The sequence below is a fragment of the Triticum urartu genome, chromosome 3A, assembly GCF_056163025.1.
Source record: "Triticum urartu cultivar PI428250 chromosome 3A, HENAU_Tu73, whole genome shotgun sequence".
Lineage (NCBI taxonomy): Eukaryota > Viridiplantae > Streptophyta > Magnoliopsida > Poales > Poaceae > Triticum > Triticum urartu.
In genome coordinates this window covers 620,052,496-620,124,584 of record NC_141875.1, presented here as the reverse complement: position 1 = coordinate 620,124,584, position 72,089 = coordinate 620,052,496, and the positions used below count along the sequence as shown (strand labels likewise).

The following is a 72,089-nucleotide window of genomic DNA, read 5'->3' as shown; positions in this document are numbered from 1 at the left end:
TACGGGCTGCCCACGAGGGTGGGGGGCGCGCCCACCCCCCTAGGGCGTGCCCCCTACCTCGTGGGGCCCCCGTGGCTCCCCCGACGTACCTCTTTCACCCATATATACCGTCGTACCCTAAAACTTCCAGAACAGAACCTAGATCGGGAGTTCCGCCGCTGCAAGCCTCTGTAGCCACCAAAAACCTCTCGGGACCCTGTTCCGGCACCCTGCCGGAGGGGGGAACCCTCACCGGTGGCCATCTTCATTATCCCGGCGCTCTCCATGACGAGGAGGGAGTAGTTCACCCTCGGGGCTGAGGGTATGTACCAGTAGCTATGTGTTTGATCTCTCTCTCTCTCTCTCGTGTTCTTGATTTGGCATGATCTTGATGTATCGCGAGCTTTGCTATTATAGTTGGATCTTATGTTTCTCCTCCCCCTCTTCTCTCTTGTAATGGATTGAGTTTTCCCTTTGAAGTTATCTTATCGAATTGAGTCTTTAAAGATTTGATAACACTTGATGTATGTCTTGCCGTGCGTATTTGTGGTGACAATGGGATATCACGTGCCACTTGATGTATGTTTTGGTGATCAACTTGCGGGTTCCGCCCATGAACCTATGCATAGGGGTTGGCACATGTTTTCGTCGTGATTCTCCGGTAAAAACTTTGGGCACTCTTTGAGGTTCTATGTGTTGGTTTGAATAGATGAATTGAGATTGTGTGATGCATATCGTATAATCATACCCACAGATACTTGAGGTGACAATGGAGTATCTAGGTGACATTAGGGTTTTGGTTGATTTGTGTCTTAAGGTGTTATTCTAGTACGAACTCTAGGGCTGTTTGTGACACTTATAGGAATAGCCCAACGGATTGATTGGAAAGAATAACTTTGAGGTGGTTTCGTACCCTACCATAGTCTTTTCGTTTGTTCTCCGCTATTAGTGACTTTGGAGTGACTCTTTGTTGCATGTTGAGGGATAGTTATGTGATCCAATTATGTTATCATTGTTGAGAGGACTTGCACTAGTGAAAGTATGAACCCTAGGCCTTGTTTCCTATCATTGCAATACTATTTACGTTCACTTTTATCGTTTGCTATATTGCTGTTTTTATATTTTTCAGTTTACAAAAACCTATATCTACCATCCATATTGCACTTGTATCACCATCTCTTCGCCGAACTAGTGCACCTATACAATTTACCATTGTATTGGGTGTGTTGGAGACACAAGAGACTCTTTGTAATTTGGTTGCAGGGTTAGAGAGACCATCTTCATCCTACGCCTCCCACGGATCGATAAAACTTAGGTCATCCACTTGAGGGAAATTTGCTACTGTCCTACAAACCTCTGCACTTGGAGGACCAACAACGTCTACAAGAAGAAGGTTGTGTAGTAGACATCACCCGCTCGCCGGCGTCGAGGAGGATAAGGCCTCCATGCCCCCCCAGCGCCTCGGGCCCTTCTCCCACTCCCCCTCGTCCTCTCTGTCTCTCCCTGTCCCCACCAGATCCGCCTGCTCACCTCCTTCTCAGATCCACCGCCCGAACGCACCTGTCGCCGCGCGCCGTCGTCCTCGCGGTCCCCGTCGTCTCCAAGCCGAGCCATCATGCTGTAGCGCTCCGCTGCGAAGAGGCCCGTTGTCTGGTGCCCCTCGTTGGAGCCGCAGAGCTCCACAGCGAGCGGTGCCAGCCGTCCCCTTCCGCCACTGTCGCCGGCGAACTTCGTCATCTCCGGCGACTACTGCTGCTACTAAGCTGACACCGGGCCACCTTGTGCCTCCTCGGTGAGCCCCTCATCCTTCTCCCTCTCCTTGTTGACTCTGGCGCCCCCCTAGCTGCTTTCCCCATGCACGCCCGAACGCGGCGCCGCGGAGCTCGTCGCCGGCGAGTCTCCAGTGACCAGTTGGTCACGGGCTTATGCCCGTTAGCTTCACCGCGCCGCGCAGCGCCTGCCTAGCCCTTTCTCTCGAGCCGTAGCACGCCGTAGCTCCGTTTCATCGTCACCCGTAGCTGCTCCGCCGCAAACCTCGTCGCCGGCCCCGTTTCCGGCCAAGTCCGCCCGTGCCACCACCACCAATCAACGCGGCGTCGAGTGGTCGTTCAAACGGACCCAGCCGCGTGTCGAACGGCGCTGTAAAACGCTATTCCGACGAGGTCCGAGCGGCTTCGTCGCCTCTTTGTGTCGCCGACGGCTCAACGCCGGCCGCGCCGACGTGGCCGACCAGGAGCCACCCCCAGGGCCACTTCCCGGTGGGTCCCAGGGGTCCCAGCTGACCCGTTGACCCCGGTCAACTGTGCTAACTTGGCGCTGCAGCCACTGACCAGTGGACCCGTCCCGTTTAGTTAAGTTAATTAACTCGGTTTTAGTTAAAACCTAATCTAATCGTTAATTAGTCACTGACATGTGGGGCCCAGCTGCTAATTAGCCACGTTTAATTAAAATAACCCACCGTTAGCCCTCTGTCTATGACATGTAGGACCCACTGGTCAGTTTGACCAGTCAGCGGGTCTGTTGACCTACTGATGTCATGCTGACACTCTGCTGACGTCATAATTCCTTTTTTATTAATATAAATAATTCCAGAATATGTTTTAAACTTGCAAAAATCATAGTAATTAATCCGTAAATCCGATGAAAATGTTTTCTACATGAAAGTTGCTCAGAAAAATCCAACGAATCCGGATACATGGTCCGTTCATCTGTCACATGCCCCTAGCATGCTGAACTTGGAACTTCCCCCCTCTTTTCCTTTTGCCAGGAATCCACCTAACGTCGGGAATTCATCCTCGGATGTTTATCCCCTCCATCTGCAACGTGTAGTACTATGTTAGGTCGACCCTAGTTCTGCTTATCGTCATGTCATGCTTAGCGTTGAATCGGTTTGCTTATATTTACTGTTTCTTCCCCCTCTTCTCTCCGATAGACCCCGAGGCCGATGATGCCCGGTGACCGACTACATCGATGACGACCCCTCCTTGCCAGAGCAACAAGGAAAGCCCCCCCCCTTTGATCATCCCGATATCACCCATTCCATTCTCTCATGCTTGCATTAGATTTTGCTATTGTTATTGTTTGCTCCTATTCTGATGCATAGCCTGCTTTTGTAACCTGCTCATTGTTACCTACCTGCTTATCCTAAACTGCTTAGTATAGGTTGGTTAGTGATCCATCAGTGACCCCCACCTTGTCCTTGTTGCCCCTGCTTTATCATTGAAGACCCGATCAACGGGATCGAAGACCAGGCCCCGGCACCGCACATCACTTTCCCCTTAGTTACTCGACACTACTTGGTTACTATCGAGTACCGAGGGTAAGACCTCTTCAGCACTTCTGATGTTAACCTTGTAGTGTAGTCATTCAGTTGTGGTCATCGAGGGTGATTTCCTCCTTAACCACTTCCGATACGACTCTGTCATGCAACCCCTCAAGTATGAACCTTAGGGGTGATTCCTCTTACGTTCACCTTGATGATTACATCTAGTGGAATTCATTGGGGGTGATTCCTCGGGTTTTCCCCTTGATGTTTGAACACACGGATACTTGGACTTTACCACTGTTACTTGGAAAGACGGGTCGACCCTAAGGGGTACCCGCGCGAGCTTAATTGCGAGTGATGTGGAGTCGGGTTGACCTGGAGGGTGCCCGCGAGATAATTATGAGGCGTGGCCGGGCATTCCTAGCCCTTGCCGCAAGTCCTCAAGATGGGGAAACGGGGTCACATCTTTCGTGAGTCTCTGCTTGTTACCGCGTGCTCCTAATCCACTATGATTTGGATATTTGATCTGAGGGGCCTCTGGCCTGATAGCACTAACCATCACGTGGGCATAGTATGGGAGTTCTGCGTCGTATGCATCAGCCGAAGCTTAACAGACGTCGGCGACTGAGCGGTGCGCGCCGGGTTGGACTGGTAAGCACCTGCCTTTTTTAAGGAGGTAGCTAGGTCTGCTCACCGGCCGCCCTCGCAACGTGCAGGAGTTCCCGGGGAGATGGCCCATGACCCCTGGGGGCATAGGTTTAGTCCGGCGTGCTGGCCTCTCTATTAAGCCTAGGTCGGGTTGCGGCGTATTGTTTGGCCGAGGCCGGGCATGACCCACGAAAGTGTGTCCAGCCGGAGTTAATCGAGCATGGTGAGTAAGTTGGTGCACCCCTGCAGGGAAGAAAACATCTATCGATAGCCTATCCTATGGTAACGGACACTTGGAGTTGTATCCCGATCGATACTACTAGAACTGGATACTTGTGATGAGAAATGGATAGTATGGCTCTGGGATTGCTTTCTTGCAGGGAGTCGAGAAAGGATCTTTGGCCGAGGTTGATAACACTACTTGTCGGTGTCAAAACCAGCGGATCTCGGGTAGGGGGTCCCAAACTGTGCGTCTAGGCGGATGGTAACAGGAGACAAGGGACATGGTGTTTTTACCCAGGTTCGGGCCCTCTCGATGGAGGTAAAATCCTACTCCTGCTTGATTAATATTGATGATATGGGTAGTACAAGAGTAGATCTACCACAAGATCAAGGAGGCTAAACCCTAGAAGCTAGCCTATGGTATGATTGTTGTTCGTCCTACGGACTAAAACCCTCCGGTTTATATAGACACCGGAGAGGGTTAGGGTTACACAGAGTCGGTTACAATGGTAGGAGATCTACATGTCTGTATCGCCAAGCTTGCCTTCCACGCCAAGGAAAGTCCCTTCCAGACATGGGACGAAGTCTTCAATCTTGTATCTTCATAGTCCAGGAGTCCGGCCGAAGGTATAGTCCGGCTATCCGGACACCCCCTAATCCAGGACTCCCTGAGTAGCCCCTGAACCAGGCTTCAATGACGACGAGTCCGGCGCGCAGATTGTCTTCGGCATTGCAAGGCGGGTTCCTCCTCCAAGTACTTCGTAGAAGATTTTGAACACCGGGATAGTGTCCGGCTCTGCAAAATAAGTTTCCACATATTGCCATAGAGAGAATAATATTTACACAAATCTAATCTACTGACGTATTCCGTAGCATGACATCACACCACAGCCAAGCCTTTATTCGAATCGTTTTTACTGTCCCACCTCAGCGCGTTTAGCGAGGCGGTTTCCTTGGCACGTCTTGTCGAAGCAGAGATCATGTCCCCTTTATTTACGGGATTCTCATCAATACGGACGTGGGTAACCCAATCATGCTCGTTGGCATGTTTTCTCGATTAAAGGCGAGTCCCAAACGGTTACGGCGAAGGCCCTTGGTATTCAACCTCTTATAAAGAGACCAAGGCCTTACTCCTTTCTTTCAATCTCAAACGAGTTCGCCCTTCGCCTCGAGTTCCAACACCCAAGGCTCCAGATTTCAGGCGCTTCGGATCTTCGACAATGTCCAGTTCCGACCTTCGAGGCCGATGGATGCCCTCCTCCGTTACAGAGGAGGATGTGCTAAAGCTGAGAGATGCCAGGTTCTTGACCGGCGAAATCTCGCATAGGCTGCCTGCTCAAGGGCAGGTCGTTCCTACCCCCAAGCCTGGTGAGAGCGTGGTGTTCATGTCTCACTTCCGTCGGGGGCTAGGCTTCCAAACGGATCCCTTCATGAGGGGGCTCATGTTTTATTATGGGCTGGAATTTTTCGACTTAGCTCCGAAGTCCATCCTCCATATTTCCTCATTCATCGTCATGTGTGAAGCCTTCCTCCGTGTTACTCCTCACTTCGGACTATGGCTCAAGACCTTCAAAGTAGAGTCGAAGATGATCGAGGGATGGCACGCGGAGTGCGGAGGTGCTATTATAAGCAAGAATGCCGATGCTCCATGGCCCGAGGGCTCTTTTCAAGAGGAGCTCGGCTTATGGCAATGAGAGTGGTTCTATATCACCGCTCCCAGGGGCACCAAGTGGGTGGCGCCACCTGCCTTTCGCTCGGGTCCCCCACCACAGCTAGCATCATGGGTCAATAAAGGACTAGACTGGGGGCCGTCCAAGGACGTGCCCTTGTTGCAGGGCCGCATACGAGATCTCCTAGAAAGAGATATCAGTCTGGTCGCGGTGACACAGGTTATGCTGATTCGCCGAATCCTGCCCGGCAAACGTCGCCCCCTTCGCATGTGGGAATTCAATCCGGAGGGACCGCGAGCTCTCCAGCATTTCATGGGCGCAACGCCCGAGGAGATGTATAAATTGTTCTTCGGATCACAAGCAATGTGTCCGGACTTGACCGAGGACGCAGGTCTGAGCTGCAACCGCCCGGATACTCAAGTAAGTAGCCTTGTGCCCGGACTCGCTATCCGTATATTTGTCATAAACTTGCCCCTAAAAGAGCTGTCCTTTAAATAGGAGTGGATAGCAAAAGCAAAGTTGATCAGGTGTCCGGCTCCCCTCCCTGAGACCATGCCGGATCCCGTGCTAGTCAGGATGTTGAAGATTGTGCCTTTTGGAGGAAAGCAAGGGATGGGACAAGGAAAACCACGGCCTCCTCGAAGGAGGCTGTTCGGAAGGGAGGAACCGAAAATTCCTCTCCTCAGGGGAAGAAGAGGACTGCCTCTGAAGACCCGGAGATCATGGCCTCAAAGTGGGGGAAGAAATCCTCGTCAGAGGGTCCTCAAGGGGATCAACCCTCCACCGAGCCGTAAGTAGAGAGAGGTTTTCTTTTTAAGGGATGAGAGAAATCCTTGCTTTATATCTGAGAAAAGTAACCAAAAATTTACCTTGTAGCTCGAACCTCAGCCGTTCTCAGCAGAGCTCGTCTTTGGGGGACCTTCTTCCGGAGATGATGGAGAGCGGAACGCCCCCCCCCCCCTGCCGTACCGCCTAGCGAGGCGGGCGACCCTGAGGTGTCGTCGCGGAGGGTTTATCCGAATCCGGCAGGGGAGGAAGGTAGCCATATGGCCCCCCAAGGTTCTCCGCGTCCGACCTTCGACAGAGGCCATAGGACGAGTCCGGCACCGTCCGGTGCACGGTCGGAGGAGCTGAAGAATCTGCTAGGGCGAGCCTCTATCTCAGGGGAGCACCGTGCATTGATGGGTACGGTGATTGAAAGGATTTCGTCCGCGGAAAGCGCATTGCACGAGGCCGTCAGAAGTTTACTGACAGGTTTTGATGTATGTGAAATAATGTACACTTTTTGACAGTTGCACATAAAGAAGATGCGCCCTGTGTAGATAGTATCCCCTGAGACTCTGTGTGTTGTCAAAAGTGATGGCGCGCAGAGGATCATAATCCCAGGTCTAATATGCCGCCTTCATACGTAGGTGGCAAAGTGTCCGGAGGCCAGCCGGACTGATGAATTTGCCGAGCTAAAGCGGCAGCTTGACATGGCAGATGCCGACATCGTGCTTGTCAACAAGCGGCTTGACGAGGCACAAGGTATGTAATTCCTCCGGTGGCCCCTGGTAAGAGGAGCTTTATGCCAGTATCTTACAATGTGTGTGCTTGATGCAGATGGTGCTGCTGCCATGGAGAATCTTCGGGCGGAACTTGCCCGAGCCAAGGAGCAAGCCAGAAAAAGTGATGCGGCTACCGGAAAGGCAATTGAAGAGCTGAAAGCCGAACAGGCTGCTCACTGCCGAAGCAAGAAGGAAATGGCCGAGATGGCCGTGAAGCTGAAGAGCGCTGCTGACCATTGCAAGCTTCTCGAAAAAGAAGACCGGGCGGAGCAGACGGACCTGGAGAAGGCCGTTGCCGATGCCAAGGATGCTCTCTCTACGATGAGAGCTATGAAGGAGGAGCTGCATCAGGCCGGAGAGATCGTGGCTGGAAAGCCCTTTATGCTGCGTAGGAAGTTCTGTGATCCTAAACATGCTCTGTTAGACCGGATGTGGAGTACGGCGGACACCTATCTGGATTTGGCAGCGAGTGCTGCAGATGCGACCGAACACTTTCGAGATCAAGAAGATCACGAAGTGGAAAAGCTCTTCTGGTCGCAGTTCCACAATCCAGAGCGTCCACTGTCAGTAGCCGATCATCTAGCCGAATGGGCCGAGCTAAATAGGTTGTCCGGACTCGCCATGAAGTGTGTCATGAGTCATCTGTGGCCGGAGAGGCCAAAGCCGAAAAGTTATTTCAGCTTGGTGCAGTAGTTCCTTGGTGCGGTGCCGCATATTAATGCGATGAAGAGGTCAGCGTGCACGGATGGCTCTTGCCCGTGTCAAGACATACTGGGCGGAGATGGAGGCCATCGCTGTTGCATCCCGAGATTCGGACGAAAGCCGAGTACCTGCGGAGCACTATTTTCAGGAAGTTCTTCAAGGCGCTTGTGTAATAGAGACGCAGTGCTCGAAGGATGTTATGTTCAAATAGCATGTGTTATTGTAAAACAATGTTTTGATAAATTGTAGAAGCTTTTTATACTTGTGCCTTCAAGTATTATAACACCTCCTGTGCGGCCGTTTAAGATATATATATATATATATATAATCTGAAAGATGGCAGTCGTCGGCTTCAGCCCCCACGCAAATAATGCGGGGGTGTTCGCAGAAGGCGCATTTTCACACTTAATCCAACGTCTTGGTCCTACAAAGGAGGTGATAGCGCAACGAACTAGGCAATCGGACTATGATGCTTTATCACTTTCACTTAGCCATAGGAGTTTGATAGTGAGGCTACTTATATAGCCCCTGGTGGCGCCTGCGCTCGCCCGAACTCGGGGCGCGTATGTGCCTGGCCGGGAAACGGCCCTTCGTTAATGTGGAGGAATCCTAAAGATTCCGATAAGTCATCGAGTGGTTGACTAGTCTGACGCTATATCATGACAGTCAGTTTTCGTCTTTCTCTACTAAGGTGCTCGCCTGGCCGAACCGGGGCACAATCACAGTAGTTCTCCTTGTGCCGCCTTAGCCGATAGAGCGGAATGTAAGGCAGCAAAACACAGGAGCCGGGCAACCCAACATTTGACCAAAGACATGATTCGGAGCTGATGCATATAAGGCCAAACTCGCGATGCCGAACACTCCCTAAGGTATTCGGTCTTTATGAGGGCAGGCGGGACAATGCCCTTAGTTATAAGCCCCTAGTGTCCAGGTATGCGCAAAATTCTGACGTGGCCACATGCCAAGACGCCAGCCTCCTCCGTGGTTATACCAAAAAACCAGGGGATGTGTATCAACAAGAGACAGTAAAAAAGGTTTACGCAGGGTCTTAATCTGAAAAGAATCCTTGGAACGGGTCCCTGCTGCACGTCTGCGCCTGTGTCTTCGTTGTGCCGTATCCTGGACGGGCGCAGCATGGTGTTCATCTGTAAAAGAGAGGAACTTAGTTGAAGAAAGGTCGTGCCGAACAGAAGTTATACTAAATAAACAAAGTATAAATTGAAATGGGTAAGATTGAGCTTTATTGTCTCTTGTTGTATATGCGCGGAGCCCCTAGTATAGGGGGATACAGCTATTTAAGCCTTTATCAATTATATGTTTATGCCGGACTCGTCTAGCCGTGTCAGTGGCCTTAACTACCTGTTTAGATGTTTTGGCTGGTGAAGCCGTTTTATTGTGGGGCTGTCAAGGCAGCCGCACAGTCTTCCGCGCGGGAGGCGCACTCAATGTTTTCCCTTTAATGAGATGATGCCTCGTAGACCGGGCATCTTGAGCGTCAGAGATGCATAATGCGGTATTGCGTTAAAGTGGGTGAAAGCTTCGCGTCCCGGCAGTGCTTGATAGCTACTTGAGAATGGGGCGATGTTGAAACTTAGCTTTTTGCGACAGAAGTTATCGGGGGAGCCGAACATAACTTCTAGCCGGAGAGAACCCATGCAATGGGCATCCGGACCTGGCGCTACCCCTTGAAAGGAGGTTTTGCTATGGCGAATTTTTGTTGGGTCTATCCCCATATTGCGGATTGTGTCCTGGTATAACAGGTTTAGATCACTGCCGCCGTCCATCAGGACATTTGTAAAGTGGTGTCCGCCGATTATTGGATCTAATACTAAGGCAGTCCAGCCTGCGTTCCGGATACTTCTAGAGTAATCCTGATGGTCGAACGTGATCGGTTTTAAAAACCAGTGGCGAGACTCCTTTGGGATAGGCCGTTTGGCGCGTGTCTCTATGGGCGCCGCTCATTTTGTCACGTGAAGTAAGTTTACTGTTTTGACTTCTTGTGGGAAATTCTTTTGTTTCCTGGTGCTCTGCTTGTGGGGTTCGTCATCGTCCTCACTTGGTGTGTCGAGCCCCTTGTGTTCGGCATTGAGTTTGCCGGATTGCTTGAAGACCCAACAATCTCTGTGGGTATGATTCACACGCTTTCTGGGAGTACTGTGTATTTGACATATCCTGTCCAAGATTTTGTTTAGGTTGGACAGCTCGTCCTTGCTATCTTGGAGGGGCGGCTTTTTCTGATTCTGCCGCGAGCTTTTGAATCCGGCATTGACTGCCGTGCTCTTTGGGCTGCTTCCCTTATTCCGGCGCTGGTCCTTGCTGTGTCGGGGTTTTCCTTTTCCATCTCTAACTTCGGATGTACTTGGGTCGCTGGTGCTACATCTTGCCAACCAGCTGTCCTCTCCCGCGCAAAAGCGGGTCATGAGGCTTGTTAATGCGACCATTGTTCTTGGCTTTTCTTGGCCGAGGTGTTTGGCGAGCCATTCGTCTCGAACGTTATGCTTAGAAGCTGCTAGGGCTTCAGCGTCCGGACAGTCGACTATCTGATTCTTTTTAATAAGGAATCTTTTCCAGAATTTCCGGGCTGACTCTCTGGGCTGTTGAGTTATATGACTTAGATCATCTGCATCCGGAGGGCGGACATAGGTCCCTTGAAAATTTGCCCGGAAAGCATCCTCGAGCTCTTCCCAACTTCCAGTGGTGTTTTCGGGGAGGCTTTTGAGCCAATGCCGAGCTGGCCCTTTAAGTTTGAGGGGTAAGTATTTTATGGCGTGGAGGTCATCTCCTATGGCCATGTGTATGTGGAGGATGTAATCCTCAATCCAGACTCCAGGGTCTGTTGTTCCGTCGTACGCCTCTATATTTACGGGCTTGAATCCCACTGGAAATTCATGGTCCAGAACCTCATCGGTGAAACATAGGGGGTGTGCGGCTCCCCTGTATTTGGGTGTGCCGTGATGTTCGGATATTGGTTGTTACGAGAGCTTGCTTTCTTGGCCCATAGATAGATCTAGCTGGGCCATCTTTTTGATGCGAGTCCTTGAGTGGATCGCGTGCCGGCTTGTGTGCGGCGCCGCTTGCCGCTCTATGCTGGCCATGGGGTCGTCTAACCGACCGGGTGGCTTTCTTATTTTTTGATTGCGGGGGCTCTAAGGCCTCCTCATCAAATTCAGGCAGTAGCTTTCGCTTCGGATAGCTTTTGGTGTGGCGACTGCCGCCGTATTTGTCTGCGGTGTTGACTACTTTGCTCCATCTGATTTTGAGTGCATCTTCCGCAGTTTTGAGCTTCCGCTTCTGCTTTTTCAGGCTACGCGCAGTGGCAACGAGCCTTTTGTGGAGGTTCCTCTGCTCCATGAGCTTGTCCGGCGTAAGGTTGTCCGGAATGCTTTTTTCGCCGGGGACGGATTGTTCGGTTGGTTTATCCAAGTTGTCCTGTTCGGACTGTTGCTCCGAGGCGTGTTCGTCGTCCGCCGGCTCGTCCTGCTCTATGGCTGGGTCTGTATGGCTGCTGTCTTTATTGAGGCGGGGCTTGGAGCAGCGCTTACGTTGCCGCTTTGATTGCTTTTCAAGTGAATGATCCCTCGTTGCGTCCCTGTGTTCCTCGTCGTCGCTTCCTTTAGGTGTGTCCACCGTGTACACATCATGAGATGAGGTGGCTGTTCAGTGCCCTATAGGCGTTGGTTCATGTTCGTCTCCTACATCGTCGTCCATACCGTTGATGTCTTCGGAGTCGAAGTCGAGCACGTCGTTTAAATTATCGACAGTGGCTACGAAGTGGGTGGTGGGTGGGCATCGAATTTCTTCGTCGTGCGCATCCCAATCCTGCCGGTCATAGTCCGGCCTGGACTCTCCTGACAAAGAGAGAGACCTGAGTGAATTCAGAATGTCGCCGAAGGGCAAGTACTGAATGATATCTGCGGCCGTGAGTTCCATGATCGCCGCCCAATCGGCTTCGATTGGTAGGGGCACAGAGGGCTCGGAGTCCGGAGAGGAGTCCGGCGCCTTGGAGTCACGGGCTTCACAGAGGGTGTTGGGGAACGTAGTAATTTCAAAAAATTTCCTACGCACACGCAAGATCATGGTGATGCATAGCAATGAGAGGGGAGAGTGTTGTCTACGTACCCTCGTAGACCGACAGCGGAAGCGTTATGACAACGCGGTTGATGTAGTCGTACGTCTTCACGGCCCGACCGATCAAGCACCGAAACTATGGCACCTTCGAGTTCTAGCACACGTTCAGCTCGATGACGATCCCCGGACTTCGATCCAGCAAAGTGTCGGGGAAGAGTTCCGTCAGCATGACGGCGTGGTGACGATCTTGATGTTCTACCATCGCAGGGCTTCGCCTAAGCACCGCTACAATATTATCGAGGAGTATGGTGGAGGGGGGCACCGCACACGGCTAAGAGAATGATCACGAAGATCAACTTGTGTGTCTAGAGGTGCCCTTCTGCCCCCGTATATAAAGGAGCAAGGGGGAGGGGCGGCCGGCCAGGAGGAGGCGCGCCAGGGAGGAGTCCTACTCCTACCGGGAGTAGGACTCCCTCCTTTTCCTTGTCCAACTAGGAGAGGGGGAAGGAAGGGAGAGAGGAGAGGAAGGAAAGGGGGGGGTGCCGCCCCCCCTCCTTGTCCAATTCGGACTAGAGGGGGAGGGGCGCGCGGCCTGCCCTGACCGCCCCTCCTCTGCTCCACTTTGGGCCCATTAGGCCCATTAACCCCCGGGGGGGTTCCGGTAACCCCCCGGTACTCTGGTTTTATCCGAAACTTCTCCGGAACACTTCCGGTGTCCGAATATAGCCGTCCAATATATCAATCTTTATGTCTCGACCATTTCGAGACTCCGCGTCATGTCCATGATCACATCCGGGACTCCGAACAAACTTCGGTACATCAAAATATATAAACTCATAATGAAACTGTCATTGTAACGTTAAGCGTGCGGACCCTACGGGTTCGAGAACAATGTAGACATGACCGAGACACGTCTCCAGTCAATAACCAATAGCGGAACCTGGATGCTCATATTGGCTCCTACATATTCTATGAAGATCTTTATCGGTCAGACCGCATAACAACATACGTTATTCCCTTTGTCATCGGTATGCTACTTGCCCGAGATTCGATCGTCGGTATCTTAATACCTAGTTCAATCTCGTTACCGGCAAGTCTCTTTACTCGTTCCGTAATACATCATCTCGCAACTAACTCATTAGTTGCAATCCTTGTAAGGCTTATGTGATGTGCATTACCGAGAGGGCCCAGAGATACCTCTCCGACAATCGGAGTGACAAATCCTAATCTCGAAATACGCCAACCCAACATGTACCTTTGGAGACACCTGTAGAGCTCCTTTATAATCACCCAGTTACGTTGTGACGTTTGGTAGCACACAAAGTGTTCCTCCGGCAAACGAGAGTTGCATAATCTCATAGTCATAGGAACATGTATAAGTCATGAAGAAAGCAATAGCAACATACTAAATGATCGGGTGCTAAGCTAATGGAATGGGTCATGTCAATCACATCATTCTCCTAATGATGTGATCCCGTTAATCAAATGACAACACATGTCAATTGTTAGGAAACATAACCATCTTCGATTAACGAGCTAGTCAAGTAGAGGCATACTAGTGACGTTTAGTTTGTCTATGTATTCACACAAGTATTATGTTTCCGGTTAATGCAATTCTAGCATGAATAATAAACATTTATCATGATATAAGGAAATAAATAATAACTTTATTATTGCCTCTAGGGCATATTTCCTTCAGTCTCCCACTTGCACTAGAGTCAATAATCTAGATTACACAGTAATGATTCTAACACCCATGGAGCTTTGGTGCTGATCATGTTTTGCTCGTGGAAGAGGCTTAGTCATTGGGTCTGCTACATTCAGATCCGTATGTATCTTGCAAATCTCTATGTCTCCCACCTGGACTAGATCCCGGATGGAATTGAAGCGTCTCTTGATGTGCTTGGTTCTCTTGTGAAATCTGGATTCCTTTGCCAAGGCAATTGCACCAGTATTGTCACAAAAGATTTTCATTGGACCCGATGCACTAGGTATGACACCTAGATCGGATATGAACTCCTTCATCGAGACTCCTTCGTTTGCTGCTTCTGAAGCAGCTATGTACTCCGCTTCACATGTAGATCCCGCCACAACACTTTGTTTAGAACTGCACCAACTGACAACTCCACCGTTTAATGTAAACACGTATCCGGTTTGCGATTTAGAATCATCCGGATCAGTGTCAAAGCTTGCATCAATGTAACCATTTACGATGAGCTCTTTGTCACCTCCATATACGAGAAACATATCCTTAGTCCTTTTTAGGTATTTCAGGATGTTCTTGACCGATGTCCAGTGATCCACTCCTAGATTACTTTGGCACCTCCCTGCTAGACTTATAGCAAGACACACATCAGGTCTGGTACACAGCATTGCATACATTATAGAGCCTATGGCTGAAGCATAGGGAACATCTTTCATTTTCTCTCTATCTTCTGCAGTGGTCGGGCATTGAGTCTTACTCAATTTCACACCTTGTAACACAGGCAAGAATCCTTTCTTTGCTTGATCCATTTTGAACTTCTTCAAAACTTTGTCAAGGTATGTGCTTTGTGAAAGCCCAATTAAGAGTCTTGATCTATCTCTATAGATCTTAATGCCCAATATGTAAGTAGCTTCACCGAGGTCTTTCATTGAAAAACTCTTATTCAAGTATCCCTTTATGCTATCCAGAAATTCTATATCATTTCCGATTAGTAATATGTCATCCACATATAATATCAGAAATGCTACAGAGCTCCCACTCACTTTCTTGTAAATACAGGCTTCTCCAAAAGTCTGTACAAACCCAAATGCTTTGACCACACTATCAAAGCGTTTATTCCAACTCCGAGAGGCTTGCACCAGTCCATAAATGGATCGCTAGAGCTTGCACACTTTGTTAGCTCCTTTTGGATCGACAAAACCTTCCGGCTGCATCATACACAACTCTTCTTCCAGAAATTCATTCAGGAATGCAGTTTTGACATCCATCTGCCAAATTTCATAATCATAAAATGCGGCAATTGCTAACATGATTCGGACAGACTTAAGCATCGCTACGGGTGAGAAGGTCTCATCATAGTCATCCCTTGAACTTGTCGAAAACCTTTTGCGACAAGTCGAGCTTTGTAGACAGTAACATTACCGTCAGCGTCAGTCTTCTTCTTGAAGATCCATTTATTCTCAATTGCTTGCCGATCATTGGGCAAGTCAACCAAAGTCCACACTTTGTTCTCATACATGGATCCCATCTCAGATTTCATGGCTTCAAGCCATTTTGCGGAATCTGGGCTCACCATCGCTTCTTCATAGTTCGTAGGTTCATCATGATCTAGTAGCATGACTTCCAGAACAGGATTACCGTACCACTCTGGTGTGGATCTTACTCTGGTTGATCTATGAGGTTCAGTAGTAACTTGTTCTGAAGTTTCATGATCATCGTCATTAGCTTCCTCACTAATTGGTGTAGGTGTCACAGAAACCGGTTTCTGTGATGTACTACTTTCCAATAAGGGATCAGGTACAATTACCTCATCAAGTTCTACTTTCCTCCCACTCACTTCTTTTGAGAGAAACTCCTTCTCTAGAAAGTTTCCGAATTTAGCAACAAAAGTCTTGCCTTCGGATCTGTGATAGAAGGTGTATCCAATAGTTTCCTTTGGATATCCTATGAAGACACATTTCTCCAATTTGGGTTCGAGCTTATCAGGTTGAAGCTTTTTCACATAAGCATCGCAGCCCCAAACTTTAAGAAACGACAACTTTGGTTTCTTGCCAAACCATAGTTCATAAGGCGTCGTCTCAACGGATTTCGATGGTGCCCTATTTAACGTGAATGCGGCCGTCTCTAAAGCATAACCCCAAACGATAGCGGTAAATCAGTAAGAGACATCATAGATCGCACCATATCTAGTAAAGTACGATTACGACATTCGGACACACCATTACACTGTGGTGTTCCGGGTGGCGTGAGTTGCGAAACTATTCCGCATTGTTTCAAATGTACACCAAACTCGTAACTCAAATATTCTCCTCCACGATCAGATCGTAGAAACTTTATTTTCTTGTTACGATGATTTTCAACTTCACTCTGAAATTCTTTGAACTTTTCAAATGTTTCAGACTTATGTTTCATTAAGTAGATATACCCATATCTGCTTAAGTCATCTGTGAAGGTGAGAAAACAACGATATCCGCCACGAGCCTCAACATTCATCGGACCACGTACATCTGTATGTATGATTTCCAACAAATCTGTTGCTTCTCCATAGTACCGGAGAACGGTGTTTTGGTCATCTTGCCTATAAGGCACGGTTCGCAAGTACCAAGTGATTCATAATCAAGTGGTTCCAAAAGCCCATCAGTATGGAGTTTCTTCATGCGCTTTACACCGATATGACCCAAACGGTAGTGCCACCAATAAGTTGCACTATCATTATCAACTCTGCATCTTTTGGCTTCAACATTATGAATATGTGTGTCACTACTATCGAGATTTAATAAGAATAGACCACTCTTCAAGGGTGCATGACCATAAAAGATATTACTCATATAAATAGAACAACCATTATTCTCTGATTTAAATGAATAACCGTCTCGCATCAAACAAGATCCAGATATAATGTTCATGCTCAACACTGGCACCAAATAACAATTATTTAGGTCTAATACTAATCCCGAAGGTAGATGTAGAGGTAGCGTGCCGACCGCGATCAAATCGACTTTGGAACCATTTCCCGCGTGCATCGTCACCTCGTCCTTAGCCAATCTTCGCTTAATCCGTAGTACCTGTTTCGAGTTGCAAATATTAGCAACAGAACCAATATCAAATACCCAGGTGCTACTGCGAGTATTAGTAAGGTCCACATCAATAACATGTATGTCACATATACCTTTGTTCACCTTGCCATCCTTCTTATCCGCCAAATACTTGGGGCAGTTCCGCTTCCAGTGACTAGTCTGCTTGCAGTAGAAGCACTCAGTTTCAGGCTTAGGTCCAGATTTGGGTTTCTTCTCCTGAGCACCAACTTGCTTGTTGTTCTTCTTGAATTTACCCTTCTTCTTCCCTTTGCCCTTTTTCTTGAAACTAGTGGTCTTGTTAACCATCAACACTTGATGCTCCTTCTTGATTTCTACCTCCGCAACTTTCAGCATTGCGAAGAGCTCGGGAATTGTCTTATCCATCCCTTGCATATTATAGTTCATCACGAAGCTCTTGTAGCTAGGTGGAAGTGATTGGAGAATTCTTTCAATGACGCAATCATCTGGAAGATTAACTCCCAATTGAATCAAGTGATTATTATACCCAGACATTTTGAGTATATGCTCACTGACAGAACTGTTCTCCTCCATCTTGCAGCTATAGAACTTATTAGAAACTTCATATCTCTCAATCTGGGCATTTGCTTGAAATATTAACTTCAACTCCTGGAACATCTCATATGCTCCATGACGTTCAAAACATCGTTGAAGACCCGATTCTAAGCCGTAAAGCATGGCACATTAAACTATCGAGTAGTCATCAGCTTTGCTCTGTCAGACGTTCTTAACGTCGTCAGTTGCATCAGCAGCAGGCCTGGCACCTAGCGGTGCTTCCAGGACGTAATTCTTCCGTGCAGCAATGAGGATAATCCTCAAGTTACGGACCCAGTCTGTGTAATTGCTACCATCATATTTCAACTTTGCTTTCTCAAGGAACGCATTAAAATTCAACGGAACAACAGCACGGGCCATCTATCTACAATCAAACATAAACAAGCAAGATACTATCAGGTACTAAGTTCATGATAAATTAAAGTTCAATTCATCATATTACGTAAAAACTCCCACTTAGATAGACATCCCTCTAGTCATCTAAATGATCACGTGATCCATATCAACTAAACCATGTCCGATCATCACGTGAGATGGAGTAGTTTCAATGGTGAACATCACTATGTTGATCATATCTACTATATGATTCACGCTCGACCTTTCGGTCTCTGTGTTCCGAGGCCATATCTGTTATATGCTAGGCTCGTCAAGTTAAACCTGAGTATTCTGCGTGTGCAACTGTTTTGCACCTGTTGTATTTGAACGTAGAGCCTATCACACCCGATCATCACGTGGTGTCTCAGCACGAAGAACTTTCGCAACGGTGCATACTCAGGGAGAACACTTTTACTATGATAATTTAGTGAGGGATCATCTTATAATGCTACCGTCAATCAAAGCAAGATAAGATGCATAAAAGATAAACATCACATGCAATCAATATAAGTGATATGATATGGCCATCATCATCTTGTGCTTGTGATCTCCATCTCCGAAGCATCGTCATGATCACCATCGTCACCGGCGTGACACCTTGATCTCCATCATAGCATCGTTGTCGTCTCGCCAATCTTATGCTTCTACGACTATCGCTACCGCTTCGTGATAAAGTAAAGCATTACAGGGCGATTGCATTGCATACAATAAAGCAACAACCATATGGCTCCTGCCAGTTGCCGATAACTCGGTTACAAAACTTGATCATCTCATACAATAAAATTAAGCATCATGTCTTGACCATATCACATCACAACATGCCCTGCAAAAACAAGTTAGACGTCCTCTACTTTGTTTGTTGCAAGTTTTACATGGCTGATACGGGCTTAAGCAAGAACCAATCTTACCTACGCATCAAAACCACAACGATAGTTTGTCAAGTTGGTGCCGTTTTAACCTTCGCAAGGACCGGGCATAGCCACACTCGGTTCAACTAAAGTTGGAGAAACTGACACCCGCCAGCCACCTGTGTGCAAAGCACGTCGGTAGAACCAGTCTCGCGTAAGCGTACGTGTAATGTCGGTCCGGGCTGCTTCATCCAACAATACCGCCGAACCAAAGTATGACATACTGGTAAGTAGTATGACTTATATCGCCAACAACTCACTTGTGTTCTACTCGTGCATATAACATCAACACATAAAACCTAGCTCTGATACCACTGTTGGGGAACGTAATAATTTCAAAAAATTTCCTACACACACGCAAGATCATGGTGATGCATAGCAACGAGAGGGGAGAGTGTTCTACATACCCTCGTAGACCGACAGCAGAAGCATTATGACAACGCGGTTGATGTAGTCGTACGTCTTCACGGCCCGACCGATCAAGCACCGAAACTAAAACACCTCCGAGTTCTAGCACACGTTCAGCTCGATGACGATCCCCGGACTCCGATCCAGCAAAGTGTCGGGGAAGAGTTCCGCCAGCACGACGGCGTGGTGACGATATTGATGTTCTACCGTCGCAGGGCTTCGCCTAAGCACCGCTACAATATTATCGAGGAGTATGGTGGAGGGGGGCACCGTACACGGCTAAGAGAACGATCACGAAGATCAACTTGTGTGTCTAGAGGTGCCCCCCTGCCCCCGTATATAAAGGAGCAAGGGGGAGGGGCGGCCGGCCAGGAGGAGGCGCGCCAGGGAGGAGTCCTACTCCTACCGGGAGTAGGACTCCCTCCTTTTCCTTGTCCAACTAGGAGAGGGGGAAGGAAGGGAGAGAGGAAGGAAAGGGGGGGCGCCGCCGCCCCTCCTTGTCCAATTCAGACTAGAGGGGGAGGGGCGCGCGGCCTGCCCTGACCGCCCCTCCTCTGCTCCCCTTTGGGCCCATTAGGCCCATTAACCCCCGGGGGGTTCCGGTAACCCCCCGGTACACCGGTTTTATCCGAAACTTCTCCGGAACACTTCCGGTGTCCGAATATAGCCGTCCAATATATCAATCTTTATGTCTCGACCATTTCGAGACTCCACGTCATGTCCATGATCACATCCAGGACTCCGAACAAACTCCGGTACACCAAAATATATAAACTCATAATGAAACTGTCATTGTAACGTTAAGCGTGCGGACCCTACGGGTTCGAGAACAATGTAGACATGACCGAGACACGTCTCCAGTCAATAACCAATAGCGGAACCTGGATGCTCATATTGGCTCCTACATATTCTACGAAGATCTTTATCGGTCAGACCGCATAACAACATACGTTATTCCCTTTGTCATCGGTATGTTACTTGCCCGAGATTCGATCGTCGGTATCTTAATACCTAGTTCAATCTCGTTACCGGCAAGTCTCTTTACTCGTTCCGTAATACATCATCTCGCAACTAACTCATTAGTTGCAATGCTTGCAAGGCTTATGTGATGTGCATTACCAAGAGGGCCTAGAGATACCTCTCCGACAATCGGAGTGACAAATCCTAATCTCGAAATACGCCAACCCAACATGTACCTTTGGAGACACCTGTAGAGCTCCTTTATAATCACCCAGTTAAGTTGTGACGTTTGGTAGCACACAAAGTGTTCCTCCGGCAAACGGGAGTTGCATAATCTCATAGTCATAGGAACATGTATAAGTCATGAAGAAAGCAATAGCAACATACTAAACGATCGGGTGCTAAGCTAATGGAATGGATCATGTCAATCACATCATTCTCCTAATGATGTGATCCCGTTAATCAAATGACAACACATGTCTATGGTTAGGAAACATAACCATCTTCAATTAACGAGCTAGTCAAGTAGAGGCATACTAGTGACGTTTAGTTTGTCTATGTATTCACACAAGTATTATGTTTCCGGTTAATACAATTCTATCATGAATAATAAACATTTATCATGATATAAGGAAATAAATAATAACTTTATTATTGCCTCTAGGGCATATTTCCTTCAGAGGGCAAGGCTGGTGTTCGGCTTGATCACCGTAGAGATTGCAGCCCCCGAGGCGGTGTCTAACCACCCATCCTCGATTGGTGTGGTCGGCTCCGAGCTAAGGGTCGGAGCGGACACAGGTGCGGCCTCCAGGGCACTGTTCGGCAGCAGAGCTAGATCATGCCCATCGTGATAGTGTGGCGTGCTTGGCTGTGGCTCAGATCCGTCGAAGATCAAGTCTCCGCGGTCGTTGGCCGTGTAGTTTAAACTTCCAAATCTGACCTGATGACCAGGGGCGTCGCTTTTGATCTGCTCCAGATGGCCAAACGAATTGGCCCGCAGTGCAAAGCCGCCGAATATGAAGATCTGTCCGGGGAGAAAGGTCTCACCCTGGACAGCATCGTTGTTGATGATCGGAGGAGCCATCGGGCCTAAAAGTGACGACACGGAGGAACTCTCAATGAAAGAACCAATGTCGGTGTCAAAACCGGCGGATCCCGGGTAGGGGGTCCCGAACTGTGCGTCTAGGCAGATGGTAACAGGAGACAAGGGACATGATGTTTTTACCCAGGTTCGGGCCCTCTCGATGGAGGTAAAACCCTACTCCTGCTTGATTAATATTGATGATATGGGTAGTACAAGAGTAGATCTACCACGAGATCAAGGAGGCTAAACCCTAGAAGCTAGCCTATGGTATGATTGTTGTTCGTCCTACGGACTAAAACCCTCTGGTTTATATAGACACCGGAGAGGGTTAGGGTTACACAGAGTCGGTTACAATGGTAGGAGATCTACATATCCGTATCGCCAAGCTTGCCTTCCACGCCAAGGAAAGTCCCTTTCGGACACGGGACGAAGTCTTCAATCTTGTATCTTCATAGTCCAGGAGTCCGGCCGAAGGTATAGTCCGGCTATCCGGACACCCCCTAATCCAGGGCTCCCTCACTACTACTATTTTACTTTATGCTACTCTTATCTCTTCTTATGCTGCAAGATGCTTGAAGATGCTAGTCTTCGATAGGACTAGGCCTTCTCTCTATTCTGGCATTTTTGCAGCCCAGTCCACATATACAGCCTTTCTTTGATAATGTTGCATATGTAGTGTAGATCCTTGCTTGCTAGTACTTTGGATGAGTACTCACGGTTGCTTTGCTCCCCCTTTCCCCCCTTTCTTCTTCTTTCCGGTTGATGCAACCAGATGTCGGAGCCTAGGAGCCAGATGCCACCATCGATGCCTACTACTACGTGGAGACCGCCGACGACCAGGAGTAGTTAGGAGGCTCCCAGGCAGGAGGCCTTGCCTTTTTGATCGATGTTGCTTTTGTGCTAGCCTTCTTAAGGCAAACTTACCTAACTCATGTCTGTACTCAGATATTGTTGCTTCCGCTGACCCTTGTGTTTTCGAGCTTATGTATTCGAGCCCTTGAGGCCCCTGGCTTGTAATATAAAGCTTGTTTTATTTTAATTTGTATCTAGAGTTGTGTTGTGATATCTTCCCATGAGTCCTTGATCTAGATCGTACACATTTGCGTGTATGATTAGTGTACGTTTGAATCGAGGGCGTCACAAGTTGGTACCAGAGCTGACTGCTTGTAGGTAGCCCCCTTTCCAACTCCTTGGCCGAAGTTGAGTCTAGTCACTAAAAAACTTTTACTAACATTGGCTGTGTGGCTTACGGGCCCACGTCGCCATTGGGTGGTATTAGGATCTTTTACTCCTCGTCTATACTCTGGGACTCTGATCTCTCTCCCATTCAGGTTAAACGAATTTACTAACTCTAACATTAGGATCCCGTGACCACATTCACCCCAAAGTTGGATAAGCCATAGATATTCCTTAAAATAGTATTCTGAATAGTACACAACCTGTCGTGTTGACTACGAAGTGGTATCCATCGTACCTCTTTCATTATGCTTGTTTCAACATAAATGATCCTTGTCATTGCAAATGCTTAATGATGAACTACCCCTTGTTACATGTTAGTAGGATGGTTAGACCGGCTGGTCGTGGCCATGGTGCCAACAATCCACCACCGCCCGAATTCTTTGCTAGAATGATGCAACAGTTTGAGCTGAATCGTCAATTCATGGAAGGAAGGATGGCTCAGTTTCCTCGCCCCAACATGAATTAACAGCCAACCCCAGTAAATCTGCAGGACTTCTTGCGCCTCAACCCAACTATCTACCTCAGCTCAACTCAACCCCTTGATGTTGATGACTGGCTCCGCGACATCACATATGAAATGGAGTCTGCTAGTGTGGCCCCTGCTAACTATGTCACCTTTGCATCATTATTTCTAAAGGGTCCCGCTGCTCAATGGTGGGACAGTTAGGCGTACCCTACCTGCTGGAACGGTCATCACTTGGCCGGATTTCCAAGCTGCCTTTCGTGCCCGCTTCATTCCTCAGGGAATCATGGATAGGATGAAGCGGGATTTCCGCAACCTCACCCAAGGCAACAAGTTTGTAGATGCTTATCAACGGGAATTTCTGGACTTGTCACGTTATGCTGAAGAAGACATTGCAACTGATGCTCATAAGCAAGAGAAGTTTCATGATGGACTTCACCCTGATATCAAGCTAGCACTGCTCATTCATGACTTTGCCGACTTCGCCACCTTGGTGAACAAGGCTATTCAGGTTGAGACTGGTCTACAGGAACACCAGGGATCCCTCAGGCGCAGCCGTGACGCTGGCTCATCTTCGGGCCCGTAAGCGCAGAAGCGTCAGATATGGATTCCCCACAGCATGTATCATCCAACTGCACCTACACCAAGACAGGCCTATGCTGCACCTCATCTGCCTTCTCCACCGCAGAGGCAGCCTCTTCGAGTTGCACCACCCCAAGCTCCTACTCCCAATCCCAATGATGGTTTGTGCTTCCGATGTGGCCGTCCAGGTCACCTTGTCAAAGAGTGCAATCAGAACAAGAGCCAGCTGGCTCTGCCTTCTAATGCTCGTGGTAACAATCAGCCCCGCAACAACAATGCCAGACCTTATGGTCATGGTCAGGCTAATCATATTGATCTGAATGAAGCTCAAGACCAGCCTGCCACTGTGATGGGTACTCTTCTTGTTAATTCAGTACCAGCTGCTATTTTATTTGATACAGAAGCATCACATTCTTTCATATATGAAGATTTTGCATTCATGCTTGGCATTAAATACGAAGAGATGCACATTCCACTAGTGGTAAAAAACCCTGCGGGCCAATGCCGAACCACCATGGTTAGCCACAACATCGTCATTGAGATTGAAGGATTAGAGTTCCATGCCTCTCCCATTATTCTGAAGTCTTCCAATATTGACCTCATTCTGGGAATGGATTGGTTGAAAGCATATACGGCTTCTATCGTTTGTGCCACTAAAACCGTCCACCTTCTGCACCCTTCAGATGAGATAGTAAGCTACAATGCTCGTCTGGTTCAAAACGCTGAAGCACGACTTTATGTCTTGAATGCGTTGAACGCAGTACCTCTTGAGGGAATTGAAAAGATTCCAGTCATTCACGACTTCCAAGACGTCTTTCTAGAAGAACTTCCAGGAATACCCCCTGCCCGGGCTGTCGAGTTCATCATCGACTTGAAACCAGGCACCGTTCCTATCGCCAAGCGACCCTACAAGATGCCACCTCATGAGCTCCTTGAACAGAAGGAGGAAATCGACAAATCTCTTCGCAAGGGTTTCATTCGTCCAAGTTCCTCTGCTTGGGGAGCACCTTCTCTCTTCGTCAAGAAGAAGGACGGAATGAACCATCTGGTCCAAGACTACCGTCCTATCAACCAAGCTACAATTCAGAACAAATATCCCCTTCCTCGGATCAATGATCTGTATGATCAACTGGCTGGTTCATCGATATTCTCTAAACTCGACTTGAGGTTGGGTTACCACCAGATCCGTGTTCGTGAAGAGGATATTCCAAAGACCGCATTCGTCACTCGTTATGGTTCTTACGAGTACACCATCATGTCATTCGGTTTAACCAATGCTCCAGCTACATTCTCTCGTCTGATGAACTACATATTCATGGATTACCTCGACAAGTTTGCCGTAGTCTATCTGGATGATATTATTGTATATTCAAAGAATAAAGAAGAACATGCTGAACATCTTTGTCTTGTTCTGGAGAAGCTTCGAGAACATCAACTTTATGCCAAGTATTCCAAGTGTGAATTCTGGCTTCCCGAAGTCACCTACCTTGGTCATGTCATCTCCAAGGATGGTATTGCCGTCAACCCAGAGCGCGTTCAGGCTATTCTTGATTGGACCCTTCCGAAGACTGTCAAGCAAGTCAGGAGCTTTCTCGGACTAGCCAACTATTGTCGTCACTTTGTCGAGAACTTCTCCAAGATCGCCAAGCCCGTGACTAATCTACTTCACAAGGGCGTTAAGTTCGATTGGACAGACAAATGTCAAGAAAGTTTCCAGGCACTCAAGGACAAGCTGACTTCTGCCCCAGTGCTTGCTCCCCCTGATTCTCGCAAGGACTTTGTCATCTATTGCGACGCTTCACGACAAGGATTAGGCTGTGTCCTAATGCAAGAGCGCAGAGTGATTGCTTATGCCTCCCGTCAAGTGCGTCCTCATGAAGAGAACTACCCAGTTCATGACCTCGAGCTTGCTGCGGTTATCTTTGCACTGAAGTTATGGCGACAGTACCTTCTCGGTAATCGTTGTGAGATCTTCACTGATCATCAGAGTCTGAAGTACCTGTTTACTCAGCCAGATCTGAACCTCCGTCAGCAACGATGGATGGAAGCTATTGCTGACTACAACTGCGGTATATCCTATACCCCTGGTAAGGCTAATGTAATGGCCGATGCCCTGAGCCGTAAGTCTTATTGCAACAATCACATGGTTTTCAAAGCTCAACACCGCCTTTATGAAGAGCTATGCAAGCTGAACCTTCAACTAGTTCCACAGGGTTCTATGAATAACCTTGTCTTGGAACCAACTCTTCTGAAAGCAATCAAGTCTGCTCAAGACAAAGATGCTCATGTTGATCTGATGAAAAAGGATCTTGCATTAGAGAAATCCAGAGATTTCTCACTTGGTGAAGATGGAACCTTGTACTTCAGAGATTGCATTGTAGTACCCCGGTTCGAACTTATGACAGAGAAGGTGATGAAAGAAGTGCATGACACCCCTCTCTCTATTCATCCAGGAAGTACCAAGATGTATCTAGACATCTGTCAGAAGTACTGGTGGTCTAATATGAAGCAAGACACTGCTCGATATATTGAAGAATGTGATGTTTGTCGTCGCGTCAAAGCAGAACATCAGAAACCAGCTGGACTTCTGCAACCGCTTCCGATTCCTGAATGGAAGTGGGATAAGATTCAGATGGACTTCGTCACTGGCCTTCCCAAGTCTCAGAAAGGTAACGATTCTATCTTTGTCGTCATCGATCAATTCTCGAAGGTTGCTCACTTTCTGCCAGTCAAGGAGACTATCACTGCTAGTCAATTAGCAAACTTGTATATCTCGAGAATTGTCTCACTCCACGGCATTCCGAAGGAGATCAGTTCGGACCGGGGCAGTATTTTCACTTCAAAGTTCTGGGATAGTTTCCAAGAGGCAATGGGAACTCATATTACCTGGAGCACTGCTTATCATCCCCAATCCCAAGGCCAAGTCGAGCGAGTCAATCAAATTCTTGAAGACATGCTTCGGGCTTGTGTTATTTCTTTCGGCAAGAAGTGGGAAGAATCTCTCCCTTATGCGGAGTTCTCTTATAACAAAAGTTATCAAGCCAGCTTGAAAATGGCACCCTTCGAAGTGCTTTATGGACGTAAGTGTCGAACCCCTCTGAATTGGTCAGAAACTGGGGAACGGACGCTCATTGGTCCAGACATTATTGAACAAGCTGAAGAGCAGGTTCGCATTGTCCGGGATAATCTCAAGGCGGCCCCGTCCCGTCAGAAGAGCAACTATGACCGGAAACACTGGGGTTCAACTTATCAACCTGGTGAACAAGCTTATCTGCGTGTCACTCCTTTGAGAGGCACCCATCGGTTCGGAGTCAAGGGCAAGCTAGCTCCACGCTACATTGGTCCTTGCCGCATTCTGGCCCATCGTGGACTGGTGGCTTATCAATTGGAGTTGCCACCTCAGTTCTCTCATGTTCATGACGTCTTCCATGTGTCGCAACTTCATCGATGCTTCAAGGATCCGGAACCTGAAGTGGATCCGGAATTGATTGAAGTTCAAGATGATCTCACATACAAGGAGCATCCGATCCGCATTCTTGAAGAAGCTGAACGTCGAACGCGCCAGAAGGTTACCAAGTTCCTCAAGGTGCAATGGTCGAATCATACAAAAGAGGAAGCCACTTGGGAATGCGAAGATAGCCTCCGGGTTGAATACCCCGACATGTTCCCTTCTACCTCTTAATTCTCGGGACGAGAATTTCTTTTAGAGGAGGAGAGTTGTAACACCCCGGTGTGATGATGCTACAGTAATCCCTGAGATCAAGCTAATCATTTTTCTATAACAGTGCTTGGTCACTTTGAGCAATATTCCATTTCAATTCCAGTTGAATTCAATTTCAAATTATGAGTGAAATTCAAAATTGCTCAAACATGAAAACTAAAATGTTCATCATGTGCCAAATAATCCAGAACTAATATTGGTGGTGAACCAACATTTTTCGTAAAGGGTTTAAGTGGCCTAAGCTACTTAAAACAGTGACCTAAGCAATAAATTAAATGCCTTTTTAATTTATAAATTGGCAACTATTCCAAAAGCCTCCCACCATTTTTGTGGCAGTGCACTTTAATTCTTTGAAATTGTTTTGGCCAGTGGCATAATTTTGCAAAGTCATTAATGGCTAAAAAGAAAATGCAAAAGCTTAAAAAAGAAAAAGGAAAAGAAAAGGGGAAGGGGTGGGAGAGCCCTGGCCTCCCCTTGGGCCTCGGCCCACCTCGGCCAGCCGGACGGCCCACAGCCCCCTGCCCCCTGGACCTCAACCAGCCCAGCCGGCCCAGCTCCCCGCACCGCGCCTCCCTCCTGTTCCACCGACCCGGAGCGCGCCCCACCGCACCTGCTCACCGACATCGAGGAGGATAAGGCCTCCACACCCCCCCGGCGCCTCGGACCCTTCTCCCACTCCCCCCTCGTCCTCTCTGTCTCTCCCTCTCCCCACCAGATCCGCCTGCTCGCCTCCTTCTCAGATCCACCGCCCGAACGCACCTGCTGCCGCGTGCCGTCGTCCTCGCGGTCCCCATTGTCTCCGAGCCGAGCCACCATGCCGTAGCGCTCCGCCGCGAAGAGCCGCGTTGTCTGGTGCCCCTTGTTGGAGCTGGAGAGCTCCACAGCGAGCGGTGCCAGCCGTCCCCTTCCGCCGCTGTCGCCGGCGAACTTCGTCATCTCCGGCGACTGCTGCTGCTACTAAGCTGACATCGGGCCACCTTGTGCATCCTCGGTGAGCCCCTCATCCTTCTCCCTCTTCTTGTTGACTCTGGCGCGCCCCCTAGCTGCTTTCCCCACGCACGCCCGAACGCGGCGCCACGGAGCTCGTCGCCGGCGAGTCTCCGATGACCAGTTGGTCACGGGCTTATGCCCGTTAGCTTCACCGCGCTGCGTAGCACCTGCCTAGCCCTTTCTCCCGAGCCGTAGCACGTCGTAGCTCCGTTTCATCGTCACCTGTAGCTGCTCCACCGCAAACCTCGTCGCCGGCGCCGTTTCCGGCCAAGTCCGCCCGTGCCACCACCACCAATCGACGCGACGTCGAGTGGCCATTCGAACGGACCCAGCCACGTGTTGAACGGCGCCGTAAAACGCTATTCCGATGAGGCCCGAGCGGCTCCGTCGCCTCTCTGTGTCGCCGACGGCTGAACGCCGCACCGACGTGGCCGACCGGGGGCCACCCCCAGGGCCACTGCCCGGTGGGTCCTAGGGGCCCCAGCTGACCCGTTGACCCTGGTCAACTGTGCTGACTTGGCCCTGAAGCCACTGACCAGTGGGCCCGTCCCGTTTAGTTAAGTTAATTAACTCGGTTTTAGTTAAAATCTAATCTAATCGTTAATTAGTCACTGACATGTGGGACCCAGCTGCTAATTAACCACGTTTAGTTAAAATAACCCACTGTTAGCCCTCTGTCTATGACATGTAGGACCCACTGGTCAGTTTGACCAGTCAGCGGGTCTGTTGACCTGCTGATGTCATGCTAACCTCTGCTGACGTCATAATTTCTTTTTTGTTAATATAAATAATTCCAGAATATGTTTTAAACTTGCAAAAATCATAGTAATTAAACCGTAACTCCGATGAAAATGTTTTCTACATGAAAGTTGCTCAGAAAAATCCAACGAATCTGGATACGTGTTCCGTTCATCTGTCACATGCCCCTAGCATGCTGAACTTGGAACTTTCCCCCTCTTTTCCTTTGTTTGGAATCCACCTAACATCGGGAATTCATCCTCAGATGTTTATCCCCTCCGTCTGCAACGTGTAGTACTACGTTAGGTCGATCCTAGTTCTGCTTATCGTCATGTCATGCTTAGCGTTGCATCTGTTTGCTTATATTTACTGTTTCTTCCCCCTCTTCTCTCCGATAGACCCTGAGGCCGATGATGCCCCAGTGATCGACTACGTCGACGACGACCCCTCCTTTCCAGAGCAACCAGGCAAGCCCCCCCCTTTGATCATCCAGATATCGCCCATTCCATTCTTTCATACTTGCATTAGATTTTGCTACTGTTACTGTTTGCTCCTATTCTGATGCATAGCCTGCTTTTGTAACCTGCTCATTGTTACCTACCTGCTTATCCTAAACTGCTTAGTATAGGTTGGTTAGTGATCCATCAGTAACCCCCACCTTGTCCTTGTTGCCCCTGCTTCATCATTGAAGACCCGATCAACGGGATCGAAGACCAGGCCCTGGGACCGCACATCACTTTCCCCTTAGTTACTCGACACTACTTGGTTACTATCGAGTACCGAGGGTAAGACCTCTTCAGCACTTCTGATGTTAACCTTGTAGTGTAGTCATTCGGTCGTGGTCATCGAGGGTGATTTCCTCCTAATCCACTACGATTTGGACATTTGATCCGAGGGGCCTCTGGCTTGATAGCACTAACCATCACGTGGGCATAGTATGGGCGTTCTACGTCGTATGCATCAGCCGAAGCTTAATAGACGTCAGCGACTGAGCCGCGCGCCGGGTTGGACTGGTAAGCACCTGCCTTTTTTAAGGAGGTGGCTAGGTCTGCTCACCGGCCGCCCTCACAACGTGCAGGAGTTCCCAGGGAGATGGCCCATGACCCCTGGGGGCATAGGTTTAGTCCGGCGTGCTGGCCTCTATATTAACCCTAGGTCGGGTTGCGGCGTAATTGTTTGGCCGAGGCCGGGCATGACCCAGGAAAGTGTGTTCGGCCAGAGTTAATCGAGCGTGGTGGGTAAGTTGGTGCACCCCTACAGGGAAGAAAACATCTATCGATAGCCTGTCCTACGCTAACGGACACTTGGAGTTGTATCTTGATCGATACAACTAGAACTGGATACTTGTGATGAGAAATGGATAGTATGGCTCTGGGATTGCTTTCTCGCAGGGAGTCGAGAAAGGATCTCTGGCCGAGGTTGATAACACTACTACTACTTTACTTTATGCGATGTAAGATGCTTGAAGATGCTGAAGATGCTAGTCTTCGATAGGACTAGACCTTCTCTCTATTCTGGCATTTCTGCAGCCCAGTCCACATATACAGCCTTTCTTTGATAATGTTGCAGATGTAGTGTAGATCCTTGCTTGTGAGTACTTTGGATGAGTACTCACGGTTGCTTTGCTCCCCCTTTTCCCCCTTTCTTCTTCTTTCCGGTTGATGCAACCAGATGTCGGAGCCCAGGAGCCAGATGCCACTGTCGATGCCTACTACTACGTGGAGACCGCCGACGACCAGGAATAGTTAGGAGGCTCCCAGGCAGGAGGCCTTGCCTTTTCGATCGATGTTGCTTTTGTGCTAGCCTTCTTAAGGAAAATTTGCCTAACTCATGTCTGTACTCAGATATTGTTGCTTCCGCTGACTCTTGTGTTTTCGAGCTTATGTATTCAAGCCCTTGAGGCCCCTGGCTTGTAATATAAATCTTGTTTTATTTTAATTTGTTTCTAGAGTTGTGTTGTGATATCTTCTCGTGAGTCCTTGATCTTGATCGTACACATTTGCGTGTATGATTAGTGTATGATTGAATCGAGGGCGTCACAGCTACGCCTTCTTTGTTGGCTACATGGGCGCGGCCAACATGGTGTCGTCGCCATGCACGTCCGCTGGCGGCAATTGAGCAACTTTGACGGGATCCCGAGAGCAGCCATCTACTGTCTCGTCTACAGCCCATGGACCCTGCTCCTTGTCGTCCCAACAGCTTTCTTGGGTATGTTTTCCAAAGATCTCCCATCCGTCGCCTGCGTCTTGTGGATAGACATAGTGGTGCTCACCATCTTCCTCGCGTGGTGCGTCTCCCTCAACAGGGCTCACTCCAAGAACTCGTTAGCTAGTCTCACGGATAAAGGCAAATCATGTGAAACCGATGATAAATTTCACAGGTTAGCATCTTTTTGTTAGTAAGCTCTTATTTAGGGCTCGTTTTTTATGAAATAATTGTCCCATATGCATGTTCCTGGTTGTTTCACAAACTTATTGGAGATTCAGTGGTAAACTAATTATTATACTCAACTGGAGTATTTAATAGTACAAGATTATTGTGCTTAGCTGCTTATTGTGCATTCCACCAAATATTATTAATTGACTGTTGTTAAATTGTTATCCAATTGGAAATTCACTGCATCCTATATACTTAAATCGTGTTTATATATGATATGCCCATAGTATGGTTCATCATGCCTTATAATATTTTGACTAATTCGTGATATTTTTAATGGTGCTTTCTCGGGGTCAGTGCCAAGCACACACGATCCTCAAAAAATGTAGGGTTTCTTTGTTCAAAGCAATTGATTTTTAGAGGATTCAAATATTAGAATTTTTTACATCATAGGTTGTTTGATTCACCATAAATCTGTAGAGGAACTCTTGCTATAATTTCTATATTTTCCTATAGTGTGCGGTGTGTTAAACACTCCATTGATTCTAGTTAAGTCATGTAGTTTTCCAGTCTCATGCCTTGTTATAGAAACCATGAAAATATGATTTATGACGGATCATTTGCTACGGTACGCGAATTACCAACATAAAAGACTGTACAAATATGCCAACGTGCTTCATGATGTGCCCATGTGCATTGAGTAGGAGGGCATGTTGATAGACGTACGCCTTGCCTCAAGCGTCGCGGGAATGGGCTGGTCCAATAATGTTACTTACTACGATTCTCTTAGTTCGTTTGTTTGATCGCTGCCTTGTCAAGTTATAGTTTGTTCTGTCCATTTTCCCCCTTTTTTATATTTTGAAATACTTATATTTCAAAGTACTTACCTCTAAATTTGAAAAAGGTTCACCGTGCATAAAAGTGTTCATGTAGTGTAAAAATTGTTTGCTCATTTTCTTTCTTTTAAAAAAAAGTTCCATACCATTCAAAAAATGTTCGTGACATTTAAAAAATGTTCACGCATTTAAACAATATGATCATTACATTTCATATTGTTCATTTAATATTTAAAAAAATTACGTATGACATTTCTAAACTGTTTGTACATTAAAAATATGTTACATGACATTTTTTAAAAATGTTCATGTATTGTAGAAATTTGTTCCCACGGTTTTGGAAGAATTTTCATGACATAGAAATGTTGATGCCATTTAAAAACTTGTTGCAGCACACATAAAAATTTGATTGTTTTTTGGAAGATGCTCATGAATTTTCTGAAGAAAATCATACGTGTGTCTAAGAAGGTCACCATGTATTAGAAAATATATTAAATGTGCATTTGCACATACTCAACATGTATTTGGGAAAATGTTCGACACTTATTTGAAAAATGTTCGACGTGTATCTTAAAAATATTTAACCTGCATAAAAAAATGTACAACATGTATTTAAAAAAAGTTGACAAAGTATTTGAAAAAAATAAAAAAGCTAGAAAAAGAAAAGCAATAAGAAAAAATAAGAATTGAAAAACTCTGAAAGAAAACCAACAAACCAATAGTGAAAACATACGGAAAAGATAAAGAGGAAAAAAATCAATAAACAGATAAAGAAAACATAGATGAAAAGGGGAAAAAAAGTCGTGTGAAGGTTTCTAAAACCGATCCATACTGTGTGTTGAACCTTTCCGAAACCGCTTTATTGGCCCGACCTACTAGGCCGTGTGCTGAGCCGAATGCTAGAGGCGAGACGGTGCTACATCGCAAAGTAAGCAAGATATAGCACTAGTGTTGAGTAGGACCTGTAACGATGACATGCCCTCAAGCAAGGTATAGCAATGGAGGGAGGACTTGGTCCACCCACCATGAGATGGCTGAGGCTCATGACTCAAATTCAACCACATACTCGTGGGGCGCATACTTAGAGTTCAATTGTAAACCGACTCCGACCCATGTAACTCTAGCTCTCATACTAAAACAAAGTAATAACTCTAGCCCTCGTCCACCTATATAAGGGGAGGTAGGGGCCTCTCAATCCGTATGCTCAATACGTGGTCTAATACACCATATGTGCTCGCACATAAACCATACCTCTCATGCGAGGCAACCATCAATAATATCAACAAAGTCATGAGGTAGGGTATTACATCGTCTTTAGGGCCTGAACCTGGGTAAATACTTGTCTCACGTGCATCCCTATGGATTCTCTATGCGTACGCTGTCGCATGTTAGTTATGCTGGAAACAAACACTGACAATTCACAGTTCTATGTTTAACCTCGATATTTGCATCCACACATCGCCGTGATCAAATCCATACATGAGTGAGATTACATCCGACATATATATATATATATATATATATATATATATATATATATATATATATATAGGTAAAATGTTTGGGGCACCTAGGCCGTTTATGGCAAGTCATTTTTATTAGTGCATGGCGTGCAATCAATGAAACATTAGCTTTCCATTTTTTATTTGCATGCACTGCTGTCAATAATTGCTTTCCAAAAAAATATTATGTTGATTTCCTAGCAATAATCCCTTTCCAAATATTATGTTGACGTATTATACCTCATATAAATATACACATACTCGGACTATTATATCTAACAAAAATATATACGTACCATAAGTATTGTGTAATGAAAAATATATATATTCCCGTCATATTATATGTACTATGAATATACACATACCTGCTGTATTATACAAAAAGATTATGGATATACCTCGGGTATCTCAAATACCTACTAACAAGACGTAATGAATATATCTAGATATATCATGAGTATGTAGATACCTAAAAAATATCATGAGTATGTATGTAAATCTGGTATGTATATACTTAAATGGTGTACGTACTTCAAATCATTGACACATGCCGAGGTATCAAATACCCGCTAATGAGACACAATGTACGATATACTCACAAATCTCCTTGTATATACCCAGCAAACTTAAAAATAAAACAGTATACCCAATGTGTATGCGCGTGTATATACCTACGTGAAAAAGGGTAGGAAAATATTTTAGGCACCCCGTCAACATGTAGAAAGTAAAAATCTGATTGCGTATATACCTCGGTACATGAAATATGGCATCCATAGGTATCTAATATCGGAAGTGATAAAATCGTAGGAAAGAAAATGCTATCTTAATTTGGAATAATAAAAATGTTGTATGTGTCCAGCCAACCATGCAACATACGTCAGATCATACAAATATGAAAAAAAAATCTATGTATACCTAAGGACATTTTCTTTCTCCAATTTGTATTACTAACGTCTCTCAACAAGGAAGGATGCCATGCATGGCTATTTTTTTGCATGCTAAAAAAGTGTTAACATGCATGGCGTGTTGGACCATATTTAATGGTATCCATTTATGGTTATCTTTATAACTCTTTCCAAACTACGTAATTATTTCCAAATCAGTAGTCTGTGATGGATTGACCTTTAATGCAATCGAACGGTGGAAAGGCAAGGAGCCTGGGCACCTAGGTGTCCCAAATGGCCGTCCTAAATATATATAATGAAGTCCTAGATTGCCTTCAATATATATTATGAAGTTCATAACCAATATTATATCCAAGCCATGAAACATAGATTACAATTTGGTAAGGAAATAGAAAACTCGTCACTTTATTTATTATCTCGTTGCCTTTGCCTTTCGGAAGGATGCAGTGCAAAAATGGAAAAGGAGAACCATGTTGGCGCATCTTAATCTCCCAAGATACTAGCCGCCTAGATGCATGCTTCTCTGCCTTGCCCTATACAGGAAGATTTGACGCCTGAGTGAGCACAACAGCCTCATCGAAATATACAATAAGGAGACCATATAATTTTAGAAAAATTCCAACTTTATTCATTAAATAACCAAATTACATCAGGTCAAAGAAACTGAACCACCACTACAACAAAATAGACATATAAAGACGTTTTTGATTTGACGCTTTTATCTACGTCTCATTATTGAAAATCACTTGGCGTATAGAGACATCTTGTGAGGCGCAAAAGACATCGTCCTTTGATTCCCATAAAAAAAATCTAAACGCGTCAAAATATCTTGTTCAACCACCATCAACCTTTATCCCCCATCGTGCGATATGGGCTAAGAAAATAACTACCGTGAAAAAAGAGAGCGATCTCTGTGACCTCTAAACCTAGCGCCGCCATGCCAGGCCGCCGCCTCTTCCAAGATCCTGGTCCTCCCCACCACAGACTCGCTGTCGCAAGTCCACCCACCCACCGCCCTCCCTGCCTCCCCTCTCGCTCGCCAGCCTCCAGCAGTAGCCTCGGGGTCTCTGGGACGCCAGCTTCCAGGCGGCGCCCAGCCCCACTCCGGCCGCCTCTACCGACAGCTCCGGCACACGGTGCGCTGCGGCTGGAAGGGAAGATGACGGATGGCGGGGTCGGCACAGAACTGCACATCCCCAACTCCTCCTACTGAGTACTGACTCACCCCCGCCCCCAAGTTTTGCACTCCTGGTCGACCACCACCATTAACGAGACATGGTACTGATCAGCTAGGCGCTCGTTTGTTTGTATGTACACTGTCGGTGTCGATCAGACTTTGATTGAGATTCATCTTTCTGCACTACAACAATGTTATCACAGACATCTTAATTAGTTTATGTGATCCCCGGCACAGGGGGAGCTCTCGGTAGGGCGAGGACGGGCGCCCGCCCTACCTTGATTTGCCGGGGAAGAAAATTACGTATAGGTATATGTATGGGTACTCGCTCTGATTCGTCGATAGTTCCTGAAAAAATCGTTGTCTTGTTGGATCCTGAGTCATTGAGCAGCGATTCTGTCCTCTCCAATGTTCCAGCCGTCCAACATAGCAGGAAGCCAGCCGGAGCTTACCTAGCAGCACAGAGCGGCGCGCGGAGCCGGCGGACGGCTGCGGTCTGTGTGCGGGCCGGTGGACAGCGAGAGCAGCGAGGGCGGCGGCCGGCTGGAGCGGCGAGGGCGGCGGTCAGCGTCCACACCCCGCCTGCAGCCCCCTCATCGACTCTGTTCTTTTTCCATCCATGTTCTGTTTTCTCTTTTTCTAGTCGTGTGTGCACTAGTGGCTGGAGATTCATAACATATTGACGAATTTTTCTAATTAAAAACAGTGAGAATGTGTGATATGTGATAGTAATTACTCAGTGCTTTACATTCATTTTTGTATGTGCTTTATGCTCTGTGATAGAAATTTTTCTTAATATTGATGACAAATTGACAATTGCTGATTAAAAACAGTGAGTGTGGGTGGTGCAGCGGCGTTGCCAACTTTGTGGGTGAAGGGAAAACATGGATATGAAGGGGAAGGCCTAGCAAAGGCAAAGGGGAGGTGTGTAATTTTTTTTATTTTAGTGGCATTTTCAGCTAAAAGTATTTGTGTGCACTACCATTGTCTTTTGATTTTTATTTTTGTGCTTTAGAGTTCGCCCCACCTTAGAAAAAATTCGTCCTCCGCCACTGATCCTCAGGGAAAAAATATCCGCCCCGGTGAACTGCCACCCTCTCTGTCTCAGAGAACCCTTCGTCTTGCAACCAAAATTCATCCATGCGTCCTCTGCCATGTGAAGCTTGTTGCCATCAGGTAGACTGACCTCGTGCCCGCCACTATCGACCAGCGGGAAGCTAGCGAGTGATTTGGAGAACATAAGTGACTTGCGCGAGCGCACAAGGCAGCCAATTCATCTATAGGTGAGTTGATCTACTTTTTTTAGTTTTAGTTGTTGTTCTATGAATTCATTCCAAGTAAAAAATTAGAGCCCCTGCCTTGATGCGTACTTAATTGTGGAGGAGAATCTTGACATCACATTTACTTTAGGTTATCTCTATTACAATATGGGACAACAATACTTTGTCTTTTTTTCTGAACTCTCATATTTTTACTGACTAAACTACTAGTTCAACTTAAAGTCGATCTTACACTTGTTTGCTCCCAAATTATTGGTACACACGAATGTTGGTGCTTGATAAAAAGCCTGTGAGAATATCCTAATAGAATAAGATGATCAGTGTTATTAACGAATTTTTCTTTTTCATGCAATTAATAATGCTCGTGTATCAACTATCAAATCACCTTCATTTTCCCCCATAACTGATTATAAGAACTTTGTACCCACGTTCTAATATTTTTTTGAATAAACATGCCTTGTACTATAAGAGGGAGAGATCAACTCATACATGTGGTTTCTCATCTGCAGAAACTTTTCTGATGTTGTCTGATAAAGAGCACCGTGGATGGATATATTATCATTTTTGGTAAAATCTAATCATATGTGATTATGTGAAACATCTGGATTAGATGCGTTGCACTATGTCTGAAGCAGCAAAATGGCATCATGCTCGCTTTTGTGTTCGACTGAAGAGTATTAATGTGAACTAGCATGAGAATTCAGTTTTTTATGGTAAATGTCGTCTTATAGTCTTATGTGGAGATAGTATTAAGGCTTGGACATTATTAGTGTCGCAACCATGAAAGTTCAGTCCCCGTATGTTAACCTGATGTTATTTCTTTACATATTTTTTGTAAGGTATATCCATCAACAACAACATGATGTTTCTTCCTTTTACAGTATACGTATCTATACTTCGTATGGTAACATGACATCAGCCAGACTAGACTAAACATCTGGAGGGCATGTTTACTTGGTGTGGTACATAAATACCATTCTCTATTCTTATGGTTGTATGTTCAGCAAAGGAGAACTCGCTGGTAGAAGTTCCAATGATTTTTTTTTTCAAATCTCATTTTGCTTTCTTTGCAGAAAACTTGTACGTGCGAATTCTAAAGGTAGCCACCACAAGGATAAACTACAGAAGTAGAGAAAGCAAGGAGCTATTATTCCACTATCAGCATGTACAAACTAGAAATCATATACTCCCTCTGTTCCTAAATATAAGTCTTTTTAGAGATTTCGATGTGAACTATACACGGAGCAAAATCAGTGAATCTATGCTCTAAAGTACATCTATATACATTAGTATGTAGTCCCAATTAAAATCTGTAAAAAAGACTTATCTTCAGAAACGGGGGGAGTAGATATATTTCAGCTAGTTTGTGAAATATGTAATTTTTTATTGATGATGTGTACAATTGAGTTTGTAAAATACTACTGCTCTAATTAATACAATGCTATTATTTTGCGCGATACCATACATTTTTTGAATATTTTCTGATATGTAAATGGGAGTCAAACTGTTTAATATAAGAAAGTAATTTTATTAAGTGCAACTTAATTAAGAAATTATACAACGAAAGAGAATATATGCAGTTGCATCTAGCATGAATTTAGCAATGCGTCTCTAAGGGCAGGAGGACGCTCTTAAAACGTCTCATCCATGTAGTCACGCTTTGTAAGGACGGTCTTAAAACGTCTCATTTTCCTGTAGACACGCTCCCTATGTGTCTCAATGGTATTTGAGACGGTGCGTGGGGAGACGCTCTAAGGACGCTTTAATGAGCGACTCTAAAATCCGCTAGAGATGATTTATTGCGCCTCTAGCACCTACATTGAGCGCCTCTACATGCCTATTTTGTTGTAGTGCACAGTCGGGCAAAAAAGATCTCTAATACAACCAAAAGTTACATTGAACTTCTTTGAATTCGTTGTCTCTACCTCTATGGATTTAATTTTCACTTCTCATCAAGCCTCCAGTGAAAAGGCTAGAGAACATAAAACTGCACAAGTTCGACTAACTTCGTAGGATTTCAAAAGCCGCATAAGCCGCCCATCCCAATGGGTGAGAACATAAGATCGTTGAACACATTGTGGATGGGGGAGACGCTCCTTTCGAAGTAGGTTGTTTACTCGTTGCTTCATGCCGTATTATCGGGGAAGAAGATCAAAAACACAAAATAGTGAAATAGGAGAACCGCTGAGTAGACCAAATTCAAACTCAAGACTTGACATTACCACGATCTTGACAGGCCGAAGCATCAAATGATAACTCACCAGATCTAGATCCGTGGGACGATAACACCATAAACTTCCCAACGCGTGGCATGTCAACTATGATGATTGGTACTTCTATTCCTTACGAAGTTGCCTCCACCATCGAACCGCCGTCGGCTTGGACACATAAAAGTAGCATAAAAAACTTAGACTACACTCCATCTTTGTTCTATGGTTCCCCTCGTCTCCTAGCGCTGAAGTGGCCACCGGAAAGGAGGTGAACCTGCGGAAACACGAGCTAAAAAATGGAGCTTCGCTTCCTCCGTCGGGTAGGGTTTCAACTGTAGAACCAAATTGGTTCGACTGTAATAAAATGCCATACATATTGGCGTACATATGGTACAAATTAATAAAGATATTTAAAAGCAAGGATGCTAGCAGTGGAGTATAGAAGTGGGAAACACATAACATAGACATGACATATGTTGGTAAACAACTATGCTTGTACAGTATAAGCACCCTATTTAGAAAAGAATCAACTAAGCAAGGGAAGAGATAATATGTCGACATGCGAGGGGAGAAGGAAAGTGACAATCTATATAAATGGGAGAGGAATAAGGGAGGCAACAAAAATATTTAGTAAATCGACCATATGAGGTTAGGGTGAGGAAGGGATGACTAAAATGGACGGAGTAGGATTTTGTTTATAACATTTTAACATGGATAGAGGGAATTGTGGAATACCCTCATATGGCTAAACTAGATATTTAGTATAGTACTAAGGCATGTCTACTAAACTCATGCACACAACACAAATATAGAATCTTATATTAATTAAATGAATTAAAGTTTCAACAATGACGAAATTTAACAATCCGCTAGCATTTTATTTTAGTAAGTTGGATGTCCTGGTAAAAAGTAGTTGGATGTAACAATAGCAAAACATCAACTCTTATCTTACAACATCTTACGTTATAAAATTAAATTACTAATGGCTGCATCTTATCTAACAATGGCATCAGTTCAACTTAACAACAACAAACCGATAGCATATTAACTGATTAGTTGAATGTAAAGATAGCAAATCAGCAGCATCTTATCTCATACTAGCATCTTATGTTATAAACTTAAATTACTAACAATTGTGTCTCTTCTTATAGGAAATAGTTCCATCTTATCATATAAATTAAATAACAATATATCATCTTATCTTATAATATTGAACAAACATATTACCGCTCGCAAATGGAAGAACGTCATTTTCAGTATGTCCAAAGTGGCTGGTAATCAACTTAATATGCTTATGTAGGTGTTTAATTACATGATAAGAAAGACATTAGAGATCAAGAGGTATAGATATTTTCTCGAGAAGTTTATAACTTATGAATGTATGGGCATGTATGTGAGCGTCCGTGACTCCGTGTTTTGCCCTGTGTATTTCAACAACAGAGTTTACAACTCAAAACAAAATTGTTTCAAATTGAGTATCGTCAATAGATTTTTTTGTAAGATTTGTAATCCTCAAATCTGTGATATGGATATGGAAGAGATTTTATTTGTTACTCCCTCCAATCTATATTAATTGAACTTCTTTTTGGCAAGAACAACGACCATGCTTATAGTGGCATCATCGTTCTCTCTTGCAAAGTGCATACCTAGTTATCGGCTGTTGAGACTCCACTTCTTCTAGCGATGGATATCTCTTGTTCGGTTGAGACCAATTTGCACTAAGGGTAAGAAGAAACACAAGATCATAAAATACTAGTGATCCAATCAGAATTTATAATCACGCTAGTTTTACCTTCCATGGACCACTTAATGGAACATGGCGAATTGGGCAATATGCCTCTAGATTAATGTTCAACGGTTAGGAGCGGTTGTTTAAAAAAACTTAGTGGACAGGGGTTAAACAAACACGAAATACAAAAAGTTTATAGTGCACTTCAATATGAATGGCTGGATTTAGTAGGTATTCTAAACCACACTCATGGAGTACCATGATACTGTAATAAATCTTAAAAAAACTCAAAGATAACCGAGACCTATAACAAAATCATCATATTTGCAGTGTAAAAAGTACTCCCTCCGTCTAAAAATAAGTGTCTCAAGCTTAGTGCTAAGCTTAGTGCTTTGCACTAAGCTTGAGACATTTATTTTGGAACGTGAGGGAGTAGTATTTACACTTTCTTAAAATTAAAATCAAGAGGAGACAATGAAAAAGTTTTGAAAGGAATTATATCGATCAGCCAGAATACCTATACAAAAATTGTCAAGCGGTACGATCACTATGTGGAGGGCCTTATAATAATAATTTATACAAGTGTTCAAGCACACGTAATATACCTTGAACATCCTCTACGCATAATCCTCCTGTGAGCTTCTCTTTATTTATCCACTCTATCCCATATGTAGGTATACTTTCTTCCCCGCCTCTCACCTCATCACCTCACAATCTCACATCCAGTCCATTCATGGATATTGTGAACATTCTGAAGTGGTCCGCAAAAGTGTCCGGCCGGCGAGAGGCTGTGATCAGTGTCTCTAGCATTTCCAGCACGAGGCGGCGATGACGGGCTTGCCCTTCCATCCAAGCACGAGGCACCCCTTCTCCTCGGCCACCGTGTACCCGCTGCCGCCGGCCTTCTCCTCCAGCCACTCCCGCGCCTTGGCCGCCATCTTGATCGGCAGGGACTGGAAGCCGGCGCGGCTCATGCGGCGCCGCCACTGGTCCGCGCGCTCGTGCCGCTCCACGCGCGCCGCGCCCTCGCACCCGACCACGTTGCGTATCTCGGCGCCATAGTGGAACTGCTCCACACGCGCACGCCTGGCGTCGTAGCGCGGGAGAGCCGCGTCCAGCGCATCGAACAGAGCCGCGTAGTAGTGAAGCGCCTCCATGAACCGCCCCAGGAAGAATGGCCCGTTGTGACCGGCGTCCTGCTCCACGAGCACGAACGCCTTGGGCGAGAGCTTGCGGATGGTCTGCAGCACGGAGTTGAGCGCGCCGCGGCTCTCCTTCACCACGCAGTGCAGCTCCAGGACGCTGTTGATGGCGACGGCCTCGTGGGCATCGATGCACAGGTCGTCGACGTGGAGGCTCTCCAGGGTGCGGTCGACGGCCCTGAACTCGAGGCACATCCCGAGCTCCTCCGCGTACGCCTCGATCTCGCGCCCGACGGCCCTCATGGTGTCCACGCGGGCGCCGACGCCGGTGACGCGCACGCGTGCCGGCTTGCCGCCGGCCCGCGTGGCAAGGCCGTCTAGCAGGGCGCGCCACTGGTGGCCGCGGTTCAGGCCCATTGTCATGCCGAGGTCAACCACGTGGACGTTGCTCTCTCCATCGAAGGCTTCCAGGATGGACGCGTTCGCCACGAAGTGCGCGAAGCGCAGGTACGGGCACAGCTCGTACGCCACGGCGAGCGCCTCGCCGCGAGCTCCGTCAAGGCACGACGACCGCGGGACGCTGAACGCCATGCTCGCCGGCCCCAGCGCCGGTGGGTGCGCCAAGGCCAGCCGGTCCGCAAGGCCCTGCACGAAGCACGACGCGACGCGCTGGAACGCCGTGCCGTGCACTGGCGCGCCGACCTGGAGCTCCCGCAGCAGCGCCGCAGCCTGTGCGCGGTCGCGACAGGCCACCGCCTCGGCGCAGGCAACAAGTAGCTGCACGAGCCGCATACCGTCAGCCCCGCTGCCACCGCCACCACCCCCGACGTCACCCACAGCGACCACAGCCTCGCCTGCTTGTTCCTCGAACCCACCACCGGACACCGGCGGCGAGTGCTCCAAAGCCTCCATGGCCTCTACCTTCTGCTTGCATGTCTCAAGGACGTCGCGAAACTGCTTCGTCTTCCTGACGCGCGACGACTCGAAGTCGGCCTGCGCAGGCGGCCATGAGGCGTTGTACGGCGAGCTGAGGTAGTCGACCTTGGTCGCCTTGGGAGCCCGGGGGCCGAGCTCCAGCTCGACGCCGTCGAGCGCTACCTCCTCAATCCCGAGGTAGTGAGGATGCTCGTAGTCTAGTTCTTGATTAGTGCAAATTGAAGCACCTTCCTGTGTTTGCCATGAAGTAGGGAAGGGGTTGGTTGCCATGCCCACCATTTACGCGTGTGTGTGATGAACTGGATAGTGAATTAGGTCTTGTTGCAGCGCAAATGACCTACCTAATTTTAACTTGTTACCGGATTCAATCAACCTCTATATATAGGCACATATCTGCCTGCGCTGGGTTGATACGAGTATATATACGATGTGCGAGGTGGTGAAGTTAATTAATTCATCGATCTCGTCTAAAACAATGTCTCTGTTATATAAAACTCAACTTTTTTAATTAGAAACCAGATTTCGTATAACTCACTCTAATGCACGAAATAAATCACCTCTTCAAAAAAAAAAATTTCAAGATCATGAGCACTAGCACCCACGACATATTTTTATAGAAGCCCACCCCGGGTGAGGGACCAGAAATTTGCTCCCGACAGGATTCGAACTCCCTTGCCACTAGGCTACAGCCTAGTTCTCACCACCTCTTCAGATTGATAAGGTTTTTAGGATGTACTAACTCCTTATTGCAGTGTGTTAAACGAAAAGAAATTGATATTTTAGAAACAACCGTTGAGACAAATCCATATAGGCGTGTTTTTTTTCAAATTTAAGTATTTAAAATAATATTGATGGTCATAGTTTAATATGACGGCAAGTGTGTCAAAACATCACTTATTTATGAACCGGTGGTGTGCAAAATTCTAGTACAAACCCTTCATCACAAATGGTTTACGAAACTTGTTACTGTTGAACGTATCATGATACCACAACTCTCACCATCGATCATAGAGAGAAGATAAGATTTTGTTACACTACGGGAAAAACCTTGACAAGTGCATTTCATCAGGCACTCAGCAAAAAAGGTGTTTGCCAAGTGTCCCAGATAAAACACTTGACAAAAAAAAGGGAACTCCGCAAACATATTCTTTGCCGAGTTTTTTTTTTCTAAGACACTCATCAGACAATGAAAAATCAACATGCATGCGTTCGTTTGGATTTTCCATAGGAAATTTTTTAATTTTGAGTTTATCTTTCTGAATGGAGGTACATATATATTGAAAATCCAAATATCAATTTTCTTGAATGTATAGTTCAAAATTGAATATTATTCCGTAAATAGCTAGAAATGTATTTCATGTCTTAAAATTAGCAAACGGTTCCAGAAAACTGCCAAAATTTGGCAATGGTAACATGTAATATGTTCCGTGTGGGTAAAAATAGGGATGCTTTACATATTATTTTTGCTATATTAAGTCATTAGTGAATTTCTAGGCATTTAACAGATACTCCCTCCTTCCTAAAATATAAGGCGCATGTTGACTACTTTGGTCTTCCTCGCACAACTTGAACTATACTTTTCACTTATTGTATGCCCACAAAGTTATTATAAAGATATATGTAATAGGATATTTTTTTGCAAAACAAATAAGATGATTAACCCATGTATTTTGGTACATATTAATGGTCAAAATCATGCATCAAAGACCATATAAAGTCAAATGTGTCTTATATTTTGAGAAGGAGTGATTATAATTAAATTTGAACATCAAGTGCATGCATGAAAAGGTTGACAAAATTTGGTTACAAATCCTATTGGTGTTCTTGAGTCTATGTTTCGGTCGTATTCAGCGAAAAAAGAGGAAATTCTAAAGGTCAGAGTGTCAAGACTTGACCCCAAATGTAGAGCTTATTGGTTTTTTCATTCCGAAAATGCAACTAAGTCTGAAAAACATGAAACCTGACATGGTGTCATTATATGATCCCTAGAGGTTGTGGAAAAAAATTCACAAGATTTCACGGAAGTTTGGCGTGCACTGCTTAGAAACTGGAACATCTCCAATAAAGGAGATGTTGGGGAACGTAGTAATTTCAAAAAAATTCCTACGCACACGCAAGATCATGGTGATGCATAGCAACGAGAGGGGAGAGTGTGATCTACGTACCCTTGTAGACCGACAGCGGAAGCGTTGTGACAACGCGGTTGATGTAGTCGTATGTCTTCACGACCCGACCGATCCAAGCACCGTTACTCCGGCACCTCCGAGTTCTTGGCACACGTTCAGCTCGATGACGATCCCCGGGCTCCGATCCAGCAAAGCGTCGGGGAGGAGTTCCGTCAGCACGACGGCGTGGTGACGATTTTGATGTTCTACCGTCGCAGGGCTTCGCCTAAGCACCGCTACAATATGACCGAGGTGGAATATGGTGGAGGGGGGCACCGCACACGGCTAAGAAACGATCACGAAGATCAACTTTTGTTCATGGGGTGCCCCTTGCCTCAGTATATAAAGGATGGAGGAGGAGGAGGCCGGCCAAGGCAATTGGTGCAGCCAGGATGTGGAGTCCTACTAGGACTCCAAGTCCTAGTAGGAGTCCACCAAGAGGGGAGGAAGGGAGAAGGAAGTAGAGGAGAAGGAAAGGTGGCCGGCCCCCTTTTCCCTAGTCCAATTCGGACCAGATGGGAGGGGGGGCGCAGCAGCCCCTTGGCCCTTTCTCCTCTTCCCACTAAAGCCCATCAAGGCCCATTGCTTCTCCCATAACTATCCGGTACCCCGAAAAATATCCGAATCACTCGGAACCTTTCCGATGTCCGAATATAGTCATCCAATATATCGATCTTTACGTCTCGACCATTTCGAGACTCCTCGTCATGTCCCCGATCTCATCCGGGACTCCGAACTCCTTCGGTACATCAAAACTCATAAACTCATAATATAACTGTCATCGAAACCTTAAGCGTGCGGACCCTACGGTTCGAGAACAATGTAGACATGACCGAGACATGTCTCCGGTCAATAACCAATAGCGGGACCTGGATGCCCATATTGGCTCCTACATATTCTACGAAGATCTTTATCGGTCAGATCGCATAACAACATACGTTGTTCCCTTTGTCATCGGTATGTTACTTGCCCGAGATTCGATCGTCGGTATCTCAATACCTAGTTCAATCTCGTTACCAGCAAGTCTCTTTACTCGTTCCGTAATACATCATCTCACAACTAACTCATTAGTTGCAATGCTTGCAAGGCTTATGTGATGTGCATTACCGAGAGGGCTCAGAGATACCTCTCCGACAATCGGAGTGACAAATCCTAATCTCGAAATACGCCAACCCAACATGTACCTTTGGAGACACCTGTAGAGCACCTTTATAATCACCCAATTACGTTGTGACGTTTGGTAGCACACAAAGTGTTCCTCTGGCAAACGGGAGTTGCATAATCTCATAGTCATAGGAACATGTATAAGTCATGAAGAAAGCAATAGCAACATACTAAACGATCGGGTGCTAAGCTAATGGAATGGGTCATGTCAATCAAATCATTCACCTAATGATGTGATCCTGTTAATCAAATAACAACTCTTTGTTCATGGTTAGGAAACATAACCATCTTTGATTAACGAGCTAGTCAAGTAGAGGCATACTAGTGACACTCTGTTTGTCTATGTATTCACACATGTATTATGTTTCCGGTTAATACAATTCTAGCATGAATAATAAACATTTATCATGATATAAGGAAATAAATAATAACTTTATTATTGCCTCTAGGGCATATTTCCTTCAGTCTCCCACTTGCACTAGAGTCAATAATCTAGTTCACATCGCCATGTGATTTAATAGCAATAGTTCATATCACCATGTGATTAACACCCATAGTCCATATCGATATGTGACCAACACCCAAAGGGTTTACTAGAGTCAGTAATCTAGTTCACATCGCTATGTGATTAACACCCAAAGAGTACTAAGGTGTGATCATGTTTTGCTTGTGAGATAATTTTAGTCACCGGGTCTGTTATATTCAGATCCGTAAGTATTTTGCAAATATTTATGTCAACAATGCTCTGCACGGAGCTACTCTAGCTAATTGCTCCCACTTTCAATATGTATCTAGATTGAGACTTAGATTCATCTAGATTAGTGTCAAAACTTGCATCGGCGCAACCCTTTACGACGAACCTTTTTTTCACTTCCATAATTGAGAAACATATCCTTATTCCACTAAGGATAATTTTGACCGCTGTCCAGTGATCTACTCCTAGATCACTATTGTACTCCCTTGCCAAACTCAGTGGTAGGGTATACAATAGATCTGGTACACAGCATGGCATACTTTATAGAACCTATGACCAAGGCATAGGGAATGACATTCATTCTCTTTCTATCTTCTGCCGTGGTCGGGCTTTGAGTCTTACTCAATTTCACACCTTGTAACATAGGCAAGAAACTCTTTCTTTGACTGTTCCATTTTGAACTACCTCAAAATCTTGTCAAGGTATGTATTTATTGAAAAACCTTATCAAGTGTCTTGATCTATCTCTATAGATCTTGATGCTCAATATGTAAGCAACTTCACCGAGGTCTTTCTTTGAAAAACTCCTTTCAAACACTCCTTTATGCTTTGCAGAATAATTCTACATTATTTCCGATCAACAATATGTCATTCACATATACTTATCAGAAATGTTGTAGTGCTCCCACTCACTTTCTTGTAAATACAGGCTTCACCGCAAGTCTGTATAAAACTATATGCTTTGATCAACTTATCAAAGCGTATATTCCAACTCTGAGATGCTTACACCAGTCCATAGATGGATCGCTGGAGTTTGCATATTTTGTTAACACCTTTAGGATTGACAAAAACTTCTGGTTGCATCATATACAACTCTTCTTTAAGAAATCCATTAAGGATTGCAGTTTTGTTATCCATTTGCCAGATTTCATAAAATGCGGCAATTGCTAACATGATTCGGACAGATTTAAGCATAGATACGAGTGAGAAACTCTCATCGTAGTCAACACCTTGAACTCTGTCGAAAACCTTTTGCGACAATTCTAGCTTTATAGATAGTAACACTACTATCAGCGTCCGTCTTCCTCTTGAAGATCCATTTATTTTCTATGGCTTGCCGATCATCGGGCAAGTCAACCAAAGTCCATACTTTGTTCTCATACATGGATCCCATCTCAGATTTCATGGCCTCAAGCCATTTTGCGGAATCTGGGCTCACCATCGCTTCTTCATAGTTCGTAGGTTCGTCATGGTCAAGTAGCATGACCTCCAGAACAGGTTTACCATACCACTCTGGTGCGGATCTCACTCTGGTTTACCTACGAGATTCGGTAGTAACTTGATCTGAAGTTACATGATCATCATCATTAGCTTCCTCACTAATTGGTGTAGTAGTCACAGGAACAGATTTCTGTGATGAACTACTTTCCAATAAGGGAGAAGGTACAATTACCTTATCAAGTTCTACTTTCCTCCCACTCACTTCTTTCGAGAGAACCTCCTTCTCTAGAAAGGATCCATTCTTAGCAACGAATGTCTTGCCTTTGGATCTGTGATAGAAGGTGTACCCAACAGTAACTTTTTGGGTATCCTATGAAGACACACTTTTCCGATTTGGGTTTGAACTTATCAGGATGAAACTTTTTCACATAAGCATTGCAACCCCAAACTTTAAGAAACGACAACTTTGGTTTCTTGCCAAACCACAGTTCATACGGTGTCGTCTCAACAGATTTAGATGGTGCCCTTTTAACGTGAATGCAGCTGTCTCTAATGCATAACCCCAAAATGATAGTGGTAGATCCGTAAGAGACATTATAGATTGCACTGTATCCAATAAAGTACGGTTATGACGTTCGGACACACCATTATGCTGTGGTGTTCCATGTGGCATGAGTTTGTGAAACTATTCCACATTGTTTTAATTGAAGACCAAACTCGTAACTCAAATATTTGTCTCTGCGATCAGATCGCAGAAACTTTATTTTCTTGTCACGATGATTTTCTACTTCACTCTGAAATTCTTTGAACTTTTCAAATGTTTCAGACTTATGTTTCATCAAGTAGATATACCCATATCTGCTCAAATCATCTGTGAAGTTCAGAAAATAACGATACTTGCCGTGAGCCTTAACACTCATCGGACCGCATACATCAGTATGTTTTATTTTCAATAAGTCAGTTGCTCGCTCCGGAGAACGGAGTCTTAGTCATCTTGCCCATGAGGCATGGTTCGCAAGCATCAAGTGATTCATAATCAAGTGATTCCAAAATCCCATCAGCATGGAGTTTCTTCATGCGCTTTACACCAATATGACCTAAACGGCAGTGCTACAAATAAGTTGCACTATCATTATTAACTTTGCATCTTTTGGTTTCAATATTATGATTATGTGTATCACTACGATCGAGATCCAACAAACTATTTTCATTGGGTGTGTAACCATATAAGGTTTTATTCATGTAAACAGAACAACAATTTATTCTCTTACTTAAATGAATAACCTATTACAATAAACATGATCAAATCATATTCATGCTTAATGCAAACACCAAATAACACTTATTCAGGTTCAACACTAATCCCGAAAGTATAGGGAGTGTGCGATGATGATCATATCAATCTTGGAACCACTTCCAACACACATCGTCACTTCACCCTTAACTAGTCTCTGTTTATTCTGCAACTCCCGTTTCGAGTTACTAATCTTAGCAACTGAACTAGTATCAAATATTGAGGGGTTGCTATAAACACTAGTAAAGTACACATCAATAACATGTATATCAAATATACTTATGTTCACTTTGCCATCCTTCTTATCTGCCAATCACTTGGGGTAGTTTCGCTTCCAGTGACCAGTCCCTTTATAGTAGAAACACTTAGTCTCAGGCTTAGGACCAGACTTGGGCTTCTTCACTTGAGCAGAAACTTGCTTGCTGTTCTTCTTGAAGTTCCCCTTCTTCCCTCTGCCCTTTTCTTGAAACTAGTGGTCTTGTCTACCATCAACACTTGATGTTTTTCTCGATTTCTACCTTCGTCAATTTCCGCATTACGAAGAGCTTGGGAATTGTTTCTGTTATCCCTTGCGTATCATAGTTCATCACGAAGTTCTACTAACTTGGTGATGGTGACTAGAGAATTCTGTCAATCACTATCTTATCTAGAAGATTAACTCCCACTTGATTCAAGCGATTGTAGTACTGAGACAATCTGGGCACATGCTCACTAGTTGAGCGATTCTCCTCCATCCTTTAGCTATAGAACTTGTTGGAGACTTCATATCTCTCAACTCGGGTATTTGCTTGAAATATTAACTTCAACTCCTGGAACATCTCATATGCTCCATGACGTTCAAAACGTCTTTGAAGTCCCGATTCTAAGCCATTAAGCATGGTGCACTAAACTATCAAGTAGTCATCATATTGAGCTAGCCAAACGTTCATAACGTCTGCATCTGCTCCTGCAATAGGTATGTCACCTAGCGGTGCATCAAGGACATAATTCTTCTGTGCAGCAATGAGGATAAACCTCAGATCACGGATCCAATCCGCATCATTGCTACTAACATCTTTCAACACAATTTTCTCTAGGAACATATCAAAATAAACACAGGGAAGCAACAACGCGAGCTATTGATCTACAACATAATTTGCAAAATACTACCAGGACTAAGTTCATGATAAATTTAAGTTTAATTAATCATATTACTTAAGAACTCCCACTTAGATAGACATCCCTCTAATCCTCTAAGTGATTACGTGATCCAAATCAACTAAACCATGTCCGATCATCACGTGAGATGGAGTAGTTTCATTGGTGAACATCGCTATGTTGATCATATCTGCTATATGATTCACGCTCGACCTTTCGGTCTCCGTGTTCCGAGGCCATATCTGTATATGCTTGGCTCGTCAAGTATAACCTGAGTATTCCGCGTGTGCAACTGTTTTGCACCCGTTGTATTTGAACGTAGAGCCTATCACACCCGATCATCACGTGGTGTCTCAGCACGAAGAACTTTCGCAACGGTGCATACCCAGGGAGAACACTTCTTGATAATTAGTGAGAGATCATCTTATAATGCTACCATCAATCAAAGCAAGATAAGATGCATAAAAGATAAACATCACATGCAATCAATATAAGTGATATGATATGGCCATCATCATCTTGTGCTTGTGATCTCCATCCTCGAAGCACCGTCGTGATCACCATCGTCACCGGCGCGGCACCTTGATCTCCATCGTAGCATCGTTGTCGTCTCGCCAATCTTATGCTTCCACGACTATCGCTACCGCTTAGTGATAAAGTAAAGCATTACAGCGCGATTGCATTGCATACAATAAAGCGACAACCATATGGCTCCTGCCAGTTGCCGATAACTCGGTTACAAAACATGATCATCTCATACAATAAAATTTAGCATCATGTCTTGACCATATCACATCACAACACGCCCTGCAAAAACAAGTTAGACGTCCTCTACTTTGTTGTTGCAAGTTTTACGTGGCTGCTACGGGCTTAAGCAAGAACCAATCTTACCTACGCATCAAAACCACAACGATAATTTGTCAAGTTGGTGTTGTTTTAACCTTCGCAAGGACCGGGCATAGCCACACTCGGTTCAACTAAAGTTGGAGAAACTGTCACCCGCAAGCCACCTATGTGCAAAGCACGTCGGGAGAACCGGTCTCGCGTAAGCGTACGCGTAATGTCAGTCCGGGCCGCTTCGTCCAACAATACCGCCGAACCAAAGTATGACATGCTGGTAAGCAGTATGACTTATATCGCCCACAACTCACTTGTGTTCTACTCGTGCATATAACATCAACATATAAAACCTAGGCTCGGATGCCACTGTTGGGGAACGTAGTAATTTCAAAAAATTTCCTACGCACACGCAAGATCATGGTGATGCATAGCAACGAGAGGGGAGAGTGTGATCTACGTACCCTTGTAGACCGACAGCGGAAGCGTTGTGACAACGCGGTTGATGTAGTCGTATGTCTTCACGATCCGACCGATCCAAGCACCGTTACTCCGGCACCTCCGAGTTCTTGGCACACGTTCAGCTCGATGACGATCCCCGGGCTCTGATCCAGCAAAGCGTCGGGGAGGAGTTCCGTCAGCACGATGGCGTGGTGACGATTTTGATGTTCTACCATCGCAGGGCTTCGCCTAAGCACCGCTACAATATGACCGAGGTGGAATATGGTGGAGGGGGGCACCGCACACGGCTAAGGAACGATCACGAAGATCAACTTTTGTTCATGGGGTGCCCCTTGCCTCAGTATATAAAGGATGGAGGAGGAGGAGGCCGGCCAAGGCAATTGGTGCGGCCAGGATGTGGAGTCCTACTAGGACTCCAAGTCCTAGTAGGAGTCCACCAAGAGGGGAGGAAGGGAGAAGGAAGTAGAGGAGAAGGAAAGGTGGCCGGCCCCCTTTTCCCTAGTCCAATTCGGACCAGAGGGGAGGGGGGGCACAACAGCCCCTTGGCCCTTTCTCCTCTTCCCACTAAAGCCCATCAAGGCCCATTGCTTCTCCCGTAACTATCCGGTACTCCGAAAAATATCCGAATCACTCGGAACCTTTCCGATGTCCGAATATAGTCATCCAATATATCGATCTTTACGTCTCGACCATTTCGAGACTCCTCGTCATGTCCCCGATCTCATCCGGGACTCCGAACTCCTTCGGTACATCAAAACTCATAAACTCATAATATAACTGTCATCGAAACCTTAAGCGTGCGGACCCTACGGTTCGAGAACAATGTAGACATGACCGAGACATGTCTCCGGTCAATAACCAATAGCGGGACCTGGATGCCCATATTGGCTCCTACATATTCTACGAAGATCTTTATCGGTCAGACCGCATAACAACATACGTTGTTCCCTTTGTCATCGGTATGTTACTTGCCCGAGATTCGATCGTCGGTATCTCAATACCTAGTTCAATCTCGTTACCGGCAAGTCTCTTTACTCGTTCCGTAATACATCATCTCACAACTAACTCATTAGTTGCAATGCTTGCAAGGCTTATGTGATGTGCATTACCGAGAGGGCCCAGAGATACCTCTCCGACAATCGGAGTGACAAATCCTAATCTCGAAATACGCCAACCCAACATGTACCTTTGGAGACACCTGTAGAGCACCTTTATAATCACCCAGTTACATTGTGACGTTTGGTAGCACACAAAGTGTTCCTCTGGCAAACGGGAGTTGCATAATCTCATAGTCATAGGAACATGTATAAGTCATGAAGAAAGCAATAGCAACATACTAAACGATCGGGTGCTAAGCTAATGGAATGTGTCATGTCAATCAGATCATTCACCTAATGATGTGATCCCGTTAATCAAATAACAACTCTTTGTTCATGGTTAGGAAACATAACCATCTTTGATTAACGAGCTAGTCAAGTAGAGGCATACTAGTGACACTCTGTTTGTCTATGTATTCACACATGTATTATGTTTCCGGTTAATACAATTCTAGCATGAATAATAAACATTTATCATGATATAAGGAAATAAATAATAACTTTATTATTGCCTCTAGGGCATATTTCCTTCAGGAGAAGCGGTCGCTTCTTCGTCGGTTGAACTTGAATTATTTTTTTATACAGTCAACATACACCATTACTTATTTGTTATTTCATGTCAAAAATATGTAGTGTGTGGGGGGGGGATCATCTGGTGCATTTCTAAGCATTTAAAGGATAAAATTGAAATTTTGAACTGCAAGTGCATAAAAAATGTGGAAATTTTTTGTTGAAAATCCTACTTATATCGTTGGGTCTACTTTATGCCTCATACATGCAAAGAAGAGAAATTTCAAACAGCAGGGGTGTGGAGACTCTACCCCGAACATGGAGCTTGTTGTGTTTTAATACTAAAAATTTGTAAACGAAATATGAAACACGACAATTTTCAAACATCAAGTGCCATGTTCGAAGTGGAGTCCACAAGTTTCATACTTTTCATACTTCGTTTGCATTTTTTCTAGAATGAAAACGCACTAAACTCTATGTTTGGCGTCGAGTTCTGGCACCCTTATATTAGGAACACTTTTTTTCGTGGATACGGCGTAAATAGAGACCGGAAACTCAAGAGAATTTTTCAATCAATTCGGCCAACTTTTTGAGGCACTTGTAGTTCAAATTTTAATTGTATTCACTAAATGCCTACAAATGCACTAAATGACGTAAATATAACAAACAAACCCATAGAATGCCAGTTTTTGGCATAGACCATGTAATTGTGCATCTTGAGTATAGTAAAAAAATCAAGTCGAACAAATGAATCAGCGGCCGCTTCTGCTTTGGAGATGGTCCAGTTTCTAAGTAGTATATGCCACATTATTTGCGAAATCTTTCTAAAGTTTTGACCACAACCTCCAGAGATACTATAGTGACACCATGTCAGGTTTCATTATTTTCAGAATTTATTTGCATTTTGTTGAATTAAAAACCCAATAAACTCCATGTCCAGCATGGAGTCCTGGCACCATGATGTTTGTAATTAATCTTTTTTCTTGGATAACTTCTAAACATAGACTCAAGAACACAAATAGGATTTTTCAATCAATTTTGCAAACTTTTCATGCACTAATAGTTCATTTTATAATTTTATTAAAAATTACTAGAAATATACTAAATGACATAAATATAGAAAAGAAATCTCTAAAATTTTGACATGGAACATGTAATGGTGTATATTGTGTGTATGAAAAATTACAAGTCCAGTGGATGAATCATGGGTCGCTTCACCTTCAAACATAATTCTCTCTCTCTCTCTCTCTCTCTCTCTCAGGTTGACATGATCAATGAACATGTATTTTGGAATCAAAACACCCTGGAGAACATGTCTTGCCCATCTTACTACTAACTAACTAAATACAACACCTGGCCAGGCAAGAGCTCTTGCTCTCTCTCTCTCTCTCAAAACCTATATTTTTCCTTTGAGATGGTACAATTTCTAGGTAGAGTACGTCACAAATCGTGCGAAAATTGTCAAATTTTAAACATTGCCTCTACAGATAATATGATGACATCAATCCAGGTTTCATGTTTTCAGGCTTTTTATGTATTTTTTGAACTATAAAATCAATAAACTCCATGTATGGCGTCGAATCCTAGCACCTTGATGTTGGAATTTGTTTTTCTTGGATAAGACCTAAAAGAGACTAATTAACACAAATATAATTTCTAACCCAATTTTGACAAGTTTTTAACCCACTTGCAGTTCAATTTAATTATATTCACTAAGTGCCTAGAAATGCACCAGATGACATAAATATAAAATAACTAACTTAAAAAATTGCCAAATTTTGACACGGAACATATGCATTGGTGTATCTTATGTATAGAACAATATTCAAGACCAATGGATGAAACGACAGTTGCTTCGCCTTAGAACCTGACACATTCCGTCTTGAAACTATGATCCATACTTGAAGACGGTCGAGTTTCTAAGCAGTGTATGCCGGATGTTTCTGAAACATAAGAAAATTATATTTTCTAGAATTTAAAAACCAATAAATCACATCATCTTATTTTTATAGGCCAAAAACATAGACTCGAGAAAAAATAGGATTTATTTTTTCAACCCAAAATTTTCATCTTTTTCACCCATTTACACTTCAAATTTAACTATCTGTTAAATGCCTAGCAAATGCACCGAATGAGTTAAATATAGCACACAGACCCAAAAAAAATGCCAAACTTAACTGACATGGAACATGTAATGGTGTATGTGGATTGTATAAAAAAATTCAAGGTCAACCGACAAAGCAACGGCCACTTCGCCTATAAGCCTGACCCGTTCCATCTCGAAACCTTGATTCTTCCTCGGAGGTGGTGCCATTTTCTAACCACTGTATGTTACAACTTTTCAGAAACCTTCTTTATTTTTTACTCATCTTCTAGGGATCATATCATGACACCATGCTAGGTTTCATTTTTTCATACTTTGCTTGCATTTTTCAGAATTAAATAAATAATAAGGTCCTTGTTCGGGGTCGAGTCTTGGCACCCCAATGTTTGGAATTCCTCTTATTTTCTTTATAATGCCTGAACTTAGACTCAAGAACACAAATAGAATTTTGGAACACAACTTTCTCATGCACTTACAGTTCAATTTTAATTATATATGTTAAACACCTTGAAATGCACTAAATAATTTAAACGTACCAATAAATTTCAATCTAAAACATCCCTAATTTTTCCCATATGGAACATATTACATTGTGTTAATATAACAAATGTTGCCATTTTTTGGGAACCATGTGCTAATGTTAAGACATGAATAACATTTCTAGCAATTTACTGAATATAATATTCAATTGTGAATTACATGTTTATAGAAAGTGAGCTATAAATTCAAGAAAAATCAATACTTATATATAGTGCTAGCTTCCTAAAAATATAAACTCAGAATTCGAAAGTTTGCTATTGAAAATCCAAATGAACACATTTCACTTTATTGCTTTCAATTATTTGGCGAGTGTGTCATAAAAAACACTCGGCAAAGACAATTATTTGTCAAGTGTTTTCTTTGCTGAGTATAACACTCTGCAAAGCACCTGTTTGCCGAGTTTTGTTTTTTGCCGAGTATATTGGCCGGGATATTCGCCAAAGGCCTGACACACGAACAAGGTTTTTCCCATAGTGCATGTCAAGTTTTATTCTGAATAAATAGCTCTGATTAATTTTATTTACAACTGAATTATTGTGTGTGCCCGTTGTTTTGTAGTAATAAAATGACTATTTTATCAACCCTTCGAGCTACCAACCATCAGCAGACAGCTAATTGCCGACAGTTTAATTAGCGATCAACCGTCTATGATACAGCTAGGGGTCGCAATCCGTGTTTATTCTCAATCATCGCTGACATATAAAGTTCTTCTGTAAATGATCTTCTACATATGTATAATTGAGATGGTTAGCTTTTAAACTAGCTCCTTGGTGAAAGTGAACGTTCGGAGGTTACAGTTACACACGGATCAGCAAGGAAAGAAACATTGTTCGGATTAAACCTCTCAACCAAAAGGAATCAGCTAGCTAGCCGCTTTCATATATATCCTCCCATTACAAAACCATGCACAGGGTGAAACAGGAAGATAAACCTCTGGACAGATGGTAAACTGTCATTAGTGATGGTAACTGACAAAAACAGGTGGCTGATCGCGTCTGTGGCGGGAAATGTTCCCCGGCCGCGTCTTTTTTAGCCCGGTTTTGCTTGGCTGGAGAGAGAAGCTGGCCAGCTATAGCTAGCAGCATACGACTATAGAATCCTATCTCGCCAGATTAATTAGCTAGCAACGATGGGGACGGCCTGATGCAGCCGCTTCGTTACGAACAAGGTCGTCTGTAATTGTCCCTTGTGGCCGCGCGCGCGCACGATCAGCACGCACGCACGCACCGGCCATATATTGCTTCACTGCCAGGCGACCTTTTCTTCTCTCTCACTCTGCTAGCTGCTGGTTTAATTACTACTACTGGTATAGTATACAAAAAACACAGCTATATAGATGATCGGTGGGTCGATCAGGCCGGGGTTTTGCTGGCTCGATCGGAGAAGATTAAACTAGCCGAGGATATGGGCCTTTCAACTTAACGTCACCGTGGACGCCATGTCTGCTCGTCTGCACCCTGCTCCGGGCGTAATGCACGATCTATCACACGCGCTCCCTAGCTCCTCCGATCGAGGAGCAACCCTTGTTCGAGCTTAATTAACTCCTAGTACTTGTTTTGTTTGTGCGTTAATATATATACTAGTAGTAGTTCTTAATCCTCGTACGTCTGGTACTCTGAATGCGATCGAGATGAACTGACAAGCTAGTGACTGGTGCCATGCATTCTGTCGATGAAATCCAAAGCTCGTATCCTACGTACGTACAACCTTACGTAGTGCTCAACTTCTAGTGATTGATTGTGCGTAGAAGCTCCGTATGTGTGCATGATTCGGGTTTAGTTATGCCTGCACGACTGAAAACTAGTGGTACAAATGGTGATTATCATTTTAGCTGCATGGGTAATCTGGACCACACGCAATGACTACATCTTTCAAAGGGGTTACTCCAAATTTATACCATTGCCAAAAGAAGTTCAAAAAGGAGTTAAAAATGGATTTTATTCACAGCCAAAAGAAAGAAATTCTCTGCATTTGAAGGCTGGGTCCAGGATTTCAGATAGTTAAGATGTTGATACTTGTTCTTTTGTTCTCTTGTAATTATCTCTGTACAGTTTGTTTTGCTTTCTTCTCTTTTCTTTTCCTTTCTTTTTCTTCCATCCTTTTAATCGTTGAACAATACTTTCTGTTCTACTTATTTGAAAATCAATAATAATGCACAGCAGAGTCCTGATGTTTCACAAATTGTAAAATTAAGTATAGAAAACTACACATTTCAGAAGAAAAAAAGTAATAGAAAAGTACCAATTGTATAATAGAAACAAAAGTAAGCTTCACTTTGTTTTCTTGAAGGAAAAAAAGTGTGCGTCGGTCGACGCTGATGTGTATTGTGGGAGTACGTATGTAGGACTAGAACTTCCGTACCGTTATTTTTGGCCTCGGACATCTTCTCCTATAGGACCTGGTCTTGTTGCTTTCAAAGAACTTTGTAGTTTGGTATAGCACGATGAGAGAGAAAGATTAATTTGGCGATGCATGATGCACATGAGTCTGAATTTGTCTAGTTTATGAGTTCTCTTATGCTAGCTATACTATGGAATGGAATTTTGATTTGGTATGAGAATTGGTCCAACACGACTCCATTTGTCATATACTCATACTTTTCTAATTACATCAAGCTCAATAGAATATGCCAAAGTTCTACTTTGGCAAGCATAGTAACCATCTTTCGAGGCTCTACAAGAAGAAGAAAATCGCATGCTATGTTTGAGTGTGATTATTAATTAAGACGATGGTGATTAAGCTCGTTTATGCTTAGTTTGTGACCTACTCTAAGGGTCTTGCAGCGATCGTATGTCAATTTAAACTTAACCATGTGTGGATCCAGGAGTAGGGTTACCATGGAACCCCTTGGAAAGTTGTGAGAGTTATTTTACTATATTATTTACACATAACTTTTTTGAGGGAATTATTTACACATAACTTACTTTTGTCCTAACGTCAAATGGAAACCAGTTGCCAAAGACACGGTCATTCTAACTCTAACCACACTAGACATTGTGTCCATTTCCAAATCAACCAATTTAATTATATTGGTCTCACATTTTTGTAGGCAAACTCGCAAAGCTTTGCTCATCGAGATATAATGTTTACATTATAGGGTCATAGAGTTGGCTAAACCAGACGTGCCGACCAAACCCTACACTAAGCGAAGGCTTCGAGGTTGTGAGCTTCGAAATTGAACCTTCTGGGATCATGAACAAAGTTACATGAATGGAAGGACAAAGAAGGAATTTAAATTGGTCTCATGTGCTCTCGACTATGCAGGATCAAAGCGGGCCTTCGGCCTGCTTCAATATATTGTAGCTACTGGCTCATGCAGGATGCATGGCTGCACACGGCCATCATGCACCAGGCCATGGCCCGGTGTGCCTTGGTCCGTCCACAATCGCCGAATGAATTTGGCAGATCTAGCGGTGGGTAGCAGTGACACTCCAAATTGCTGATTCTGGTAGTACCATAATACTTTTATCTCATATTTTTAGTCTAAATGAAACTACATTGATAATTAATTAGGGTTGAAACTTGTCTAAAAATGGATGAAATAATAAAAAAATATTATTTAAGTGAGAGCCAAAATATTAAACTAGTTACACTATGATTTATCCAATTATAACCTTATTGTTTTGTACTTCTAGCATTTATACGCTACCTAACAATTAAATTTACGTGTAAAGCGTGGCACCCTTGAGCGTGAAATCGTAGATCCAGTTGTTGGAAGCACTTGGTAACTTGCACACCAATGATGAGAACAACATCTTTTATGGTCACATATATTTGAAAGAGACATTATATGCGAAAACATAATGCTTTTTCTTCTTGTGCAGCATATACCTCCGTTTTGTTCAGTATTGGCTGAAAAACAGCTAGCTTGTTATCCAATGGATTGTGCACAGCATATTGAGATAGTGATCGATCAATAGAGAGAGCAAGATTATCACCTCTCCTTTTCTAAATGATAGAACGCTGCTATGTCTAATCAAGCATGCATTGTTCATATAATACACAAGCACAAAATCTATGTTAGGTAAGCTAGTGGTTCTAGTTGTCTTAATAGTAGCAAAGATACCTATACATATGTATAGTGCATGTTACGTTTAATTAATGATGATATATTTGGCCACGATGTTGATCATTTAGGAGGCATGCAAAGACATTGGTCGATTGTCGCTTTCACAATACAATTTAAATAAGTAATTCTTGCTACACTATGACTTGCAACGATTATTGAAACTATTCTAGTATGCACTGGAGCTAGTGCCAAGTAGTAGCAACAAGTACACAACCGTCACTAGTGATGAATATGCCAGTTTAGACCAATCACATGCCGTGAAAAGATCTAATATGTTAGTTTTCTCTTTTACATACCATGGGTACGTACATTAATTAATCATTGTTCAATATTATTCTACTAGACGGAATGGTTTGTTTTGTTGTGTGCCATGATTCCAATGCAATATATTATTTAGTTAATGGAGTACTATATTGCCAATTGCACCAAAATGAAATGAACATAGTGCAATACTTCTCACCTTGCTCACAATAGTATATGATTATCATTTAATCACTCTAAATAATGTTGTATTTCATTGCCAACATATCCAACTTACTTAGGACATGGTTGGTTAAGAAATTGTGGATATGGAACACATAATTGTCTAAGTTGTGTCAAGTAAACCTTGCCTAAACAGTGTACCACATAAGCCATACATATGCACCATAGGCAAAGGTAATACAATAGATTGATAATATGCAAGTACTATAAATGCGAAAAGTGAAAATAAATATATTTGGCCACCATTAGATAGGCAGCTAGTTCTACTATGTTACAGTTGTAGGAGGGCCTCATGATGAGTGAGATAAAATACGTCATAGTCTGCAGGACGGAGTTGAGAGCGTCACGGCTCTCCTTCACCACACAGCAAATAGTTGTGTGCGCATTGCATGCTGGCAAGATTTTGTGGCCGTCAAGGGGATATTGTGCAAGTGTTGGATGTACGTGCATGTAGGTAGATTATTTAGTGCATGGGTTAGTTGGTCGGGGCATCTCCAACGCGGACCCTTAACATATGTCCCCGTCCATCCCAATTGTGCGCTTCAGATGTGTTTAATCATCCAACGCGCTCCTGTATTCGATCGCTTGGCGGTTCAGGCGTCATTTTTCCTACAAACCGGAAGGGGCTTTGCGGGCATGTGGACCACTGACACACACACCTCGAGAACCCTGGACCACACAAAACCCTCTCCAAAGCAGACTGGTTACCGCCGCTTCAAAGTGTTAGCGCCGCATTCATGTCGGTCCAGAGCGGGACGCGACCACTTACTGAAGCCGGTATTGAAGCGGCACGCCAACCGAGAGCACCGCCCATGCGGCTTCCCGGTGTACGCGCCTTCTACGTGTTCAAATGAAAGCATGTCCGCCTGCCTCCCTTCGTTAATCATGTGCGGTTATCGAGACACATGCTCCGGCGCTACCCGTCCGTCCATCTGCCGCCCACCATTAAGCACCTCGCCGACTGGCCTGCCATCCAGCCTCTATTTAAACACCAGGCCCGGTAACAGTTGCATCTAACCTCCTTCGCTCCCTATATCCTCTTGGCACCACACCTGCCATGGCCTCCTCGAGTTTCAAAGCTAGGTGAGAAAGCCACTCGCCCGAACAGAACAAGGAGATCGCTGCCATTGCGGCCGGCTTGGAGGCCAGCAGACGGGCGAGCTATTCGGTGGACATTGTCGCGGATGAACCAATGGACGCGCCAGCGCCATCCTCCTCGCCAGCCCATGTCGGCATCACCTTGGGCGAGGCGCAGGCTCACTACACTGACATGGTGTTGGAAGAGCGGGAGGCCGTGGTCCGGCAGGCGCAGGCCAACCTGGCCTACAATCTCTGTCTCCTCGACAAGCACCGACGCACGGGGGAGCATCTCCCTGCCGCCACGACGATGAAGCTGGCACGTCCGCAAGTGCCGCCAGCAAAGAGAAAGAGTAGAGAATGGGAGGCCGCCGGTGCTCGCGTCCCACGAAGGCCACCACTCCTCCCCTCTTATTGAAGCTCAGCTTGGGGGGGGGGGGCATCATCGTCATCGATTACCCGCTTGTAGCCTGCAGAGGCGCAGCTTTAGTTTCCAGAGCTCATGGCCGGCTGGCGATCATTTATACCAAGTTGGTTGAAAATCACCTGGTTGAATGTAAAAATTATCCAATTTTCAATGAAATTCATCCGATTAGTTTAAATCTGTATCGAATTTTTTTTATTTCCATTAAATTGCGTTTAAAATGTCCCCGCACAATTGTGGCTACGGTTGGATGGCCGGCATCAATGTCCGCGGATGGGTCTTCACCGATCCATGTCCAGTTTGAGGGTCATTGTTGGAGAGGCCCTTAGCGGCGGGTGTGTGGTCGTGGTGGTTACTGTGTGAGTAGCACAGAAATTTGGATAGAAACAAAAGGTCCGGCTGTGAGAGGCAGCCGACCACCAAAATCTTTGTCCTTCTTGTTCGTGAGTGCTACACTAGAAGAGAGGAAGAAGAAGAGCGAATAAGGCCTTTCCTAACTTTTTTTTTTTTTGAAATAAAGGCCTTTCCTAACTGGTTGCACAGCCAGTATCATCGCCGTCGCTGCACGGGGAGCTCCTATTGAGCGCTGTAGGCGCCGCTTTGCGCCGCTGGCACTCGCACGGATGCGAAGTGGGCCGGCCCAGCAACGTGCTACAAAGCAAAAGGAGAATACAAAATGTCACGTTAAATTCGGGGAGACGTGGGACTCGAACTCCAGACGCCCAATAGTGCCCACACCAGTTAACCACTAGACCATGTTTAGTTCGTTGATTACTTAAGGAAAACAGAGCATTCACATAAACCATGGATTATTTGACTAAAGAAAACATAAATATTAAAAAGCATTCACATAAACAATGAATTAAAAAAACTTCACAAAAATGGAAAAAGTTTGTGAATTTGAAAAATTTTCATCGAATTTAAAAAAAGTTCATTGAATTTGAGAAAAGTTCACCAAATTTGAGAAAGAGTTCATCGATTTTGATAAGAGTTCATCGATTTTGAAAAAAAAATTCATCCAATTTGAAAAAAGTTCATCGAATTTAAGATAAAGTTAATGAAATTTGAAAAAAATCATCAAACTTGAAAAAAGTTCATCGAAAATTGAAAAAAGTTCATTGATTTTCATAAAAAGTTCAATGAATTTTAAATGTTCATTAAATTTGAGAAAATTTCATCAAATTTGGAAAATAAGTTCATCAATTTGGAGAAAAGTTCATGGATTGTTGAAAAAACGTTCATTGATTATGAAGAAAAAAGTTCATGGATTTACAATCGCGCATTTCAGAAAAAGAAATAAATAGAAAAGGAAAAAAATACAGAAAAATAGAAAAAAGAAAAGGAGATGCGAACTACTCCCTCCGTCGCATAATGTAAGACGTTTTTTGACACTACAGTAGTGTCAAAAAATGTCTTACATTATGGGCCGGAGGGAGTAGCAAAGAACAAAAAGGACGGAAGCACCATAAGTTCACGATGGTTCTAGTGGTTAGGTCGTTACACTGAGAACTAAGAGGTCTAGAGTTTGATTCTTTGGCTGGCACCATTTTTGCACTTTAAAAACAGACAAAAGGAAATGCTAAATGGGCCGAGCCCAGCTAAGGAGCCTGCAGGCGCCGGTTTGCAGAAATAGAAGAAACCGGCGCCTGCAGCGCTAAATAGGATTTGCCTCGCTGCACCTTGTGGATCAGCGCACCCAGGCCCACACCAGGTCCCAACCCATATTTCTCTTCCCCACGTCTATGCTAGATTCTCTATGGCCCACTGTACAGCTAGCAGAAGCTGCAGGTGCCTATGCTATCAGCTCTTCAAAACAAAATTGCACTACAAACAAATATGTCACCACATCTTTTTAGTGCTTTTGTGAAAAAATAAATTCATTTATTTATTTGACTTTTTCATGGCGAGCTCTTTGAAACAAGCCCAATATCAACACATTTAAATTTAGAGATGGGAATTACTATATATCAAACACATGACAAAGAAGAAAAGTTTATTGAATTATACCACAATGTTCTTCAGAATTTTCATGCAAAGTGCCAGCTAGGTAAATGTAATATTTCGTAAAAAAAATCTCAATTGGCAAAAATGACCAGCACATTCAACCATAAAGTTTTTTGACTTATACCAGAAAGTTCTTCAGAATTTTCATACTGTGAGCTAGGTAAATGTAAAATTCAATATTTTCCCCATAAACTTTGTCCCTCCTTCCATATATATATAGGGCCTAATCATTTTTCGAGGTTGCCGTTGACTATTGATAAGAATAATAATATATGAGATGTATAATGTAAGAATTATATCATTAGAAGCTCCTTCCACGTACAAATTTGATGGTGTGATTTGTGTAACTTGCATGTCATATATTATTGCTCTAACATGTGGTCAAAGTTAGCCTCGAAAAATATATTAGGCCCTATATACATGGAAGGAGGGAGTAGGATTTGAACATTCACTTCAAATTAGTTATGCATCTTAATTTGGCCTGGACTTAACCATACACGTATCTTGATGTAAACCAGACTATTTGAAGATAGATATCGGCATTATGCTTGTGGGCTATACGGAGCCTTTTTTTAGTTTTGTAAAAAGAACTTATTTATTTCCACCTGTAAATGTAGATTTATTGTACATATATTAGAATTTTCATAAGGATGTACATTAATTTTAAGCTACAAAGGATGTTATGCATGTATATCACAAATGAAAGATATATTGAGAGTTCTTAAAAGTACATGGTTCACTTATATATGTACATGAAATGTTTTCGGATATTTTTTACATTTCGTAATACTATTTTGGCACTAAATTACAAAGCGTTTCATATAGTTAAACTATTATCTGGTTTGTCAAATAGAGCGACAATTCATCCACAGATATTTTTTACATCATAAAACACATATAATATTCCTCGGGCAACAACTTCCCGTCCATGCATCATGCATAAGGACCCCTCTAGTGCTATAGCGCATCACATGTGTACCCAGTAAACTAGTTTGTGATACCTAACATCATACGGTCATACCATGGCAAAAAAAAATGTATAGGCTAAAAAACCTAAATTATTGGTGAATGTTCGCGTGACATATGTCTATTATCTCTAAAAAAGTATAGGTTTAAAAACCTAAATTTTTGGTACAATGGAGCAGCGAAAATCCTGCACCTACGTAACTTTTTTTTGCGGATGAAAACTTATACTCCCTCCGTCCTAAAATTCTTGTCTTAGATTTGTCTAAATACGGATATATCTAATACTAAAACATGACTTGCTCATTTATCCCTTATGCGTCTGAAGCCTCTACAATGGAAGCATTGGCCATGAAGCATGGTCTGTCCTTCGTTTCTTCTTTGGGTATCAACCAAATCATTGCGGAATCTGATTCTTCTGAGGTTATTGATGCTTGCACAAACACTACATGGTGGAATGAAAGTGCTCCAATCTTTGCTGATTGCATGGACTTGATTGCTTCCATTGGGAACGTCCAGTTTTGTCATTGCTTACGGGAGGCAAATTCTGTCGCTCACGAGATTGTTAGGCATAGTTTTGAGAACAATTTTTCTTGTAATTGGGTCGATTCTCGTGAACGATGTAAGCCTTATTTGATTTTCAATAAAGTAAGCCATGAAGGCATTTCCTTTTAAAAAACATGATTTGATATATCTGTATTTAGACAAATCTAAAACAAGAATTTTGGAACAGAGGAAGTATTACGTAACTAACTTACAAAATTTGTCTTAGTCATGCTCTTATCAATCTCTCCCCTCAAATTTCAGGTGGGCCCGCCTTCCCGCAAATCAAGAATTGCCAACTATTCGTAACTATGTTATGTAGGTGTAGCAAAGCTCATGGAGCAGTCATCGCCGGTCGGTGGTGGTCGTTGTGGCTGTGGGCGACGTACAAGGCAGTAGTGGTGGCAGCGGAGCTGATGGCATGCGGCTCGTGCAGCTGCTGGTCGCCTGCACCGAGGCGGTGGCGTGCCGCGACTGCGCACAGGAAGGCGGCACGGCTGCGGAAGGTGCAGGTCGGCGCACCCGTTCACGGCACCGCGTTCCAGCGCGTTGCGTCGTGCTTGGTGCAGGGCCTGGTGGACCAGCTAGTCCTGGCGCACCCGTCGGCACTAGGCCCGTCGAGCATGAATCATTTGTTGAACGTTAGTTTAAAACTCTCAAAAGAGAGTTAGCAACAAATGGTTATGTATGTTGCAGACTTAGAACATCTTCAACAGACGCGCTAAACAAGCGTCGCGCCGTAAATATACCCACTTTAGCGCGCGCGTAACCTGGCGGATGGCTCCAGCAAACACGCAATAATCGCGCGCGCGGTATAAGCAATTGGGCGAGCGGCAGGAAGCGCTACCTCGCGCGGCAGGAAGATGCCAAAGTATAGCTTGCACTATATGTCTGAAAATTTTGGCGCGGAATGGGACAGCTGAATTAGTCGTATCGTTAAGACCGAAGCTATCACATGCATCCATCTCTAGTCTTCCTTTTCGTCAGTTTATCACAAAATCAAGGCATCTAATTACCCCCTGCGCCCATGCATGCATCTAGGCAAGGACATTACATGCATCACAGCATCGGTGTGCATGACTGTTTCTTGATCGACAGGGCTAAAGCAGCTGCGTGCCTACCTAGCTCCGGGAAAAGGAGATTAAACTAGCCAAGGATTTGGGCGCTTTCGGCGGAACGTCACCAGGGACGCCATGTCCATTCGTCCGCATGCACAGGCAGTGCACACAACAGCACGGCCACACGCTCCTCGTTAACCTTTTTTAGTTGCCCTCGTTCTGCCTCGTCGACCGACTAGATTTTTATCCATATATTGTACATTTTAACTACACTAATAAAGAGAAAAAGAAACCCATACCACAAGTAACCATTGACAGAGAGGAGAGAGGTGTGCTTACGGGCCGGAGTCGGAAGGGTGATTGTACGAGGCGGAGGTCGATGGTGGAGGCGTCGGCGGACGGCGAGTTCGGCGGAGACGAGCACGACGTTGTAGGTTTGCAGCTGTAGGCCCGATGATTGGCAAGCTAGCAGTCTGTCGATGTAAACCAGATCGATCAGGTTACTGCGTGTGTAGTAGAACGTAGAGCGCCCCAGATTTCTAGCGATCATATGCGTGGAACGAAATGCATGTGCCGTGTATGTGGTGAACTGCACGGATCCATGCATGCAATTGCTTGGCAGGGATATACTTTTTTTTGAAAGCAAAGACTGCTTTATTACTCAATAGACGTGGGCACTATCGCCCGATACAATCACAGCAAGTTCAGCTGGCACATCATCATCATACACATCCACACCCCCCAAAGTGGAGGTTAAGCCTAATTTTGCTAAACAGTGTGCTGCATAATTCACGTCACGGGGACAGTGTGTGATTTCGCACAGTGAGAACCACAGGTTCCTCTGAACCTTGAGATCTTCAATCAGCTGCGCCTCCTTCGAGAAGTCTGGCTTTCTCCGGTTCACCGCCTGCGCTACCAGCAAAGCATCTGTCTCAATCTGCAGCCTGACCACTCCCAGTTTGGCAGCCACTCCCATCGCCATCTCCACAGCTCGCAGTTCTGCACCAAAAGAATCGAAAACCCGAGGGATCCGTCCTGCCCTGGCCGCAACTATCTCACCGTGTTCGTTTCGTGCTATCACACCCCATGCTGCCATAGCTTGATCACAGAGGAAAGCCGCATCCACATGTGGTATACTTAGCAAAGATAGTTAGGACTTAGGAGCGGTTATTGCTGATACAGACGAGGTTTACAAAACACAGCTAAATTAAACTTTGGCCATAAATTAAAGCAACCAAATGTGGGTTATATGTGACAAAATTTATACCCTTGAGGTATATAATTATAAAGCCACACAATATATGTTTTTGATCTAAATCATGATAAAAGTTGGATTTTGTAATGCATGCATGCATGCATACCTTTTTTTTTTAGAACACAGTACATGCACACTTTCTTCATTGAAATGGAGGGAGTACTCCAACTGCTGGAGGCGCCAAGCAGTCCAAGCTAGCTGCACTTTGTCCCCCGAAATCTCACAATTGGGCCTGCGTCTCCTTTTGCCTCCCACATCGTTTCCAAAAGGGTGTGATAATTATATTCGTGTTGCTTTCAAAGAATTTTGCAATTTGTTACGACTTGATAATATTTGGCGTAGCTTGGTGCCTGTTACAAACAAAAGTGAGCTGGACGTGCAAGTGAGGGTAAGGTAAAAATTGGCATGTACTAGGTGAAACACCAATTACAACTGACAACCCGTTAAGTAAGTTAAATCCTTCAACTTTTAAGTAACTTGAAATAAAGAAATCATCAAAGTTCCATTCCACGATCCTTTGGTACGTTTGCACACGTACAAGCAGTAGCTTACATTTTTCGTTGCTAATTAAAATGCACGGAGATTTGGTCATCCCTGAAAGAGAGAGAGAGATTTGGTCATCATGTGCAATGGCTGTGCATGAATCCGAGATTTGTTGTCTTGATGAGTTCTCTTATGCTAGTGAAGCAGAAAGTTAACAGCTTATTTAAATGCACTCCATTTGACATTTTTGATTTGGTACGAGTTGGTCCAAAATCACAGCTTTATTTGGCGCGTAATACTACTAGTAAGTTTGCCAATTAGACCCGTCTCGAAGGAATATGCCAAATTAAGTCGTACTTTCCATAAGCATAGAAGCACCTTTCGAGGCTCCGTACAAGAAGTGTATGAATGTAATGATATTCCAATACTTAATTACATGGATTAAGATACCTTTGCCTAAGTGTATCATTGTGTGTGTGGGGGGGGGGGGGGGCAAAAATATTGTTTGTCAGGGCATGTACAATGCATAGCCCTAGGGTGATGCCTCGCATGCCATGTATCAGGTAAAGTAGGTTCGAATAGGGAAGTGGGATCCTCTGCAGAAGGCGGGTGCTTGGAGAGAAAAAGTGTGGTCCGGTGCCAAAAGCTGAAAAGGTTGGAGTGAAAAGTAGATATGCATGTGTATTAGAGTCTTTATTTTTTATTTCTTAATGAGGCCCACTAGTTGTAGCTTGGGAAGAAGAAATAAATGTATGTGGCTCAAACTACTTTTTATCATGGGACATATGTATCCATATGCCATCATTGTATATGCCCTCATGTGAACAGTAAAAGATCCTGTATGATGACATTTCTTTCTTTCTTTCTTCTCTTGGTCCAAATTGCCTGCAAATATCTATTGCAACTTTTTTTTGAAAAGAAGGTTTATCCCTGGTCTCTGCATCAATTCAATGCACATGCATTATTTTAAAAAAGTTCAAAAGCCAGGATCTTGCAAGTATAGTCACATGAAGCGTTATTTACAACATAGTGCAGATGGTTGATAAATTAGAGAATAATAGTACCTTCTTCTTTTTCTGAAACGACAGAGCAAGATCATGTAGTCCAAACCAAATATTGTACATAGCAAAAATATCTATTATAGGCGAGCTGGCGCTTCTAGAGATATCTTCATACCGACAAAATAAATATTCATTCATATGTATGCTTGGTATATTAAACTTGAAACGATTTTGCTAGAAAATTTTGATCACTGTGCTTAGCGTTAGGATGCAGGGGGGACATCGACCGCCCGTCATTTTCGCTATAGAATTTAAAATGCACATTTCTTGTTACCATGACCATGTTAAGTAAGAATTTCAAAAACACGCAACTAGTCCTATTCTAAAATGTAAAGTAAAGCTAGCTCCAAGTAGTAGCAACAAGCACACGGCCATCACTACTGACGATCGACGCAACTCTCTTCAGCCAATCATGTATTCATATGATGCGAAGGACCCAAGCATGCATTGATGCATCATGCATGCATGCATTAGTTAGTCGTTTTTTTTTGTAATTATGCATTAGTTAGTCGTTGCCCGTTGGCATTGTCAACGGATCTATTGATGACATTGTCACTTCAGTGTCACGGTAAACAATACGCATGCGATCTCCCGGATCAACAGTGGACGCATGAGATTCATCCCAAGTTCCCAACAATGCACGGGTTTGCACCTTTACTTGCCCTAGACATTGTGGACCAGCTCCGATTTTATTAATCAAGTACGGGCATCTACAATATACTAGACACTAAGAGCAAGTATAAGGCTGGTCGTAATGAGAGTATTATAGGTAGTATTATGCATGCCAACTAAGCAATTTTGATGAGGTGGCATAGAATTAAATGAAGAGAGAGGCTTGAGTATCATATCATGATACTGTATCATATTAAATGATGTGCTACTTTGTGTCATGCATGACAATAAATGTAGTTCTATATGATACCAACATATGATACCATGCATTACGGATATAGTATCATACACTAGTATCATATGCATGATACTAGTATATGATACTCCCATTACAACCAGCCTAATAGGATGACATAAGGGCATCTCCAACAGTTTGTATGTTAACTTGTTGGTAAAATATGCCATGTCATCAACCAACACCTTAACATACAACAACTTCAATGGGTTGTATCTAGTTTGCCCAATAAGATATGAGATAATAAATAAGGTGCTCTCTCATTCTACATTGGAGCTTGTGCAAGAGGTGTTGGTTCATGTACATACAACCTTTCTCTCTTTCCTCATTTATTGTATGACACATCATCAAAAATCCTATGTGGCAAAGTTTACCAACAATTATCTTACAACCATTGGAGATGCCCTAAGCGGGCTATAAGTTATGATGATGTGGAAGAGAGAGGGAAGAAGAGAGAAGAGGGGTGGGTCGTAAACTTGTAGGCAGCTGCAGCACAAGCTCCAACGCACTTTGTGAGAGAAGAAAGTGGGGTCAAGCATTAATTACATAGTGTATAGAGCCAACAACTATTATATGAATGGGCTTTTAGGTTGGCTATAAGTAATGTGGCATAAAGATTGAGCTAGCAGCCGGCTATATTATTATACCAGAAAAAATAAAGATCATAAAATTAATAAGAAACACCTAAGCGCATAGGCTTGCAACGGCAGCCGCTCATTGTGTTTACTAAATTAAACTACCGGGGCGCTTCGAACGGGCACGAAAACACGCAAGAGCCCGATGCATGCTCTTGCGTCGATGCCTAACATAGCACCGGGATTCAACAAATTAACCGCTAATTCGCCGGGAATCTGACCCTGGACGTGCCCTAAAGATAGTGAATAACATAATATCATAAAAAGACACAACTAACAAAGAATCTATGAACTCAAAGTTACACCATAGCATTCTCAAGTCACTAGGCTAGTATGATTTTCAATGCAACTTTGTTTTTTACCGGCCGTTCTGCAGCCAGTTGTCTTTCCATTGTTTCGCATGTTTTCCTTATAATTATCAGATTTATAAGATGCCCTTTCAGTGTGTCACCATCTCTGACTCTATCGGTGGCATCTCAATAGTCTTAAATTTGCCCGATACATAATAAATCATGCATAAGGTTCACTAACCTCGAAGGATTTGAATAGATGCATTAGCCGTCGGCCATAGAAACTTAGACTTCTGAATATGTTGTGTCACGTTCAAGTACATGTCCTACTCCCACAAGGCAAGTTGTCACACCGTTGCTTCACCGACATACCACCGTAAGACAATATCATGGTCAAGAGAAGAAGCATCAGAAAACAAAATGGCAGTGCCCCCCTCCCACTCACGCGCAAACATCGGTGTGAAGATCCTAGCGGCGAGAGGTGGGGGCATTCTACTCCACACAACGTTGCATCCACCATTTAGACACCGCGACCAAAGACACATGAGTAACATACAAAAACTAATCTGTACGTGAAGCAACCATATGAGTTGGTT

The 72,089-nt window shown here is 44.4% G+C and overlaps 2 pseudogenes; one reads left to right on the top strand and one right to left on the bottom strand.

The window, feature by feature from the left end:
• The first annotated feature begins 23,179 nt into the window (after positions 1-23,179).
• LOC147980837 (uncharacterized) lies at positions 23,180-27,157 on the top strand (annotated as a pseudogene).
• A 14,585-nt stretch (positions 27,158-41,742) lies between these two features.
• LOC125547050 (GRAS family protein RAD1 pseudogene) lies at positions 41,743-43,296 on the bottom strand (annotated as a pseudogene).
• Positions 43,297-72,089: the final 28,793 nt, after the last annotated feature.